The sequence below is a fragment of the Mustelus asterias genome, unplaced genomic scaffold (assembly GCF_964213995.1).
Source record: "Mustelus asterias unplaced genomic scaffold, sMusAst1.hap1.1 HAP1_SCAFFOLD_1666, whole genome shotgun sequence".
NCBI classification, from domain to species: Eukaryota; Metazoa; Chordata; class Chondrichthyes; order Carcharhiniformes; family Triakidae; genus Mustelus; species Mustelus asterias.
In genome coordinates, this window is record NW_027591611.1 from 8,165 (window position 1) to 80,253 (window position 72,089).

Below are 72,089 nucleotides of genomic sequence, written 5' to 3' on the forward strand. Positions count from 1 at the left end.
GTGCCTAATCCAAGGCAAGTCTCCCCGGGAGTCTGGAACTTGTCACTAAGACTTGGGGCGGTCTCCTTTTTTTTATTTTGAATCTTGTCCTTTCGCACAAGATGTTTTTTTTTGGACTGGCTAGGAGTTCAATCAGTTAACAAGAGAAAAACACACATAACAGCTGGGACTATTTTGATGAAAGTTCTCGAATTTCCACAGATTCCGTGGTATGATTGGTTGGGAAGCAGCAGGGAATGTTGGCGCGCTGCATCTGACCAACTAAACATTCTTCTCTCTCCCGTCCAATATATAAAAAAGCCTTGCAAAATGTGTGTAGATGTCTAAATTGAAAATTCACCTGTTCCAGTTGATTTATAGATTATTCACGGCCGTCTGATTTCAGTTAGAGGGGAAAATTAACTTAATGAAAATCAGCCAACAGAAGTTTTTTCCATTTAGCGACTTCTCCAATGTTTGTGGGTTTTTTTTAAAAAAGAGTCCTTTGATACTAAAATCTAACCTAACAATTTGGGAGTGTACACGGCAGGCTAATAGTCACTTGTTCCATGTTTTTTAGCTAGCAGAACTACAGCAGCGAGAGAACAGCATAAGGTTCCAATAAATCCAAATTACCAATCCACATTGTTTCTGCAGCTGCACAAAGTCCATTACTGCTGCCTGATCTGTCCCTATAGTATCCTCCCACTTTACTGTCACATGTGGCCCCAGTCTGGCACAGAGGGGGAAAGGGAGCGTTCAAATGTTGTGATACACGCACTGCAATGTTTTTTTTCGTGTAGGAGACTTTCTTGCTCGTTTTAATGACTGGATTTCCAAATTCAAATCGAAACTCATTGCTAAAGTGAAAAATGTTAAAGCATTTAACATATCACTGAACCCAAACCGTGGAACCCTCTCCGTGAGGCCATTCTTTTTTGGGGTGGGGGGAAGCAACCAAATAAAGAAAAACGACCTTGATTTTTTTTAAAGTGAAGAAATCCTCAAAGGCATAAGTTTTGAATTACATTCTGCAAAAAAAACCCTCCATCCAAGTTGGAAATTGGTACAAAGAGATCAGATGTCAAGGATGCGGATAATCTGCTAAATCTTTTAAAGGTCAATTTATTTGAAACAATTTGCAAGCAGGTTACAAGCGAGCTCGTGTAAAGCCCCAGATGGGTGGAACTGACTGATTTGTGGTTCGGAGTTCAACTGTTGAGAAGATAAAGCGGGCGCATCCCTCAAATCCCAACCAGTTTTGCTTCCAGAATTTACAAGTCCCTCGCTCTGACCCTCTCTGCCAGATTCTCTCCCATTGTCAAAGTCCAATTTTACAAATTAAATTGAACAAAGACATCACATCCTCTTGTTTTTTTCTTCCAGAGGGGGGGAATAGTAAATTGCCTGCCATGTGGAGAGGCGGAGCTTTAGGCGCCCATCAACAATGAACCCCATCATCTTTGAGGCAGCATGAATCAGAGCCCCAGATCTGGGCATCTTCATTGTGTCTGCTGACCTTATTCTGCAATGTGAGGAAGAGAAATTCAATACCCTTCCCTCCCTCCCCCCGCCATTGAAATGCCTGCAGTAAAATACCCTTACCCACCCTGCATTGAAATGCCTGCAGTGGGGATGTTTGAAGCTTTAGCCGAAGGAAGTCAGAAACGCCTCTCCGAGTTGCAGTGAACAGCTGTGTGGCCTTTCCACCTGATGAAGGAACTGCAAGTCCTGAAGGATTTGTGCTATCCGTGCCCTTCTGTTAGGCTAACAAGTATCACATCTGCCCATAAATCGTTCAAGGTTTGGAACTGGGCAGCGAGGAGAATTCGAGCAATTCCACCAGACAATAAGGAAGGAGCAAGGGGCTGAGCTGACACTGGGAGGCATTCAGCAAGACGCTCTGTTCAAATGGGAGTGAATTTAAAACGTAGCCAAACAAAGCCATGGGTGATATTTAGGGCTAAACCCCTGTCAGTAAAGAGGAGAGGACGGCGATGTACATGAGGTGGATGAGAGGATGGGTAGTACCAGGATAAATAAATAACGGAAAGCAAAAATGTGCAGAGGAAAACTTCCGGCTGTTTGTTATGTGTCATTTACGCTGTCAGTTTCTGCCTCCCCCCAGAAGGTTGTCTAATGGGATCTTTTCGTGCAGATTACAGACTGTGCTGACCTACTTCTGTCCTGTCCCCGCAGGCTGCTGCAAGAGTACATTGTGTAGAAATAAACAATCAGAAAAGAGGATTGGGCAGTTGCTGTTGTTACACCACCTTTAATTAGAAAGCACGCAGCTCCTTAGAATCGTTATAAATATTGAACACAATGCAAACGGCACAGGGCATTTTAGTTGGAGTTGCTGTATTCCGATCCCGATCGCTCATGTTGGCTCGAGGTTGTTAACTTGAAACTGGAAAATCGGAGGATCCAATTATCTCCAAAGTAATGCCTCTGAATTTGAGGATTGTGAGTAATTTGTCTCCATACTCGGTCTGTAAGAAGGTACAATCCAGTTACTAGTGAATCGGGTTGAAGTACATGCAAGGAATTTATACTCCATTCTCTCCTCCAACGTGGAAATCAATCCAGAACAAAGACCAATTCATTTAGATGATATTAAGCTTCAAGCACTGCAGCGTTTTAACACTGTAACGTATATCTGTTTTCATTCAAGTGACTTAAGTTACGACATGCTTGGCACATGCACAAGATCATTGTTCAGATCATTTATGCAGTTGCAGTGTGCGGCGGGAGCTGGCTTTTTTGCTCATTTTGAAATGTAAATGGGGGTTTTTCAGCGCTGGGATTGAAGTGTGGGAAATATCAGCCAGCTCTGATCAATGGCTTTTGTTAGGAAGGAGGTGTGGAGTTGACAGAAGCTGATCTACCAAGGCTTGTAACAATTTGGCAAATTTGCATGAAAAACAATTAAGACAAATTTGTGTCGCTGCCTTGGGCCTCCCCCCATCAATGAGATTTGCATTGATTCCTGGGTTAATTAGGTGAATGGTTTGGCAAATCTGGGGGAGAAAAATTAGCGAAGCAAGCTTGTGGAATTTCAAGCATTCCGTTAACTTTTAACTCCCATTCTGCCATCTGAAGCCTTTGTGGAAACTACTTTTGTCCTTTTTCATACTATCTGGGACTTTACTGTGACCTCTGTACTTCATACTTTGTTTGTTGCTGGCAGGATAATGTGTTGGAGCCATAATTGCTTTAGAACTATTCAAAACCTCTTCTTAAGTGACACTAAACTGACCGCTGCTTAGCTGAGTGGCAACATCTTGCATTGGACCTATTGAGATTTTGATTTGATTTATTATTGTCATGTGTTGGGATACAGTGAAAAGTATTGTTTCTTGCACGCTATACAGAAAAACATACCGTTCATAGAGTACATGGGGTGAAGGAAAGGAGATGGTGGCACAGTGGTTAACACTGCTACCTCACAGCGTTCAATTTCAGCTTGGGTCTCTGTCTGTGTGGAGTTTGCACATTCTCCCCATGTCTGTGGGTTTTCTCTGGGTGCTCCGGTTTCCTCCACAGTCCAAAGATTTTGATTTATTATTGTCACATATATACAGCAAAAAGTACAGTTTCTTGCGCGCTATACAGACAAAGCATACTCTTCATAGAGAAGATGTGTGGATTAGGTTGACTGGTCTCGCTAAATTGATCCTAGTGTCAGGGGGATTAGCAGGGTAAATATGTGGGGTTAGGGGAATAGGGCCTGGGTGGGATTGTGGTCGGTGCAGACTCGATGGGCTGAATGGCCTCCTTCTGCACTGTAGGGATTCTAGGGAGAGTGCAGAATGTAGTGTTACAGTCATAGCTAGGGTGTAGAGAAAGATCAACTTAATATAAGGTAGTCCATTCCATGAGGGATTCACTCTCCTAATGTCTTCTTGGCATTTTGTTCTGCAGCCAGCTTATTTTCTTTCAACTTTATTGGTGAATGAAGAGAATGGGATGTAATGTGAAGTTTTAGTAAACATAGCAGAATGTAAAGTGATCAAATTATGATAAATGTGACCATGTCTGTTTCACCTGAGGAACTCTATCTCTACACATGGACTCTTCCTCAGAAAGACCAGGCACTCAATGCTGAGCCCATCTTCAAATTAGCTTTTACTGTTTGACATAGAAACCGAGAAACTAGAAGCAGGAATAGGCCATTCGGCCCATCGAGCCTGCTTCACCATTCATTACGATCATGGATGATCTTAATTCAATATCCTGAATTTCCATCCCCCCTCCCCCCATATCCCTTTAGTCCCAAGAGCTATATCTAATTTTGTCTTGAAATCACACATTTCTAGTAGCACTGATTCAGATGATTATTTGAACAGTATCCACATTTTTATTTGATTACACGTATACTTAGAGAGAGAGAGAGCCGGTTTGCCAGTTAGATCCAACCCCAAATCAGGACAACAGAAGCAGATCCATAATCCTGCCAGCAAATTGTTTTTTTTGCAATAAATATGGCTTGGTGGGTCGGTGAGATTCATTAGCGTCTGCCTTTCATAGATACTTTCAGAAAGAGGTTAGTTTCAGTGGAGCAGGTGCTCCTTAAAGAGAGGAAATGAAAATATTGTTTTATTTAGCGGTTCTCAATTTTATATACTTAGCTGGCTCTGGCAGAGATTCAGGTTTTGTGTGTGTTTGTGTGTGACAAAAACTGGTCTTGTGTCTTGAAGCCAGCCTTGCACAAACTGGCCTCTCTTTGTAAACTGAAGCAAAGCTGAACGCTGTTATTGTTTTCTCTGCTTCACTTCTCTGTGATGTAGTGGCTGCAATAAAAGTGTCTTTGTCTCCCGATCCAGCAGCCTTCAGTAACCAGCCCATTTTTAAATGCCTTGTTTCACACTCGACTCATTGTCTTTCCCTCCCTGTAATGTCCATCCAGTCGTGGTGGGGGGATTGTTGGATTTAATTGGAAAATACTTATCTGCCTATTCAGTTTTCAGTTTAAAACAATATATAATTTGCTAACCTGAGGTATAAGCTGTGTCGCGTTGCTGCTTTTAGCATCCTGAGCAGTCATTTCACTGTAGAAACAATTGCAATGACCAGGATGAGACCTCTTGGGTGCACGTTTAAAAAAAAACTCAGCACTATTTGACAATGAGCTGGCGAGTCCTGCCCATTTCGTGGCCAATATCCCTAAGTTAGCAGTACGATAGTTATTTTCCAGCCATTTGGCAATGGCCAAAGGAGATGTGTGCACGGTGGCACAGTGGTTAGCACTGCTGCCTCGCAGCGCCAGGGACCTGGGTTCGATTGCCAGCTTGGGTCACTGTCTGTGCGGGGTCTGCACATTCTCCCCGTGTCTGCGTGGGTTTCCTCCGGGTGCTCCGGTTTCCTCCCACAGTCCGAAAAACGAATTGCCAGGCTAAATTTTCCCTTGGTCATACCCGAACAGACGCCGGAGTGTGGCGACCAGGGGATTTTCATAATAACTCCATTGAAGTGTTAATGTAAGCCTACTTGTGACATTAATAAATATACTTTAAACAAATTTCTTCCAAAATTGCAACAGTGACTACCACACTGATGTTTTGGGATGTTCTGAAGTTGTGAAAGTTATTAGATATAAATGTAGGTCTGACTGTCATCTCTCTCTCTCTCTAACTAGTATCACTGAGGTTTGGGACTTCCCCACAAGGAATCCCCCCCCTTTAGATTGAAGGTACACTTCCTAATATCCAACCCATTTAGGGGCTATGCTTGTAGAGGCAGTAGTCCACTTTTCTACAGCACTTGTAGGGTAATTCAGTACTTTGGGCTTCCCATCTGAGATGTTGTAAGTCAAAGTCCTCATTTATGAACCATATTCCAGGTTCAGCAATCAAATTTGTGAAGACTGACTAATGGCATTGCACAGGGGACATGGTGGCACAGTGGTTAGCACTGCTGTCCCACAGCGCCAGGAACCCTGGTTCAATTCCGTCTTGAGTCACTGAATGTGTGGAGTTTGTACATTCTCCCCGTGTCTGTGTGGGTTTCTTCTGGATGCTCCGGTTTCCTCTCGTGCTCCAAAGATGTGCGAGGTAGATTGATTGATCATGCTAAATTGCCTCTTGGTGTCCAAAGACGTGTAGGTTAGGGGGATTAGTGGGGTAAATACATGGGGCTATGGGGATAGAGCCTGGGTGGAATACTCTGTTGGAGAGTCGCTGCAGATTTGATGGGCTGAATGGCCTCCTTCTGCACTATAGGTATTCTATGATACAGTATCAGCTTCACTAGATACATTTATTAGGTAAATCTGCTTTTACATGTCCTGCATGTGTGCACAGCAGCAAATATTATACCTAACAAGTAACATAACAGTTGAATTTGTATTAGTGTAGCACGTTTTAGGATGTCCTAAAATGCATCACATTTTTGAAGTTTTTAAGTCTCCTCACTGTGTAATGTCGTGTTGGCAGCCAATCTGCGCACAGTAAGATCCCACAAACCACAGCGTGACCATGATCAATCTTTTAAGTGCTGTGGGGATCCTATAGATCCAATGAGAGGACACCCGGGACCTCCTGTTTAACACCACATCCACACAGCATCTCAGACCAATGCTGCACTCCCTCAGTACCTCACTGGAGTGCCAGCCTGAATGATATGCTCAGACCCCTGGAGTGGGACTTGAACCCACAACCCTCTGACTCAAGATGAAAGTGCTACACTGAGGTCTGTGGTAACTTCAGGTTCTGAGTTGGCAGATACTGACTTTGTGCTCTGCCCCATCTCGGCGACATTTGCTGACTTGTCCAAATCTTGTTAGCTTGAGGAAGAACAAAAATTGAAGCTTACCACAACAAAAATTCTTTTAACGTCTCCTGTTACGTCTATTCTATTTTATCAAATTAGGTTACTTCCTGTGGTTGCAATGACATCTATTTGTTTACAATGCTCATGTCATAAGACAGATTGAAAAATCCCCAGCAATGTTACTGACTAAATTTAAGAAATACGCTCAATCTTATAAAGTGAGGAGTTCAGTTCCTGGGGGGGAGGGAATGGACTAAACTTTAGCTCACTTTCCCACTATAATCCCAGATAAAATCCTTTTGGAAACATTGGGCATTGCGCTGAGCTTGCTGAAGGGAGGAATGTACAAAATCTACTTGATTCTTTATTCAGTAATGCTCAGTTCAAATGATTTGATTCACTCCATCTTTTAAAATAAAGTTAAAGTTTATTTATTAGTCACAAGTAAGGCTTACATTAACACTGCAATGAAGTTAGTGTGAAATTCCCCTAGTCGCCACACTCTGGCACCTGTTCAGGTCAATGCACCTAACCAGCACGTCTTTCGGACTGTGGGAGGAAACCCACGCAGACACAGGGAGAATGTGCAAACTCCACACAGTGACCCAAGCCAGGAATCGAACCTGGATCCTTGGCGCCGTGAGGCAGCAGTGCTAACCACTGTGCTGCCCTTTGCACTAACTTTCTGATGCTTCATCCAAACTACTGAACAATTCATGCAAACAAGACTTGGGATTATGAGGAATATACTACAATAGCGACTACTTTTTAAAGCAAAGCAAAAAAAAAGAAAGGTACTGTTATCATGTAATCAAGAGAATTATTATTGTACGTGGCAGTCCTTTCTGTTAATGCTTTATGGATGTCAGTGTTTGAATGTCCCTCAGTGAATAAAAGCCTTCCGAAATACTGCCGTTTCGGAATGAAGCTTGGGCAGCAGATTCATATTAGCATTGCCATGTCTGAAGCCTTATCACATTCTAGATTGAAGGTCACGGTAATTTACTCCAGCAAAAATGCAACTGTTGTAATACCAAGATAACCTGGAAAGTTCAGCCATAGTACTGAGGCTTTCTTGAGTTGAAGAGAGCTAGTACTGTGTAAATAGTTAAATAGCTTTGACTTTTTATATACGCTGTATATAGAAACAACTTAGTATCTGATTTGTCTCTGCCTCTCTCCCTCTCTCTCTCTCTCCTTTACCAATACTTCTTTTTGAGTAGCCTAGAGAATGTTTCTCCTCTGTTAAGCTGCAAAGATGCATTCCAACTGGCATTTGTTTCCGTTGGATTGTAGGAGACTGATGTTCAGACAGCAACTCTGTTTCCACTGTTAAATCTGGCTTTGTTTTGTTCCTGCTGCAGTAATGTGGACTTGTACTTAGAAAAAATATCACTGTTGGCTGTGAAGAATCTTATTTGATAGTGTAAACAATGTCAGTATAAAAGAAACTTTCAATATTCTCCATTTACCTTCCATCATCACAACGTAGAGATTAAGGCTCATTGCATCACAATCTGTTTTAGCTTGCATTTTCCCAGACCCTCAAAACTGTGGTGCCCCTTTTCACCTTCAGCACCAATGTGGTAATCTGGCAGTGGCCTACACATGGTGGAATCCATCCCACTTATTTACAGAACATACAAAGTTGATGGTAAGGAAAAGGCCAGGAGGTCTCTGGCCTCACAGCGCCAGGGACAATTCCAGTCTGTGTGAAGTTTGCACGTCCTCCCCGTGTCTGCGCGGGTTTCCTCCGGGTGCTCTGGTTTCCTCCACAGTCCAAAGCTGTGCGGGTTAGATTGGTTGGCCAGGCTAAATTGCCCCTTAGTGTCAGGGCACTAGCAGAGTAAATACATGGGGTTACGGGGATAGGGTCTGGGTAGGATTGTGGTCGGTGCAGGCTTGAGGAGCATAATGGCCGCCTCCTGTACTGTAGTGATTCTATTCTATAATTCATTCCAGCTAGTTCTATGTCAAAGTGGATGGAGTTTCATGACTAAACTCTTCCTACTTACCTCACACTCCTCCCCATAGCTTAGTAATCTCCTGGGAAAGAGGAAAGCTGAAGGTCCTAAGTCACCTACTTTTGAAATCAAGGGAGTGAAAGTCAGGTGACAAAGAGGAAAGAGTGGGAATTTCCTCCCAGATTCACAGCTAAGTGGCGAAGGTTTAAACTTACCCTGTTTTTCCCCCTCGGTCCTTCCTTCCTTCTCTAGTTAGTAATGCTTTCATAATGCCCAATCTGGTGTGATCCAGTCACCACTGCCTGCTTTAGCCCGTTTGCATTATGAGCTTTGGCACATCATCTGTATCTTGCGATGTTAAAGGAGGGAAGTGTTCCCAGCAGTGTTTCTCATTGAAGCCTTCCTGCTAACCCGTTAGCTCAAATGAATGGTCTGGCACCTGCGGTTTAAAATGATTAAGCGTTAATGGAGTTCATTCAATACACAACACAAAAAAATCACTAGCTGATTAACGAACGTGCCCTTGGCATTAATGACTGCTGGTTCAGAGGCCGTTGTTTGACCAGCCTCCCTCATAAAGGTGGAAAATTGGTTCGTTTAAACATTGCTGTTGGTAAATGATTTAATTGGACAATAACATGGACTGAAGCTCTCACAAAACTGCAACGAGCACCAGTTTATCCAGAGACTGGAGGGGGTTAAAAGAACTGAAATGGCATCAACGTTGTTTACCTTCTCCCAGAAAGAAATGATGTAACCGATGTGTAGAACTCCAACTGAATGGATGTCTTGCAGCCAAGTCCTTCTTTTGTTAAAGATGTCTGGGCATATTAAAGCATGCTTTGGCTATTGCTAGACATTCCATCCACCTTAATATCAAAACATATTTTGATGTTTCTGACATTGGGAAGTTCCGACCAGACGTCTAGTTCTTTATTTTTTTGTGCCACTGACACACTCAACCTGGGTCTTTGTAGCTGATGACTGAAGATGAAAACTGGGCTCTACATGGAAAAAGCAAGTTTATTTATTAGTGTCACAAGTAGGCTTACATTAACACTGCAATGACGTTTGTGCATAGACCCAGTTTTGCTTCCCTTGGTTGGAACAGAGCATAGAATCATAGAATCCCTACAGTGCAGAAGGAAGCCATTCGGCCCATCGCGTCTGCACCGACCACAATCCCACCCAGGCCCTATTCTTCTAACCCCACATATTTACCCTGCGACTCCTCCTGACACCAAGGGGCAATTAATTTAGCATGGTCAACCCACCTAACCCGCACATCTTTGAGTGTGGGAGGAAACCAGAGCACCCGGAGGAAACCCACGCAGACACGGGGAGAATGTGCAAACTCCACACAGACAGTGACTCAAGCTGGAAAATCGAACCCGGGACCCTGGCGCTGTGAGGCAGCAGTGCTAACCACTGTGTCACTGTGCCGCCCCTACAGAATCACTACAGTGCGGAAGTTTAATTTTCTTGAAGACTGAATGTCTTTTGAAACTTGTGTGTTTGTTGTCTGCTTAAAAAGGTTTTCTAGTGAACTTAGACCCAGTCTTTACTCCCGGACACTGCTGCTAAGAGTGACAGATCCTTTATGAACTGTAAGAATCCGCATCCCAGGGAAACAAAATTTACATTCCAACGCTGAGTTAATGTGTAAATGGGATGCATCAAACTGGTACAAAGCATTTCGTAACTGCAGACGCTGCCAACAATTTTCATCATCCAGATTACTTTATGCTTTTCAGAATGCCAGTTTCATAACCAGATTCACCGGTATGGAATCAGACCCTGAATTGGAAAGGGTCTGCCCCTGAGTTAGCAGCTCCTGTCCTGATTTACTTAGGGAGGGTTCTTGCACTTATTTCGACAAGACTTGGCTGTGATTCACTGTTGCTTCTTCAAACACCAACGACTCTGACTATTGGTGGGAGGAGATGATGTCATGCCAACAACATGTTGCACATTATGTATGTGTTTCTAATTGCCTTTAGCTTTTGCTGAAATCAGTCTCTCTGAGGGAATAGACGGCAACAAACAGAGGCACAAAACTTCCAAAACCCAGTGAGGTCATTTGTTAGCAACATCGAAAGTAAAGAACTTGCATTTAAATAAGTTTATTTATTATTTAGTATCACAAGTAGGCTTACACTAACACTGCAATGAAGTTACTGTGAAAATCCCCTAGTCGCCACCCCTATGAGGAGGTGGGGGAGTTCCTGGGGGTTCAGGAGTGTGGTGTGTGTCCCATACGTGGCTCGATCTGGGTGTTTAAAATAGATCCGCTGAAGTCAGGAGTGCTTTTATTTCTTTTAACTCTGAGTGTAACACTGGCAGAACCATCCAAAGTTAGCAATTTAAATCACTCGGTGGGATGGTTCCCAGGGGAATTCTCCAGGGGATGTTACCGTTTCTGGACAATTGCCGGTTAAACTCCTCCCTGCAAACTTCCAAAAGGAATTCCAGGATATCTCTGGGGTACCCCTCAAATCCAGCACTGAGGCACCAGGAAGTTACAAGCCAATCATGTCTTGTTTTAATGACATTGGTTGAAGGTTAAACATTGGTTTGAACAAGTGATAACGTGTCTGCTCCTCTTCAGAATCCTGATGTGGGATCGTTAATGTGGATCTGAGGGGGCAGAAGGAGCCTCCGTTTAATGTCTCATCTGGACGATGGAGCAACTGGAGAAATCCTACAAAGGAACTCATTTTCCTGTTTTGACATCTGGTGATTGTTTGCCACTCCCAATCTGATAATTGAATATAGAAAGTAGTGGCCGTGGATTAAAAATGGAAGACAGGGGAAGAACATGATCCAGGTTTACATAGCAATAGGAGTGAAGGCCATTCGGCCCCTCGAGTCTGCTCCACTATTTAATCCTACCACAGCTGATCTATATCTTGACTTCATTTTCTCACTTTGATTCTGTAGCCCTTAATACCATTGCCTAACAAATGCCTGTCAATCTCAGCATTGACATTTTCAATTGCCTTGACTGTTTGGGGGGAAGAGTAGTGTAGATTTTTCATTTGCCACTTCCAGTCCCTTTTAGCAGTTTAATTTTATAGGTGTGAATTGGATGGTTTTTTTTTGGTGGTTGATTCACGAGTGACAAAAGGCACATGAGATCTGAATTAAGATGGTCAGAAATGTCTGTTTGGATTGTCTGCTGAGATGATTGGCTCAAAGTGTTCAATTCTTCCTTGTGTTCAGTTCTCCGCGGTCCTATATGTGATGGCCAGGGAGTAACTCCGTTGTCATTTGTTCAGTAAACCAGTGGATATCAACATCTCTGTATCTGTTTGACAAATCAGATAGTTGTCTTCTGCTATTCACTGTTGCACCTTGAATTTCTTACGGTAAATTGATGTGCGTGTTGTGCATGATTTGTGCACTGTCTGTCTGTGTGTTAGAAACATAGCCTACAGTACAGAAAGAGGCCATTCGGCCCATCAAGTCTGCACCGACCACAAACCCACCCAGGCCCTACCCCCATATCCCTACATATTCACCCACTAATCCCTCTAACCTACGCATCTCAGGACACTAAGGGGCAATTTTTATCATGGCCAATCAACCTAACCCGCACATCTTTGGACTGTGGGAGGAAACCGGAGCACCCGGAGGAAACCCACGCAGACACGAGGAGAATGTGCAAATTCCACATAGACAGTGACCCAAGCCGGGAATCGAACGCAGCTCCCTGGAGCTGTGAAGCAGCAGTGCTAACCACTGTGCTACCGTGTTGTGCACTGTGTGTTGTGCACTGTGTGTTGTGCACTGTGTGTTGTGCACTGTGTGTTGTGCACTGTGTGTTGTGCACTGTGTGTGTGTGCACTGTGTGTTGTGCACTGTGTGTGTTGTGCACTGTGTGTGTTGTGCACTGTGTGTGTTGTGCACTGTGTGTGTTGTGCACTGTGTGTGTGTGCACTGTGTGTGTGTGCACTGTGTGTGTCGTGCACTGTGTGTGTCGTGCACTGTGTGTCGTGCACTGTGTGTCGTGCACTGTGTGTCGTGCACTGTGTGTCGTGCACTGTGTGTCGTGCACTGTGTGTCGTGCACTGTGTGTCGTGCACTGTGTGTCGTGCACTGTGTGTCGTGCACTGTGTGTCGTGCACTGTGTGTCGTGCACTGTGTGTCGTGCACTGTGTGTCGTGCACTGTGTGTCGTGCACTGTGTGTCGTGCACTGTGTGTCGTGCACTGTGTGTCGTGCACTGTGCGTGTCGTGCACTGTGTGTGTGTCATTACAAGCGTTCAAGTTTGAGTCTTGTTTATGCTGTCTTCTAAAGCTGCAGATGTTGAATGACAGGGAGATTTTCAAATAGGGCAGTGATTAATAACAAGACTATTTGAGACAGGCGCATGCACAGATGACTCATACTGCTGCTTTCATTTACTAGAAGTTAAACTGTGTATTTTTTTACCAGCTTCTTCTGTGTTTGAAAACTTTTGCTTTCAACCATGAGGCAAGAACAGACTGTAAAATCTTTGCGTGTTGTTTTATTGTTGTCTGCGGGTGGCTGCCTGGGCTCGGTGAGTGGCAACCCTGCCTCTTGAGTTGGAAAGTTGTGGGTTTGAGTCTTGCCCCGGAGTTGTGAGTGTCTCCAGTGCAGCGCTGAGGGAGGTGCTGCACTGTCTTTCTGCTTCTGCTCCCTGAGCTGGGCATTGAAATAACACCACGTGATCTTTCTAATAAGAGTTGGGGGGATCAGGGGGGTGGGCGGTTTCTCCCTGGCCAATATTTCTCATCAGCAACTAATATTCTATTGCTATGAAATATCTCGAGGTGCTTCATCGGAGCAATATGAAACGAAACTATGTGAACAAACCAAGTAAAGGGATATTGGGCCCTATTTTTAAATTTCACGCTGGCAGCTGGCATGGCAATTTGCCAGAATGTTCCTGCCCAAAAGCTGCTTTGGGTGAGGGGGAAGCGGGTGGGCTGGTGTGGGGTGGCTACCTGCTTTCCAGTCCCAGGTAGCCAACGGGACATCATTCAAGACCTTGGCCGGAACTCTACCACTTCACCCGCCATGATTACTACTCATCATAGAATCACTACAGTGCAGAAGGAGGCCATTCGGCCCATCGCGTCTGCACCGACCATAATCCCACCCAGGCCCTACCCCCACATATTTTACCTGCTAATCTACACATCTCAGGACTCTAAGGGGCAATTTTTAACCTGGCCAATCAACCTAACCCGCACATCTTTGGACTGTGGGAGGAAACCGGAGCACCCGGAGGAAACCCACGCAGATACGAGGAGAATGTGCAAACTCCACACAGACAGTGACCCGAGCCGGGAATCGAACCTGGGACCCTGGAGCTGTGAAGCAGCAGTGCTAACCACTGTGCTACCATGCCGCCATTGAATCGGAGCGGGCAAGAGTCTGACAACGGAAATCTCCGTTGACCTCGGGTGGGACTTTCCAGTCTCGCCCAAGCGAGCCCGTAAAATCTCGCCCCTTAACTCAACATTGAGTTCAATGTAGACTGTGAACGATGTCCCCTCTCCCCCACCCCCCCCCCCCCCTCCCACCCCCACCGTTTTTTGTTTCCTTTTCTTTCCATGTTTTTATTCTTTCCTTTGCTTTCAGACAGCATTACACTTGCCTTGGGCAGATCTATTCTTTCCTGACCCATCACTGTTTCCTTGGCTCTATAAGAGTAACTGTTCTGTCAAGGCCTTCCTTTCTCCTTGTCCCATCCAGCTCTTGCTCAATATTTAACTATTTCCCATCTCTAATGTAACCATTCTGATACAAAGTCATTAACCTGAGACATTGGGTAAGTTCTCCGCTTGGGTACGGTCGCAAGCGGGACCAAAAATTTGACGGACCATTTAATAAATGCCTGTTGACCTCGGGCAGGTATCTTCAGTATTGGGCCGGACAGACATGGAAAATTCTGTCCGTTAAGTCTTTCTCTCTCCACAGATGCTGCCTGACCTGCTGAGTATTCCCAGTACCTGTAGCATTCTGCTTTCCCAGCAAGAGCCAATGTGCCAGTCATCGTCAGCTGGAATGCGGTCACCCCCTGCCGAGGCCCAAACAAGGACCAGCAATCCCCATGGCAACCATTGAGAGATGGCTACCGGCTGCCTCATGGAGGGGCTCCGTCTCCATGGTGACAATCAGGCAGCCATGGCCACTTTTAATTTCAGCTTGTTCAAAGTCTTCACAGGGCATCTCCTTCTTGAGGCACCCTGTCTCTTGCTGCTGATCTCGCTCTGTGCTTCAATAGATGGCGAGTACTCACTCTGGCATTTAGTTAATCAGCTCGTCAAAAATCTTATTGTGCATCAGACGCCAATGTGATGTGAGATCGGGACCCGGAAGTTCATCTGACATGGGGGGACCTCCCAATCCCAATCCCAGAGTTAAAATCCAGCCCATTAGGTTAGATGATCCCAATCTTGATCAAAGACAGAGGTTCTAAGCAATGTCTTAAAGAGGGAGAGGGCTAGGGAGTGTCTTCCATGCTGGGGGCCTAGGCAACCAAAGACACAGTCACCATGATCTCAAACCAACGACCTAGCCCTTGTCTTAATCCTCTTTGTGGGACTGTGCTCTGTGCAAATTGTTTCCTACACGACAACAGGGTCTACGCTTCCAACAGTAATTCGCTGGCCTCAGGTGGGGAAAGGTGCCATACAAATGCATGTCCTTCGTGGGGGAAAAAAAGTAGTATGTGGTATGAAAAGAAAAGGAGTAGTATGTTAGCACTTGTCCGTGTCACTCTTGGCTAATAACAAGTAATTAAACAGCAAGTAGTCGGGTGGCACAGTGGTTAGCACTGCTGCTTCACAGCGCCAGCAATCCAAGTTCAATTCCGGCTTGGGTCACTGTCTGTGTGGAGTTTGCATGTTCTCCCCGTGTCTGCGTGGGTTTCCTCCGGGTGCTCCGGTTTCCCCCCACAGTCTGAAAGACATGCTGGTTAGGGTGCATTGGCCATGCTAAATTCTCCCTCAGTGTACCCGAACAGGCGCCGGAGTGTGGTGACTAGGGGAATTTCACAATAACTTCAGTGCAGTGTTAATGCAAGCCTGCTTGTGGCACTAATAAATAAACTTTAACTTAAAAAGGCCATTTTGTAAATGTCTGTCAATGCAACATTAATGTTGAACTCTGGTGTGAGGAACTTTATTTCGTTTAAAACAGAAACAGGAATCACAGCAGGCCATTCCTTCTGCTTGGAGTGACTCAGGGAGTAAAACAAATAAGTTGGGTGTAGCTGGAAAAGATTCTGCAATTGTGCAGCGGGTGGGAGTGGTGAGGTAATTACAAAAAACCAGTAAAGTGGAGAGGAAGCAGCTATCAAGACAAGCGTGGCATCTTCCTTCCTGTTCCCAGAAGCTGGAGACTTTGGCCTGTGTCATTTCAGCTAACTCAGCCTTTGTTTTCTCTCTCAAAGGGCAGCGAGTGAGACTTTCTGTAGGCTGTGATTTTTTTACAGTAAAACGGTTGAGGTTTTTTAATTCTTTTTTTTTTGAACTTGGAGTGAAAAATGACAGGTATCTGCCAGGCAGCAGAGGCGATGGCTTTCCAGCAAGTGTTTGTGAGAAGCAGAGGGACAAAAAAAAAACCTTTATTCATTAAAGAGACTGGATTTCATTTCTTAGCCTCTGTGGGATTAAGCGCTAAACTGATTGAAGCTGAAATGAAGTGTGCGGAATCTCCCCGCTACCCTATTGTCACCGGACTGTGCGATCTCGTCTCAAGAACCTTGTCATTTCTGTTTTCTTCTAATGAAACCCACAAAATTCAGATGGGGATTTCACCAGTTTCGTTTCTTTTTCCCTTTCCATCGCACACGAGAATCAAATCTTTTCCTTCCAGTTCAGCTACAAACACACAGCGAGCTGCTGCTTCTAGTGGTCTTGAGGTTGAACTTTCTAGAGTCGCTTGTCAGTGGGCAAACTGGTCATCTCCTCAGCGTTTTATAGCACACCCCGCCATTATCAGGAGCCAGAGGTTCACAGGGTAGCTGAAGAGTTTGTGTTACCATGACAACATTGAGTACCCATCAGAAGTTATGAAGACTACTTGCAGGGTTTTCTTTTGTATTTTGTGTTGTGAACAAGAATGTTATTATAAAATGGCGAACTCTTCGATTGGCAAAATTCCTGGAAGAACTTGTTCTGGGAATATTGTGGTTGCTAAGACGCTGAAGTAAGCTTATTCTGTGACAGGCATCCCATGTGAAACTGATAGCACGGTTTTCTCCAGTTTTATACGTGTCTTTGATTAAACATAGAAACTAGAAGCAAGAGTAGGCCATTCGGCCCTTCGAGCCTGCTCCGCCATTCATTATGATCATGGCTGACCATCAAATTCAATATCCTGATCCCCACCTCCCCCCCCCCCCCCCCCCCCCATATCCCTTGATCCCTTTAGCCTCGAGAGCTACATCTAATTTCTTCTTGATATCACACAACATTTTGGCCTCAACTACTTACTGTGATAGTGAATTCCACTCAATCACCATCCTCTAGGTGAAGAAATTTCTCCTCACCTCAGTTCTGAAAGGTTTACCCCTTATTCTCAAACTATGACTCCTAGTTCTGGACTCCCCCACCATCAGGAACATTTTTTCTGAATCTACCTGGCCTAACTCTGTCAGAATTTCATAAGTTTCTGTGAGATTCCCTCTCACTCTTCTAAACTCCAATGAATATAATCCTAACTGACTCATCTCTCCTCATATGACAGACCTGCCACCACAGGAATCAGCCTGATAAACCTTTTCTGTACTCCCTCTATAGGAAGGACATCCTTCCTCAGATAAGGGCCAGTGATTTGCTTTTATTCATATCCATGTAGAAGACTTGGGGTTTTCACTCTTTATCCAAAATTGGTTTGAAATTTATTAGACATGCAGTGAGCTGGAGAGATTTACAGGGTGTAATACCAAGTCAAGTCACTTGCCCGATGACTGGTATCTCCATGTCAAATGTCCACATTTGATAAAAGTTTAAAAAAACATTTAAAAAAATAAACTTTAATGTCTTTTGCCTCAATATTGGAGGCTGTGTTACAGCCCTTTAGGCCCTAAGCTCCGGAATTCCTTCCCCAATCCTCTACACCTTTTGCTCCTGCTTTAAGCTTTAGGGGAGGTGGTGTCTTCCAGGTAGGATCATTGGCCTAGAAATCCCAAGGTCCAGCCTAATCCTCTGAGGAATGGGTTTAAATCCTACCATGGCAACTGGTGGAATTTAAATGCAATGAATAAACCTGGAATATAATCATCTACTTGTGTTGTAAAAAACCCATCTGGTTCACTAACCTCCTTTTAGGGAAGGAAATCTGCTGTCCTTACCTGGTCTGGCCTACATGTGACTCCAGATCCATGACAATGTGATTGACCTTTAACTGCTTCTTTGATGTGGCCCAGCAAGCCACTCTGCTCTCGGACAATTAGAGATGGGCAGCAAATATTGGTCCTGTCAACGATGCCCACATCCCATGAAAAAATATTTTAAAAGCCACTACTTAAACTGTACTGTGTCCAGTTTTGGTCTCCTTACTTGAGAAAGGATGTACTGGCACTGGAGGGGGTGCAGAGGAGATTCACTAGGTTGATTTCGGAGTTGAGAGGGTTGGCTTATGAGGAGAGACTGAGTAGACTGGGGCTATACTCATTGGGATTCAGAAGAATGAGAGGAGACCTCATAGAAACATATAAGATTATGAAGGGAATAGATAAGATAGAAGCAGGGAAGTTGTTTCCACTGGCAGGTGAAACTAGAACTAGGGGGCATGGCTTCAAAATAATGGGGAGCAGATTTAGGACTGAGTTGAGGAGGAAGTTCTTCACCCAAAGGGCTGTGAATCTGTGGATTTCCCTGCCCAGTAAAGCAGTTGAGGCTACGTCATTGAATGTTTTTAAGGCAAGGATAGATACATTTTTGAACAGTAAAGGAATTAAGGGTTATGGTGAACGGGCGGGTAAGTGGAGCTGAGTCCATGAAAAGATCAGCCATGATCTTATTGAATGGCGGAGCAGGCTCGAGGGGCCAGATGGCCTAGTCCTGCTCCTAGTTCTTATGTTCTTATGTAATCCTATCTCCTTTACCAAGTATTTGATAACCAGTCTTAATATCTCCTTGTTTAGCTTGGTGTCAGTTTATGTCCAATTTGTAGCATCTTGGGACAGTTTGCTATATTAAAGGCACCATATAAATGCAAGTTGTTTTTACATACGTTATGATGGCTAAGAATTTAGAAAATGCCTCTTGCGTCTTAACTAAACAGTACAATATTGTGGGTTGCCTGACGGACACTTGCCAACAAATAAAAACCAAGAATGTTGGAAATACTCAGCCACTTGTCTGACTATTTCCAGCATTTTTGTTTTTTATTTCAGATTTCCAACACCTGCAGTGTCTGCTTTTTGGATTTGATATCTTCCAGCTCAGTAACGGGGTGATTTAAACTGCTCGGGGATGATTCCCCCGAAAACATTCTAAGTGTTGAATATGTGCGAAAACTGGAGTAAATCCCGCTGGGTTTTTTTCAGTGGGGGAGTTTCAGATTGAATCCCCCACACTCTGTGCACTGCCGAGTCCAAAAATCTGTGGGTGGGGCCTTTTTGCAGGGAGGCTGGGAGCATCGTGCTGAGGGGGCCATTGCCCATGCGCCGTTATGTCAGCACTGAGATCAACGCATGCGCAGTAGCCCCGCACTGCCAGCCTCCCGATTGCTGGCCAGCTCGATTACCAGCCATGCGACCCCCTCCCCAACAGTCTGAAAGTTGGCCCCCCCCCCCCGAACATGCCCAGGCCAGCCTCGATTGCAGCACCCCAGCTCCCCCCACCCCCCCCACAATCTCCCAATCGCCTCCCACCCCCCTCCCTGCAGTCCCGACCACCGCCAGGCAACCCTGATCACTGGCCTCCCTCCCTATGTCACTCAGCCCGAATGCAGAGTGGCAGAGGCACCGCCCCCTTGGCACTGCCCTCTGCCTGATGGGCAGTGCCAAGGTGCCCTTTTGGGCAGTGCTGGGGGCCCAGGCTGACACTGCCAAGCTGGCAATGCCCAGGGGGCACTCCCCTGGTGCCTGACCCTCGGGCAGGTCTCCATTCCCCCCCCCCCTTTCACTGTAGCGGGGCCGAACTGCCAACTCCCCGCAAGTGGGGAGCGATAGTAAACCCCGCTGGAGTGAAACACTCCGGGGGGGTGGGGGTTAGCGGGCACGGAGGTCTCAGTCCCACTGATTGCATTTAAAAGAAATGGAGATGTACATTTGAATAATTTATTCAGCTCCGCGTCGAAATCCAGCTGCCGGAGACATGTGGAGGCCCAGGTGCTCAGCGGGGAGCCAATGAAGTGGCTTCTGCTCGGGTCTGGAGCTGGGAGAATCGCCGACTCCCCCTTGTCTTTCAACTAAAGAGGAATAATGCACACAGAAATAACTTTGCAAAATCTAACTTCAGGGGCTCAGGGGTGGCATTTATCAATAACCACTTGTATTTATGTAGCACCTTTAATGTAAAATGTCTTGAGGTGCTTTTCGGAAAGGTTGGCCAGAATCCTCTGGCTGTTCACGTCCCACCGTCACTGCCAGCGAGGGTGGAGAATTTGACGCTCAGCCAAATCTCCGTTCACTACAGCAAGACCAGAAAGTCCTGCTGACGTGAACGGTCGGAGAAACATGCCCATGATAAAAACAAAATGTCCCGCTGAGGCAAAAAAAGGGGGGGGGGGGGGGGGGGCGGAATTCTCCGGCCGTTCACGCCAGCCGGATTCTCCAGTCCCGTTGGCAGCACGCCCCCGCCCGCGGATTTCCTGCCGGCGTGGGGTGACATCAATGGGAATTCCCATTGACAGCGGCGGGACTGGAGAATCCTGCCGCTAGCAAACAACGCGCCACCATCTGCCGCGGGAGACTCCTGGCTGGGAGGCCGGACAACCTTGTCCGAGGTATCAGATAAGATGACCAAAAGCTTGGTTAACCTTTAAGGAGCACCTGCTAGGAGGGAGGGAAGTCGGAAAGATTTTTGGGGAGGAAATTGCAGGACTTGGGGTCAAGTCAGCTGAAGGCATGGCCACCAATCGTGGAGTGATTAAAATCGGGGGAATTGGAGGAGCGCAGACGGTTTGAGGGTTGGCGGAGATTACAGAGAAAGGAATTTGTTTGTGTTGGATTTTTAAAAAATAATTGAAGATATGAAACTGAACCAAATGACAAGACTTGAGCTTTCATCTTCAGTTTGAGGCTGTTTTGGACAGTGTGCAGTCTCGTATTTAGAATGTTTCACTTCTTCAAATTAAATAATACTTGAAACATTTGAGATTGAGTAGGATAGGGTAGGATATATAGAGTGGGTAGGATATAAATCTGGAGCGAAGTCTCCTGGTGGAACTGCGTGAGGGTAACTACATTTAAGACTATGGTCATGATAAATAACTAACATGGAACTCCGAAGCCAAGTGATGTGTTCAGTGTTGTTTATTTACGAATGGAATCTTCTGTCAGACATATGAATATTTTGGTTGTAATAGTTATTTCCCCGAGCACCAGAAGGTGCCGATACGTCTCCCTTCTGCAGAGAGCATTCTGGGAAGAACTGAATCATTGGGGTGAACTTGTGCTTTGCGATGATACCATAAACCCTGCAGCTGCAACTGTTGAAACTTTCCAGAAAGTTCTGGAATCATAAAATGAAGCTATTTGCCTTGCTTTATGAGCTAACATTTCATGGAAATGTCTCTTTGTGGCACAGTTAATGTGCGGCAGTGAGCAGTGGCTGATATTACTTGCAGCACTCTGGAAAAGGCGGGGAGGTGGGGGAGGAGGTGCACTGTCCTAGAAAGAATTGCATTCGTGTAGCGCCTGTCACGGCCTTGGGATTGCCCAAGCACAAAGATGCTTTACAGCCAATGACAGAACTTTTTGAAGTGTTGTTGTACTGACCTTACCGAGGCCCATGAGGCTGGCCTCTCGGAGTACGAGCTCCCTGATTGAACTGCCCGGTGTGGAGGGTAGGGGGTGGGTGGGGGTGCGGTGCAGGAAAGGAGGAGGACCTCCTCGTGAACCTGCTGCAGGGCCTGGCAAGGTGTGCCATCTACAGATCCAGGTAGTGGGCGATCGAGAGGGTCGTCCAACTTGACTGTCTGCCCCTTTACCGCGGCTATATTCGCGGCCGGGTGTTCCTGGTGAGAGAACATGCGGTTTCCGAGGGCACCACTGATACTCCCCGTGCCTGCTGGGCACCGCAGTCAACCCCTTTAATCACACTTTAAGTTTTAAGTTTCCTTTCTGCTTTGTTTTTTGTGACGGGCGATTCCCCTCCTTTTAGGGAGCTGCCCCTTTTGAGTTGTCCCTGAACTAATTTGATTTTGTTTATTTGGTTGGACACAAAAAGAGTCCCCTGATTGAGGTAATGGTTGCCTGCCCAATCAGGGAGTCTCACCTGTATGTAGATTGGGGAGTGCCAGGGCTACTGACCCTCCGGATTCTGACTGTGTACCTGAAGCATTCTCAGGAGCAGAGAGAAGTTTGTAAATAAAGGGAATCTGGTGAGAGGACACCGACCTCTGAGAAGTTATTTCAGTTGTGGCAGCTGTAATGTGGGAAATCTGACAACCAACATGCACATAGCCACGGCCCCACAAGCAGCAATGAGATAATGACCAGACGCACGCTCTGTGATGTTGGCTGAAGGATAACTATTAGCCAGGATACTGCGAGGACTCCTCTTTGAATAGTGGCCTGGGATCTTTTAAATCCAGCTGAGAGGGCAGGCATTTAACGTCTCATCCATAACCAGATATTACTGCTGGGAATATTAGCCAATGAACTATTAATGAGGTGAAATGACAGTGCGCAGTCTAATGTGTTAAAGGAGGTGTTAATCTATTTAAAATAAATGGGTTAATGCCTCAATTTAAAACAGCAACCAGATAAAAGATGTATGAAGATATTATGCGTTTGCCCACTACGGTAGCAAATAGTAATTTCTAGATTTGTGTTAGGTGACCTAAAATCAGGAACTCCTCCTGAATTAAGTTACTGTATCCTCGCCAAGAGTAACTGACAGCTGTGTCATATCAGCACCAAAAAGCTTGATCTTTTTATCATTTTTCTTCCAAGGAACCAGAGGCATAATCTGGGCCCAGTGTTTGCGATCGGTGTAGGCAGCCTGAGTAAAAAGCCCTCTTGCATTGCGCTTTCTGTTGTTCTCTGTCAGCGGGGTATCTCTGTGACAGATCCCCCCCACCCCACCCCACTTCAGTCGTCTTTACACATGTGCGACCTACTACTATTTTCTCAGCTTAAAACAAAAAAAGAGGTGATGATGACAGCCAGTAAGATGGGTAACCGCAGCCTGCATGATTTTGTATGGGATGTGGTGGGTGGGATAGTAATGGGGTGGGATGTGGTCTCAACTGCAATGTGCATTTGGTTTTCATCTGATCTGGCATCTCCATGAAGTGAATCACAGGCGTTGGCCTCTTTATAGAACACAGATCAGTCAGAGCACAAATTATACGGTCTGCTTTGTAATCTCCTCCAGCCCTCCAAAGATACTTGTCCTTCACCAATCCTGGACTTTCGCAGGTCCTCCATTTTTGGTCTCTCTATCATTGGCAGCCATGCCTTCAGCTGTTAAGATCTGAAAGTTCTCATTCTCTTCCTAAACCACTCCACCTCCCTTTCCCACTTTTCAGATAGTCCTACCTGTTTGACTAAGCTTTATTATCTTAATAATGTCTTAATAATGTCTTATTATCATTTTCTGTAGATCTGTGTCAAATTGCATTCAATAATGATTTTGTAAAGCGCCTTGAGGTGTTTCCTGGTTAAAACTTCTATCTAAATGCAACCTGCCAATTTTGGCCTTTTTTTTGTTCACTCTGACCCCATGAAGTATAATACAGCCACAGGGTTACCTTTGTCTTGCCTCATGGAGAACCCCCATCGTGAGCCAAAATTGTTTGACAGTCAGACCTACTAATCTTTCCCTCTAATTCAGGTCTTACCATTTATTTCTTATTCTTACATGGGATGTGGGTGTTGCTGGCTGGGCCCTTGAACTGAGGGGCTTGCTGGCTCATTTCAGAGAGTGGTTAATGGTCAACCAGATTGCTGTGGGTCTGGAGTCACAGACCAGGTAAGGCCACAGATTTCCTTCCCGAAGGAACATGAGTGAACCAGATGGGTTTTTACTACAATTGACAATGGTTTCATGGTCATTGGGTCATAGAATCCCTACAGTGCAGAATGAAGCTGTCTGGCCCATCAAGTCTGCACTGACTCCCCGACAGAGCATCAGACTGAGGTCCACCACCCAGGCCCTATCCCCATAAACCCATGCACTTACCTACACATCTTGGGACACTAAGGGACAATTTACCATGGCCAATCCACCTAAGGGACAATTTACCACGGCAAATCCAACTAAGTGTGGAAGGAAACCCACAACAGACACAGAGTGTGCAAACTCCACACAGACAATCACCCAAGGCCGGAATTGAACCCAGGTCTCTGACGCTGTGAGGCAGCAGTGCTAACCACTGTGCCATCATGCCGCTCACCCATCGACTTTTAACATCAGATTTTTAAAAAAAATCAGATTTACCATCCACTGTGACAGGATTTGAACCTGGGCCCCCAGAACATTTTGCTGGGTCTCTGGATTACCCGTCCAGTGACGATGCCACCACCTCTCCATGTAAAGCATTCCACCGTGCACTGGGCCAGTGTTGCTGATATTTTTTTGGGAGCATCCAGCAATAGTATAATTTATTGCAACCCTTCGTTTGAAGGAAAATCATTCCAAATGTTATTTTTCCACTCCAGTGCTGTTTGGGGAGGGGAGAAGGATGAAAGTATCTTAAAATCATTTGTTTTGGCTTTTTCACTCGTGGTTACGCAGTACACAATGTATCTGCTTGCGGGCAGTGCTTCTCAGAATTGCTTCTGGCTCACTCTGGGCTTGAGTGTCTGTCTCCAGCCAGACAGTATATTAGTCCCACCTGCACTGTGTATTTACTGTGGCATCCACTGTTTTGTTTGCACTTGCTATCCATTGGGACTCTGGGCATAAGTCCAAGGGCTGCAATGTTTCTTCTCTGGCATAATCCAGCCACACAGGTGCTTGGCAGAGGCAGCAATGTCACGCTGCTGCTCCCAGTGAAGGGGCAGTTTGCACTGATTTGGAGCCTCACCCATCCCCTCCCCGACTGCGAGGTGCTGACCCTGTACATTGACACCCGAGCCCCTATGTGACGTCCCTCTTGTGCAGAAGGAGCAAGTTTTCCTTCGCACTGCCAACATGCCAGTGTGAGCGTAAGTCGCAGATTGGATCCTTAAATGAAGTCTTGGGATGCCGCCATTGCTGGCAAGACCAGCATTGATTGCATTTATCCCAATCGCCCTCGATAAGGGGGCCTTGAGCCGCTGCCTTCAACCACTGCAGTGTGTGTGTGTGTGTGAGTGTGTGTGTGTGGTGCAAGTTATCCCACACCGACTTTAGGGAGTTCCAGGATTTTAACCTGGACAATGAAGGAACGGCACTGTATCTTTATGTCTGGTGGAGGTATGACTTGGGCACTGGAGGTGGTGGTGTTCCCTTGTGCTTGCAGCCCTTATTCCTCTAGGTGGTGGAGGACATCGGTTTTGGAGGTGCAGTCAAAGAAGCCTGAGTGAGTTGCTGACTGCATCCTGTAGTCAGTGCACAAAGCAGCGACTGGAAACTAGGGTACATTTGTACTCCACAATAAGCAGTGCCATGCAAATGGGGTAGCCATGATGTGGAGATGCTGGCGTTGGACTGGGGTGGGCACAGTAAGAAGTCTCACAACACCAGGTTAAAGTCCAACAGGTTTATTTGGTATCAAGCATTCTGAACGCTGCTCCTTCATCAGATGACTCACTTGATGAAGGAGCAACGCTCCAAATAAACCTGTTGGACTTTAACCTGGTGTTGTGAGACTTCTTACTATGCAAATGGAGACTTGCAATTCACACAACAAAGTGTTGTTTGTCCAGTAAAATGATTTGTTCATTTGTTAATACTCTGCATTGGATGCCACTTTCTTGTGTTTGGTAACTGTACGAGAGTGAAGGAAGTATAGTCCCACCTGTCCTTAAATTGTGAGGTAGCTATTAAATTTCTCAATCTGCACTGGGACCATAAGAATGCGGAGATCTCTTTAATATGTTGCATTGATCAACCGTGTTTTTGCCGTCACTTTCCCAAACCTGGGGAGCAATGCAGAAGTAAATTTGTTTGATGTATTTGTGTGTTTGCACACCAGCAATGTCGCTGGCTCTTGGCTGGGAAGTCTGAATTAATAAGTCTCTGTAATCAGTGCAGACAATTCTCCAAGAAAACTAGTCTCTCCAAAGGCAAAAAATCAGAAATGTGATTTTCTTTAAGGGGAGATATGGAAAAAGGGGGCTGAGCCTGATTTAAGACTTGGATCATTTTGTTAAATCCAGAATGACCCATGCAGGCAAACCGTGAGTGCAACATAAGTTGCTGAGTATTCATAGAAATCATAGAATAGAAACCCTACAGTACAGAAAGAGGCCATTCGGCCCATCGAGTCTGCACCGACCACAATCCCACCCAGGCCCTATCCCTACATATTTACCCACTAATCCCTCTAACCTACGCATCTCAGGACACTAAGGGGCAATTTTAGCATGGCCAATCAACCTAACCCGCACATCTTTGGACTGTGGGAGGAAACCGGAGCACCCGGAGGAAACCCACGCAGACACGAGGAGAATGTGCAAACTCCACACAGACAGTGACCCAAGCCGGGAATCAAACCCAGGTCCCTGGAGCTGTGAAGCAGCAGTGCTAACCACTGTGCTACCATGCCGCCCCTCAAACATTATTCAATATTACTATTATTCAAACAGCTCTCTGGATTATTCAAACATTCAAACAGTATTATTCAAACAGCTAAATCAGCAAGTGGCAAAGTTGTTTGAGGGTTAAAATGCAACAAAGTAGTAACTGGTGAACAAAAGTGTAGTATTCAGTTAAACAGGGAGCAGGGACATACAACTAACCTATAAACACTGTCCGTTAGGATTGTTAGCTTGGTACTGGGTACTTTTTTAGGATGTGATTTTCTTTTGTCATTCGTGGGACATGAGTGTCACTGACTGGCCAGCATTTATTGTCCATCCCTAGTTGCCCTTGAACTGAGTGTCTCACTTGGCCATTTCAGAGGCCCGTTAAATTTTAAATTTGTTTATTAGTCACAAGTAAGGCTTACATTAACACTGCAATGAACTTACTGTGAAATTCCCCTAGTCGCCACACTCCGGCGCTTGTTCAGGTCAATGCATCTAACCAGCACATCTTTCGGACTGTGGGAGGAAACTGGAGCATCCAGAGGAAACCCACGCAGACACGGGTAGAACGTGTAAACTCCACACACACAGTGACCCAAGCCGGGAATCGAACCCGAGTCTCTGGCACTGTGAGGCAGCAGTGCTAACCACTGTGCCGTCCCAAAGAATTAGTGAACCAGATGAGTTTTTCCGACAATCGACAATGGTTTCATGGTCATCAGTAGATTCTTAATTCCAGATTTTTAAAAAATTGAATTCAAATTCCACCACCTGCCGTGGCGGGATTCGAAGCCGGGTCCCCAGAACTTCAGTTGAGTTTCTGGATGAATAGTCTAGTGATAATACCAGTGGGCCATCGCCTCCCCACGGTACCACGCCACGCGCGTTATTTCCGGGAATGGAACAATGTAAAATTAAGCAGGCTGTCCAGCTTTTACATTCGGAGAGTATTGGGTGGGATTTTCCGGCCGCGCTCAACCCAAAACCGGAAAATCCCGCCCCAGGTCAATGGTCCTTTGCGTGGTCCACCCTTCCACCCCACCTGCTACGGGTTCCTGTGGCAGACGGGATGGGAAAATCCCCCCCAAAGTCACTGAACTAGATGATGCACGCTGCCTGGGTTTCAGAAGGGTTGCCGGCCTCTCTGATGTAGGTTGAGCTGATAAGCTTAATATACGCTTGTTGAAAATGGCAGTGATTACTACACTGCTCTGTAATACCAATCTGCACTTGGAGGCTCCGAAAGCTTGTGTGGCTTTTGCTACCAAATAAACCTGTTGGACTTTAACCTGGTGTTGTTAAACTTCTTACCGAGTTTACCAATCTGCCTCAGTACAAACCTCCTGGAACCAGGAAATAGATATCTGCTGTGATTTTTCTCTTCAAGCGACCGATTCCGACACAATTGCTTTAGAATTGATCCAGAGCTTGCCACTAAAGTCTGGATGTGGTTGTGTAAAAGGCACCACTCGGGGGCAGTGCCCATTGCCCACGTCTGCAGGCGACGGGCTCAATCAGGCCACAGCTCCCTTTCCTTCCAATGACAGGCGGCTAGGAAGGGGAGTAATTGGTCCCGACACGCGGATAACTGGGATAATAGCAGGGATTGTTGACATGAGATGCCCCTGAGATTCCCACTGTTAAAAACTGGGGATCTTGCGAAGGCTGTGAGGACACAGGGCGAATCCACATTGGCGATTGGAGGACATTGGAGTGAGCCAGATGTGTCTCAGCTTTGCACCGCTTATCTGTCCGTCAGTAACCGAGCAGAGTTAATGTTTTTCATAAAATAAGTAGTTGTTGGAGGTGCAGTTGGATTAAATTGAATTGACAATTGAACTGTGCTGTGAGAACCTCGTGTGCCCAGCGAGCCTTGTGCACAGGAACCTTTGAGAAGTGATGTGGTTGTTAGAAGCTACAATAACCTGATGCCCAAGGTTTGCAAAGTCAGCTACTGATGCGCAGAATTGTTTCCCTACGACTGTAGTCTGCATGCAAATTAGATTTGTTCCTTTTCATCAGTGTGCTGAGATGTAGATAGCGGGCGGCACGGTGGCACAGTGGTTAGCACTGCTGCGTCACAGCACCAGGGACCCGGGTTCTATCCCAGCTTGGGTCACTGTCTGTGTGGAGTTTGCACATTCTCCCTGTGTCTGCGTAGGTTTCCTCCGGGTTCTTTGGTTTCCTCCCAGCCTAAAGATGTGCGGGTTAGGTGGCTTGGCCATGCTAAATTGCTCCTTAGTGTAAGGGGGACTAGCAGGATAAATAAGTGGGGTGGGCCTGGGTGGGATTGTTGTCGGTGGAGGCTCGATGGGCTGAATGGCCTCCTTCTGTATTATAGGGATTCTGTGATTCTATTCCTCCGGCTTCCTCCCACAAGCCAAAGCTGTGCTGGTTTGGTGGATTGGTCATGGTAAATGGTTACGGGAATAGGGCGGGGAGAGGCCTGGGTAAGATGCTCTTTCCAAGAGTTGGTGCAGACTCTATGGGCCAAATGGCCTTCTTCTGCACTGTAGGGATTCTGTGGAAAACTGGTCTAGCACAGACAGGCTGGCATTTTCCACAAATCCTTGTGAAAAGTCACCAGCCTTTCAGCTGCCTCTCCAACTTCTCCATCTCACCCGAGGAATTTCCCACCAAGTGGGTGGGAATGGAAAATCCTCACTAGAGTTTTGGTTGGGTTTGGAAAGTAGATCATTCTTCATCCTGACCTACGCTGGCGCCAGGTCCAGTTCCTAAGCCTGTTTCCACACCCCTGCACAGCCTCCTCCTCATCTCTGCAACCTCCAGCACCACAAGTCTCTTTACCAATTCTGGTCTCTTGCTGCTGCCCGATTTCAATCACATTATTGGCCATGCCTCCTGCTGTCTGGTCCCTCACCCCTGGAATAGCCATCCCTAAACCTCGCTACCTCGCACCGGTCCTCTGAAGATGCTGGCCAGCCCTCCCATTATCTCCTGAACTGGCACGGTGTGTGAGCTGTCTTACGATGCTAAAGGACACTGCAGAAATTCGAGCACCTCTTTTGTTCATGACAAACGATTGTGCAGCGCTGAGCTCATCCCTGACGCTGTATTTTTTAACATAATGAAATATTGATTTCAGTAACACATGTCAAACCTCCAGCGAGTGACACAGAAGAGGAACTGGGAGACGATTTGGGGAGGGTTGGTGGGGGAGTTGGAGACGGGTCTGGTCTACTCGGGTTTTTGCAGCCTGTCAGCACAGGCTCGTAAACGTCTGCCCGTGTACCTACTTTGTAATTTTAGTGCAGTCTACATTGAATAACAGCGGCTTACTTTACATAATAATTCATTCTGTCATATTGAAATAATGTATTAGGTTCAGAGCTACTTCCTCAATAAATCAAAATGTCAAGAGATATTATCACCCGGTATAACTTAGGGATATTAACAGATGACAATCAGTGTTCAGCTACGGAAAGATTAATCATTTGATTAAGCTTGTAAACAGAGTAAATTAGATTCATTATGTAGTCTTTATTTCGGCAAAAGTTTTAATTATTTTGTTTATTGGGATTTTCCGTTGTCTCCCAATCATATCTGCACAGCACCTCCAAGACATTTTTTTTAAGTTGCCCTTTTGATCTTCTCTTTTCCTTGTGCTGTTTTTGAAATTAATCTGTGGAGCCTAATTGCTGCAATTAATTAATTGGACCGTATCTTTTTAAAAATTGCCAGCGCAAAATCGGAGGGAGGGAGTGTTAGGATTGTTTTCACTGGAGTTCAGACGGGGGAATCTCATAGAGACTTATAAAATTCTAACAGGACTAGACGGGGTAGATGCAGGGAAGGTGTTTCCGATGGTGGGGGAGTCCAGAACCCGGGGTCACAGTCTGAGGATTCGGGGTTAAACCATTTAGGATGGGGATGAGGAGACATTTCTTCACCCAGAGTGGTGAGCCTGTGGAATTCATTACCACAGGAAGTAGTTGATGCCAAAACATTGAATGTATTCAAGAGGCGGCTACATATAGCACTTGGGGCGAATGGGATCAAAGGTTATGGGGAGAAAGCAGGATTAGGCTATTGAGTTGTACGATCAGCCATGATCGTGATGAATGGAGGAGCAGGCTCGAAGGGCCAAATGGCCTCTTCCTGCTCCTATCTTCTATGTTTCTGTGATTACGGAGGTGGCCAATTCCACCTGAGTGCGTTGTTGGCAATTTAGCATCATTGGAACAGTGTGCACGTTTCTCACAGAATCTAGCTTGTGAAATTGCCATCCTGTTTTTAATTATCCAATAGTTCTTCCAGTTCATACTGGGATGGGTGGAGTGAGGGGGGTGGACTTGGGGCAGCATGGTGATGGGGTGGCACAGTGGCTAGCATTGCTGCCTCACAGCGCCAGGGACCCGGATTCGATTCCCAGCTTGGGTGACTGCCTGTGTGGAGTTTGCATTTTCTTCTGTGTCGGCGTGGGTTTCCTCCAGGTGCTCCGGTTTCCTCCCACAGTCCGAAAGACGTGCTAAATTTCCCATTGGTGTACCCAAACAGGCGCCGGAGAGTGGCGACTAGGAGATTTTCACAGTAAAATCATTGCAGTGTTACTGTAAGCCTATTTGTGACACTAATAAATAAACTTTAAAAAAACACCGATTAGGTGGCTTTGAATGTGTGAGACTAACAAATCGTTTTGTAGATGAGATATACTACTCCAAAACCTCAGTCCGGCTTTCACCCTGTAGCCCACTTGACAGTCGTGTGTGGGAGTAGCTGACAGAGACTTCCTGATTGAGGAATCTCCTGACTTTGGTATTTGGATTAGTTAGTAGCCCAAGTGTTCCTTCGGTGCATCTTTTCAGCCGGCACCGGTATAGCAGCAATCCAGGCAAACCATTACATTGCCAGATACGAGGGCTTTGCAAGAGAGGTATCCTGTTACAGAAATGCGACGTCTTCTGCTTTGGGACCAAATCCCATTGTACAACATGTGTGGTCTCGAAGCTAAGATGCATTCTGTTATCTCGTCCATGTAACAGTAAGATTTATGTCCCTTGGCTGTGAGCTGGTATTCTGCCACACATCTGGATTTTTAGAAGTCATTCATCAGGCTTGTGTGCTGCTCTTGCATTACAACAGTGACAGCATTTCATTCAAAAGTCAAGTCCTTTGGGTCATGAAAGGCACTATGTAAATGCAAGCTTTTCCCTCTTTGGAGGGGTTGTTTTGTTACGAGGATGATTTTGTTACACCTTAACCGGTTGCTTCTCCCAGTAATGCTGTGACCTCCTCTTTGTCTTACTATTTTGCAACTCTCCCTATGTTGCTTCCTCTTTACGGCTTCTATTCTATCCTGTTTTGCGCAGAGCAAGGGAATACCACACCCCAAAATGAGCATCTGTGGGTGTTGGGGTGGCACAGTGGTTAACATTGCTGCCTCAAGGCGCCAGGGACCCAGGTTCGATTCCCGGCTTGGGTCACTGTCTGTGTGGAGTCTGCATTTTCTCCCTGTGTCTGCGTGAGTTTCCTCCGGGTGCTCCAGTTTCCTCTCACAGTCCGAAAGACGTGCTGGTTAGGTGGATTGGCCGTGCAAAATTCTCCCTCAGTGTACCCGAACAGGCGCCGGAGTGTGGCGACTAGGGGATTTTCACAGTAACTTCATTGCAGTGTTAATGTAAACCTACTTGTGACTAATAAATAAACTTGAACTTTTTACTTTTAGTCCAGTTACCCTAAAATGCAAACAAAATACTGCAGATGCAAAAATCTGAAACCAAAACAGAAGATGCTGGAAAATGTCAGCAGATCTGGCAGCATCTGTGGAGAGAGGAAATAGTTAACAGTTCGGGTCTGGATGACTCTATATCAGAGCTCTGACTCATACGGACTCGAAAAGTTTCCTCGGTTTCTCTCTCCACAGATGCTGCCAGACCTGCTGAGTTTTTCCAGCATCTTCTGTTTCCGTTACCCCAAAATGGAACTGCACCATATCTCTAGCTGCAATCTCATTGCATGACAAGCTGTCCCACTTTGTCTTTCTATTTGTCAAGTGACTTTCATTATCACTGAGAACTGAACGTGTGGTTTGTTCAACGTGCATGTTAAGAATGAGAGTGAATTTATAGGCTGCCAATGTGAGCCACTTGTTGGAATAGGAATATAGGAACAGAAGTAGGCCATTCAGCCCCTTGAGCCTGTTCTGCCATGTAATATCATGACTGGACATTTCAATGTCGTTTATCATCCCCATAACCCTTTGCATTATTGTGAACCAGAAATCTGTTAATGTGTCTGCTTTGTTTGTGAATTCTGCAGCAGCGCTCAGTGTTACTTCATTTTCTGTGACTCCCACATCTCGACATGCATTCTGTAAATTGATTGGGACTGTGTCTCAGTGGCTGACTATGCTTTGCAAACACAAGAAGTCATTCAGTGGACCTTGCGCACAATATCCCCTCATTTCCAGGTGGCACGGTGACACAGTGGTTAGCACTGCTGCCTCACGGGTTCGATTCCCAGTTGGGTCACTGTCTCTGCGGAGTTTGCACGTTCTCCCCATGTCTGCGTGGGTTCCCTCCGGGTGCTCCAGTTTCCTCCCATAGTCTGAAAGACGTGCTGGGTTAGGGTGCATTGGCTACGTTAAATTCTCCCTCAGTGTACCCGAACAGGTGCTCGAGTGTGAAGACTAGGGGATTTTCACAGTAACTTCATTGCACTGTTAATGTAAGCCTACTTGTGACAATAATAAATAAAACTTGAATTTACGCTTTCTAATGCTCTACACTACCTCATGGTCCCAGAGATCTAAAAGCAGCTCATGTTTCAGATAATGACATTCATAGTTCCATATTCTAAACGCTATCGTTGGAAGTTGCTTCATCCAAAAGCCTTAAGACAGCTAAGCCTCATTTATGTTTCCAAGTGTAGATCTCTCCTCCACAACTAATTGCACAATAACTAACTGCTCTACCCTCGTCAGTTCTGAGGGCGCCCCAGCTTGAGATTTTGACCCAAACATTCCACCCTGCGTGGCATGTGCACTCACCCCCCACTCGCCCCAACAAAGCAGAACTTGAGCGGGCAAACAGCGTGGCAGCAATGCTGTAAGTCCTAAGTCTTACAATCGGAGCACTACTTCAGAAAGGGTCGATGAATTTATCTTCCACGTGTAACTTGGTGAATGGCATTAGTATCTGGGATATTCTGCTGTAATCCCTGTAGGAGTTCAATTCAAATGAAATGTCGTCAATAAATTGGTTTTGAAGAAAGAAAGACATAAATACTAGAGTGCATCTCAAAGTGTTCCAGAACTGAAGACAGCCAATGATGTGTAGTTACTGTCGTACTGTAGGAAATGTGGCAGACAATTTGCATGCTGTACAGTCTCACAAACTGCAATGTGATAATGACCGGGCAATGTTTTTTTTAAGTACTGTTGGTTAAGGGATCAATATTGGCTGGAAATAATGCCGTGAGTTCATTGATGCCCACCTGAGGGGCAGCTGCGGCTCCAATTTAACATCTCACTCAAAAGACAGCACCTCTGACCGGCGACAATACCACTCAGCGATGGCCCAGTGGCATTATCGCTAGACTGTTAATCCAGAAACTCAGCTAAAGTTCTGGGGACCTGGGTTCGAATCCCGCCACGGCAGGTGGTGGAATTTGAATTCCATAAAAAATATCTGGAATTAAAAATCTACTGATGTCCGTGAAACCATTGTCGATTGTCAGGAAAAACCCCTCTGGTTCACTAATGTCCTTTAGGGAAAGAAATCTGCTGTCCTCACCTAGTCTGGCCTACGTGTGACTCCAGAGCCACAGCAATGTGGTTGACTCTCAACAGCCCTGGGGCAACTAGGAATGAGCAATAAATACTGGCCAGCCAGCGACAGCCATGTCCCACGAATAAATGAAAAATAGACAGCACCTCAGTCAGTGCAGCACTCCCTCAGTACTGTGCTGAAATGTTGGCCTAGACTGTGTTCAGATCTCCAGAGTAGAACTTGGAATTCACAACTCTCAGACTCCCGAGCTGAGAGTGTTACTAACTGAGCCACCACAGACGCATGAACATCGAAGTGAATTCACTTTTACATATGAAAAGCCGGGGGATCAAAGTAAAAGACCAAACCCATTTACTGTGCATTTTTGAGAAAGAGAATGAGTGTCGTTTCTGCCCTTGCAAGTATATTAATAAAAGGCAGGAGGTGAATGAGACTGACAGGAAATGGAAGCATATACAGTCATGACTCAAAAATCTGACCACAGTTGCAACTGGCCATTTTTTTCTGGATAATTCAAGCTGCCAGATTAGCAAGCTTAAAGGATGTATCTCAGTAAATGCCAAATCATCGCCATATAGTGGGTCATGTTATGCGAGTGTGTTACACAACCAGAACAGATGCTGTGAGCTGGGAAGAGTCTATTGCTGTGGTAAAACTAATAGCTGAGATATGAGTGACTGGTAATTGCCTGTGTGGAATAAAGCCAGGAATTGTGCATATTTGAAAAACAAAATTGTTTTGATACCAAAATGCCTGAGGATTTGAAATGAAAGGGATCTTGTTTGAAGGATTCTTGTTAAGTTGAATATAAGTAAGCTGAGTGCAATGAGTTTTGATCAGTGACCTATGGCCCACAGGAGTTTTGAATGTAGCAGTGCTAAATGCTAAAACCTTACTTCCTTTACCAGTGGGATTTTTCATGTTGAATTCATATATATTCGCAGGGAATATTTATTCTGAATGGTTCCAGTTATGCCACGTTTGGGTGAGATTGTAGAGGTTTCAAACTCAAAGTTTGTTCCTGACAATCTACTGTGAGCAGAATGGTCTCCATGAAATTTAATAAGATGGTAATGATTTATGCAGCTTGTTCAAGCCACCAAGTCCCAGCTAAGGAACAGCAGTAACTGTTGTTTGTCTAGTATTTCGTGGAATTTTCTAAGACTTCCTCTAGCTTGTTGTTTCTTGATTGACCTCAGAACTTAGGGAGAAATTTATAGAAGAACGTGATAGAATTATAGAATCCCTACAGTGCAGAAGGAAGCCATTTGGCCAACAAGTCTGCACTGACAACAATCCCACCCAGGCCCTATCCCCGTAACCCCACATATTTACCCTGCTAGTGCCCCTGACACTAAGGGACAATTGAGCATGGCCAATCAATCTAACCTGCACATTTTTGGACTGTGGGAGAAAACCCAGGTACCTGGAGGAAACCCACGCAGAAACAGGGAGAACATGCAAACTCCACACAGACAGTCACCGTGGCTGGAATTGAACCCAGGTTCCTGGTGGTGTGGGGGGCAGCATTGCCAACCACTGTGCCACCCATGGGGTGATTGCGTGACAAATGACATTACTTGAGTATACCGCATGGAAGAATTCTATTAGTCCGTACCTGAAGCACGAGAAATACTTTTGATGAGATCCCAGCTTTAGACCACAGCGGAACTTGGAGCTCAAAATTGGTGTCCTTCTCCAGAAATTAAATCCTCATAACTGCTTGGGTGTTTTGAGTTGCATACTGCACTCTCACAGTTTAGTTACTGTGGCTTCACGTCTCTCTCTGTACCATAAGACATAGGAGCAGAATTAGGCCACTCGGCCCATGAGTCTGCTCCACCATTCAATCATGACTGATATTTTTCTCATCCCCATTCTCCTGCATTTTCCCCATTATCCCTGATCCTATTATTAATCAAGAACCTATCTATCTCTGTCTTAAAGACAATCAATGACCTGGTCTCCACAGCCTTATGTGGCAAAGAGTTCCACAGATTCACCACTCTCTGGCTGAAGAAATTCCTCCTCATCTCTGTTTTAAAGGATTGTCCCTTTAGTCTGAGGTTGTGCCCCCAGGTTCTAGTTTTTCCTACTAGTGGAAATATCCTCTCCGTATCCACTCTATCCAGGCCTCGCAGTATCCTGTAAGTTTCAATAAGATCCCCCCCCCCATCCTTCTAAACTCTCAATGAGTACAGACCCAGAGTCCTCAACCGTTCCTCATACGACAAGCTTTTCATTCCAGGGATCATTCTTGTGGACCTCCTCTGGACCCTTTCCAAGACCAGCACATCCTTCCTTAGATATGGGGCCCAAAACTGTTCACAATACTCCAAATGGGGTCTACCAAAGCCTTATGCAGCCTCAGAAGGACATCCCTACTCTTGTACTCTAGCCCTCGTGACATGAATGTTAACATTGCATTTGCCTTCCTAACTGCCGACTGAACCTTCACGTTAACCTTAAAAGAACCTTGAACAAAGACTCCCTAGTCCCTTTGTGTTTCTGATTTCCTAAGCATTTCCCCATTGAGAAAATAGTCTATGCCTCCATTCCTCCTTCCAAAGTGCATAACCTCACACTTTTCCCATTGTATTCCATTTGCTGCTTCTTTGTGGCGTTGTTCATTGTGATGACAACCTGCTGACCTTTCTGTGCAACCCATGGAGTACGATGTTGCCTCCTCACTAATCACACCTTAATCTGGTTAGCTGAAAAGCCAAGGTTTCTCTTCAAGGCACATTTTATTTGTGGTTGGTTTGGTGAAGCGCTGCCTTCGAGGGGCCATCCGTGTGATTTACGCTGTTGTGTTTGTCCAATGTTCTCAAAGTGCCCGTTGTGAATCTGTTGGTCTGAATTTTGCTACGGTAGCGACAGTGAAACTCCACTGAAACTGACAGCACCTTTGGGAGTCAGACATGCGTAGAATAATGTGGGAATGCAGGAGTTGCTGTCAATGAATCATTGCGTCTCCAGATGATGAGCTGTAGAGATTCTGACAGACAGCAATCTTTGCAATGATGATTTGATGAGAGCTTCCAAACTTGATGTTTAAAAGCCCTGGAAATGGTTACTCTCTGAATGAGGCGTAACTTGCTTTTTAATAATGTACACACTTCTTATTTACTGCTAAACATCCTAATCTATCCTGAATATGTTTTTACATTAATTTTTTCCACAATGATGGAATTGCACTAATTTTTAAAAATGTACCTTAAAAAGGCTGTTATTTTCATTTTAGCTTCTCTCTTTTTACAGTCACATACTTATTTCATTACCTGAAAAATTAAGTTAAAAGTGAAGGATCCCCAGTGCTTTTAACTTCCTGTTTTGCTGTTGGTGTGAATGCTTCAGTTTGATTCGCTGCCTCCTGATATCACTGCTGCTGCTGAATACCACAACCTTTGACTTGGGGGTGGGGTGTAAACAGCCATTGGGAAAGGGTAGACTCCCATCACAGAGGAGATCAGATCTTTGTGGGCAGCTTTCTTTGAGATTAGAGGCGAGCTTCAGTGCTTCGCTGCTAACTGTAAAACCCTGGGAGTAGGGTTCACCTATAAGAAGGTGAGCACACATTTGAATATTGGTTCTATTTCCACAATTCGCCGTGTAAATGGGTTACGCTGCTGCAAGATTTTGCTGCTACAAATTTTCCACGGATCCGTGGTGGCACAGTGGGTAGCACTGCTGCCTCACAACCCCAGGGAGCCGGGTTCAATTCCCAGCTTGGGTCACTTTTTGTGCGGAGTATGCACATTCTCCCCGTGTCTGCGTGGGTTTCCTCTGGGTGCCCCGATTCCCTCCCACAGTCTGAAAGATGTGCTGGTTAGGGTACATTGGCCATGCTAAATTCTCCCTCAGTGTACCCGAACAGGTGCCGGAGTGTGGTGACTAGGGGATTTTCACAGTAACTTCATTGCAGTGTTAATGTAAGCCTACTTGTGACACTTATAAATAAACTTGAAACTTAAACATATAATTGAGCATCTTGGTGCAAATACAGGGTGTTTTAATCAAAGGGATGTGTTGGCAACAAACTAGAAAGGATGGTTTAGTTTTTATGTTGAACAGATAGTTATTTTTGGGTCACTGTTCAGTGCCTCATAACAAACAACTACATCTTTTAAATCTTAATTGGCAACAAGATTGTTTTTGTAAAAAGATCTCACCCTTTTAAAGTGAGAGTTTGAACACTCACTTTCAAGGGGGGAGGCAATGGCATAGCGGTATTGTCACGGGACTAGTAACCAGGAGTAAGATTCTGGGTTCAAATCCCACGATGTGGAGATGCCGGCGTTGGACTGGGGTAAACACAGTAAGAGTTTTAACAACACCAGGTTTGACTTTAACCTGGTGTTGTTAAAACTCTTACTGTGTCAAATCCCACCCACAGCAGAAATTTGAGTTTTAAAAAAATCTGGAATTAAAATGACCATAAAATGAATCCCTACAGTGCAGAAAGAGATCATTTGGCCCATCGAGCCTGCACTGACAAGACAACTATCCCACCCCAGCCTCTATCCCCGTAACCCCACGTATTTACCCTGCTAATCTCCCTGACACTAAGGGGAAATGTATCATGGCCAATCAACCTAACCCACACATCTTTGTCTGGGAGGAAACCCATGCAGACATGGGGAGAACGTGCAAACACAGACAGTGACCCGAGGCTGGAATTGAACCCGGGTCCCTGGTGCTGTGAGGCAGCAATGCTAACCACTGTGCCACCGTGCCGCAGCGCACTGGAAGATGCAAGAAAAAGTCTCTCTAATACGCAGAGTCATGAGGCAAATCTGCTTTCTCTACCAGGGAACGGAAATTAGAGAAGTTTATTTTTCTGCTGATCATTGTGTAGATAGATTGTAGCCATTTTAATTTACAAAACAGAGCCAGAGAACAAACCGGGCTCTCTGGCACGTTAAATGTGTTTATAAGGCTATTTGCATAGAGAATGTGGCAAGCAAAAAAAAACCTAATGAATTTTTAAATGGATTGCATAGCATGATACTATTCGCTGCTGTTCCATAGCAGCCCAGTTAGCTAGGGACAAGAATCAAGGGTTCACAGCACAACATGGCACATGCAGCGCCTTGCTGGATACTTGATGCACCATTGGTATTAGTGGAGTTAAACAAAGGCCGATTACAAAGCAGCCTTAATTTAAAAAGAAAACTATTGGAAAACAAACTGCATAGATGGAAAAACAAATGGTATATGTGTCACTGGCTCTGAAACGGACTCCAATTACTTTTATTTTCCTGTGGCACGCACTAATAATAGATTAATGACCTGCTTAGTGTTTGGGGATTTTGGGTGCATTATGATTTACTTCGTGGTTCTCCTGTGAAACACCAGATGTTCCAAGAACTTTAGAAGGGATAATCTTTTCATAACGCACAGTTTGAGAGTCCTGCTGCAGTAGCTGCCAGTCACTGCTGCTGGGACTGAGATGTGTGGAACAAACTAGGCTAATGCTCCAGTACAACCATAAAGAGCTTGTGGCGAACATTGCTGTGGTTAGTAACTTTCTTTCATTACAAAGACATATTACCTTTTAAAATGAAAACAACCACCCAACAATCGGCATAAAATTATCTTAGTAAAGAGCCTCATTTAAATCCTTTGCTTATTTTAAAGATAAATAATATGTGATCACAACTGCAGGTTGCTGGATGTACTTAGAATCAGAGAACCATGGAATCCCTAAAGTGCAGGAGGCCATTCAGCCCATCGGGTCTGCACTGACTCTCCGTCAGAGCATCCCACCCAGGCCCTATCCCTGTCACCCCACACATTTACCCCATTAATTTCCCTAACCTACACATTTTCGGACACCAAGGGGAAATTTAGCATGGCCAATCCACCTAACCGGCATATCTTTGGAGTGTGGGAGGAAACCGGAGCACCCGGAGGAAACCCACGCAGGCACGGGGAGAACGTACAAACTCCACAGAGTCACCCAAGGCTGGAATTGAACCCAGGTCCCTGGCACTGTGAGGCAGCAATGCTAACCACTGTGCCACCGTGCTGCACATGTAACATCTCTCAAGTTAAATACAAGGATGTCCACCATAAAGTAACACACTGGGCTAGGTTTTCATGGGAATTGGGATATGGGATTAATACTGCTCATTGAGATCCCGCCTCCATCTAGAGATGCCAGCAGATGGGATCTTCTGGGCCTTAAATAGCCTGGATTGGGCCTGCTGCAATTACTGGCTCCGTCAAATATAGCTGAACCGTTGACCACCTTATGCCCACTCCCCTCACCACCTCTCACCCCCCAGCCACATTCACCCTCATCCCCTCCACTTTATGAATAGAACTCACTGGCCTGCTATGAAAGTTGAAAGCCATAAATATCCCTCAGTAAACAAACAGACTTCAGAACTGCTATCTTAACCGATGAGTCATACAGTACAGAAAGAACCTTTGGTCAATTGAATCTGCACCAACAATACCTACCACTAAAAGCGCGCTAAAACCATTTTCCTACACTTGTCCCATATCCTTGAATGTTACGATATTTCAGGTACTCATTCAATTTTTTTTAAAGGTTGTAAGGTTTCCGGCCTCCACTCCCAGGCAGTGCATTCCACATTCCAACCACCTGAGTGAAAAATGTTTCTCCCAAATCCCCTCTGAATCTCCTGCCACTTAATCTACAACTGACACGGTGGCACAGTGGTTAGCACTGCTGCCTCACAGCGCCAGGGACCTGGGTTCAATTCCCGCCTCGGGTCATTGTCTATGTGGAGTCTGCACTTTCTCCCTGTGTCTGCGGGGGTTTCCTCCGGGTGCTCTGGTTTGATCCCACAGTCCACAGATGTGCAGGTTAGGTGGATTGACCATGCTAAATTGCCTCTTAGTGTCAGGGGGAAGAGCTAGTGTAAATGTATGGGGTTATGTGGATAGGGCCTGGGTGGGATTGTGGTCAGTGCAGACTCAATGGACTGAATTGCTTCCTTCTGCCCTGTAGGGATTCTATGATAACTATGCCCCCTCATGATTGATCCCTCAACCACGGGGAACAGCTCCTTCCTACTCACCCTGTCGATATCCCTCGTAACCGTATACACCTCAGTCATGTCCCACCTCTCAGCCTTCTCTGTTCGAGAGAAAACAAGCCTTTGCAGTCTCTCCTTATCGGTCAAATGCTTCATCCCTGGCAACATCCTGGTAAACCTCCTCTGTAACCTCTCCAGTGCAAGATTAGATTAAATAAAAACAGTGGAAAGAGGTGGGAAATGTACACATCGCTATCATACTCGGCTATCCTGTTCTATAGTGTGAAATGTACTCTATCTTAGATTAACTTTTTTAAGTCATCTGAAGCCTTTCCCACATTTACAGTGTTGATCTTTCACTTGACAGCTTGCCACTTGGCAGAAGGAACAATCTGGCAGACAAATCTTCCAATCACAGCACTGTCATATCCAACCTTACTGAACACTGATACAACTCCTGCTGCAACATTTAATGATGAACGCTAAAGGAAGCAAAACCATTTTACTTATCTTTTAAACTCTTTCCACCTCCAATCCATGATTCATGTCTCCAGGCAGCTGGTGTCAGACCCGACAATGGCTGAAGTCCTGCCCCCTCCATGAGAATTAAAAAAGCCTGGATTTAAAAAAAATTCATTTGTGGGTCATGGACCTCACTGGTTGGACTAGCATTTATTGCCCATCCCTAGTTGCCCTTGGAGGGCAGTTGAGAGTCAACCACATTGCTGTGGCTCTGGAGTCACATGTAGGCCAGACCAGGTCAGGAAGCCAAATTTCCTTCCCTAAGGACATTAGTGAACCAGATTGGTTTTTCTGACAACCGACAATGGCTTCATAAGTTCATCAGATATGGGAGCAGAATTAGGCCATTCAGCCCATCGAGTCCACTCTGCCATTCGATCATGGCTGATATGCTCCTCATCCCCATTTTCCTGCCTTCTCCCCATAACCCTTCAAACTCTTACCAATTTATGGTCATCAGTAGATTATTAATTCCAGATCATTTTTATTTAATTCAAATTCCACCATCTGCTCTGGCAGGATTCGATCCCAGGTTCCCAGATCATTAGCTGAGTTTCTGGATTAATAGCCTAGCGATAATACCACTAGGCCATCGGTTCCTCTGAATCTCAATGATCCCAAAATGCTGTCAAGTTCTATCCTCCATAGGAACGGGCGGGTTCCAGGACCAGATCCCTCCCTCATCCTTGTGAAAATGGCCCAAGGAAGGACAAGGTGTGGAGTGTCTGCGCACTCGGCTTGGCGGCCATCTTTTTCAGCCTCCCCTGTATTTGGTCCCAAGCAGGACCATGAAAATCAGCCCACTATTCCGTGAATTGATTGGTATCTGCACTGCGAGGCCGCCAGAAATCAGACGTGTGATTGGGGAATCGATTGAGGGAAAGAAGTTTTTACACAAGAGAAAACTGTCAAAACATAGCGAGTCCTGACCTCAACCTTTATCCATCCATCTAACATAAAGCTCAGGTTTGAGATAAATAGTCAATCTATATATCTATGCCCGCTGAAACTGTGTTTATTTTATAGTCTATGTAAGGCTTTAGAATAAAGTAAAACACACCAAAACAAGGCCCATGGTTTCCTAGGTAAAAATAAACAATGGAAAATTAATTTTGCCTCTTGTGTCTGTACTGGTCAATGATGAGCCACCTCCAGTCTAATCCCACATTCCTGTACTGAGTTTGCAGCCCTGCAGGCCATGGCTCTTCAAGTAGTCACCCAGGTAATTTTCACATGGTGAGAGTTTCTACCTCTAACACCTCTCACGAGGCGGGTTCCAGGTCCCTACCACCCTCTGGATGAAAAATGATTTCCTCACCTCCCATCTAATTCTTGCTAAAATCTATGCCGCCTGGTTTTTGACCCCTCTGCTAAGATGAATAGGTCACCCCTATTTACTCTATCTCAGTCCTGCAGAATTTTATCCACCTCTGTGAGGTAACCTCTCTGTTCCAATGAAACGCTAATTGTCTTCCATTTGCTGTCAAGCTCAATGTTGAAAAACAACCGACATCTTCACTTTTAACAAAACCTTCCCTCAATAGGTGGTCCTGATCTATCTCAGGGTTCACACTGCTAACTTGCAAGAGCTAATTGAACACGCTCCTACATACATATTCACAGCACAAAATTATATATTAGTAGTGTTGTTGCAACTGAAGGAAATTGTGGCAACATGTTCTTCTCCTTTTGGTTTATCAAGTTCTCATTTGTAAAATCCAGGGAAAGTTTATGACTTTCCATCATTGAATTGGAGTACAGGAATAAAGAAGTCTTGTCTCAATTGTACAGGCTTGTGGTGAGACCACATCTGAAGTATTGGTCATTGTACTTAAGTAAGGATGTACTTGTACTGGAGGTGGTACATCGAAGGTTCAGTAGATTGGTTCCTGGGGTAAGGGGGTTGGCCTATGATAAGAGGCTGAGTAAATTGGGCTTGTATTCTGGAATTTAGAAGGATGAGGGGTGAGAACCTACACGATTGATTCTGGGGATGAAGGGGTTGACATTTGAGGATCGATTAAACAGTTTGGGCTTATACTCCCTGGGGTTTAGAAGGATGAGAGGGGATCTGATCGAGGTATATAAAATACTAGAAGGGATTGATAAAGTAAATATCGACCAAATGTTTCCTCTTATGGGGCAATCGAGAACAAGAGGTCACAAGTATAGGTTGAGAGGCGGTAGATTTAAAACTGAGATGAGGAGGGACTACTTCTCACAGAGGGTGGTGAATTTGTGGAACATTCCATTCCATAGCGTGGTGCAGTCTGAATGGTTTCAAGAAGGAGATAGATACATTTCTAATTTTTAAAAAATGGGATATGGGGAACAGGTGGGGAGGTGGATTTGAAACCAGGGAGAGACCAGCCGTGTTTCATTGAATGGCAAAGCAAGCTTGAAGGGCTGACTTCGCATACTTCTGCCCCTAATTCCTATGTTCCTAAGGTTCTGAAGGATCTTGAATAGGGTGGACTTTGACCAGAGTGTTTCCCCTGGCTGGGGAATCTACAACATGAGGACACAATTTGAGGATGAGGGGATAACAGGACTGAGATGAGGAGAAACTTCTTCACTCAAATGATTGTGCATCTTTGCAGTTCTCCACCCCAGAGAGTAGTGGATCCTCTAGCGTTGAATGTGTTTAAGGCTGGGATAGTCACATTTTTAGTCTCCCAGGGAATGAAGGGCAATGGGGAGCAGGCAGGAAAATGGAGCTGAAAGCTAAGATCAGCCATGATTGGATCGAATGGCAGAGCAGGCTCGATGGGTTGTGTAGTCTACTCCTGTTCCTATTATTTGTGTGTTCTGCCAAAGGATTTGAGTTCTCCGTTGAGTCTTTTGTACTGAAACAGAAGCGGGGTTGGACTCCATCTTCAAAAGCACGGTGGCAGTGGTTAGCCCTGCTGCCTCATAGCGCCAGGGACCCGTGTTCTATTCCCAGCTTGGGTCACTGTCTGTGCGGAGTCTGCACATTCTCCCCGTGTCTGCGTGGGTTTCCTCCGGGTGCTCCGGTTTCCTCCCACAGTCCGAAAGACGTACTAGTCAGGTGCATTGACCCGAACAGGCGCTGGAGTGTGGCGACTGGGGGATTTTCACAGTAACTTCATTGCAGTGTTAATGTAAGCCTACTTGTGACACCAATAAAGAAACTTTAAAAGTCTTTCATTTTCATGTTCTTTCAATGGGACAGTTTGGCAGTAGGATTTTTTTTTACCTCATGCTCCTCCTCCAGTCACTTAAAGCAGACATGCTTTCATCTTTGAAGCTGGTCTTCCACCTTGTAGCATTGACAGAGAACTGAGGAAACCAGTGAATGAAACGTCAGTGGACGTGTGGCTGGGCTGTGGACCATCGCAACTCTCTTGAGAACGTCTGGTGGACAATCCAGTTTTTAAGTCGCGGGGTGTGTGCCACTTATGGCATCCATGCGTTTGTCCGTTGGATTGGGCTACTCTGAGTGTGTAGTGTTACTGTGTACAGGGCTTGTTCTGTATCCCCTGAAGCAGTTCAATATTATGGAAACTATTTGCTTTTTAATGGAAAAGTCTGTATTGGATCTGTTATCGTTTGTTTTATGACTGAGAGATTTAAACAGGAATCTAACTTTCCATTAACATCTGGTTTCGTCTTTTTTAATTAATAGTTACAGCCATGGACAGTAAAAATGTTGCAATTTTTAGCCCTGTTGGATAAAATAACCTGACAAAAGGCTCAAAGGATTCAGATAAAATGATGCTGTCGTACGATTGAATTTGTAACATTTATTTTTTTAAATGAAACAATGCGACGTGTATTTAATCTATTAGTGGGTGCATTATCATATGCTCAGCTGGTGAATATGGAGTGAGGGAAATAAACTACTGAGGTCACTGGGACAACACCTGTTGGAAGAAGTGACTTCCATTACCTGGAGAGGCAGTTTGCCTTTGCTTGGTTTCGTTGCTTACACTTACTGCCACTGTTGTATCTTTGATATCTCGGAACTGTTGACAATAGTTTCTATGTTTGCAGTGCATCACATTTAGACTACTTCACAATGTCTGCTCCAGTCTTCGAGCCCGCTACTCCCACAGTTCGTTCCCTCTTCTCTGAGTATATACCCAGGCTAAACTAGTCGAGCACAGTGAGGGTTGATTGCGAACAGACTCACATAAGCAAGCACAGAATAATTTGAGCCACTGAACACCGCAGCCAGGTTAGGAGGTCAGGAGTTCAAGCCCTCTTGTAGTTGAGTAAGGGATCTATGCTGACAATTTATTTGTCACAAGTAGGCTTACTGAAGTTACTGTGAAAATCCTCTAGTCGCTACACTCCGGCGCCTGTTCGGGTAGACTGAAGGAGAATTTAGCATGGCCAATACAACTAACCAGCACGTCTTTCAGACTGTGGGAGGAAACCGGAGCACCCAGAGGAAACCCACGCAGACACGGGGAGAATGTGCAAATTCCACATAGACAGTGACCCAAGCCGGGAATCGAACCCGGGCCCCTGGCGCTGTGAGGCAGCAATGCTAACCGCTGTGCCACAATGCACCGCAGTACTGAAGGAATGTCACACTGCAGAAGGTGTTGTCTTTCAGGTGAGATGTTCAAATGGAAATAAGACCTCTTGGTGCTATCTGCAAAAGAGGAGGGGTGGAGTTTCAGTGGCATTTATCTCTCAGCCACTTCAGCAAAACGCATCAACATGTCATTAATTTCTTGCTGTTCATGGAAATTATTGTCATATTTCCCGACACACAAAGTGAACACACTTCAAAAGCCGTTAATTGCCTTTTGAACATCTTAAGAAGGTGAAAGATGCTGTCTAGATGTAAGAGAATTAATTCCAAATCAGCCAGCACGATTTCTTGCCTTTTAATTCAACTCTTCCTGGTATCTTTGCTCAAAAGCTTCTGTAGGAAAGGAAAGGAAGAGCTTGTATTTATTCAGCAGCTTTCACAAGCTCAGGGAACTCCAAAATAGAGTAATCGGATCGTTTATGTTCCTCAGAGGGAGCAAATGGGCCAAGGTTTAACACCACATCTGGAAGAAAGCACCTTCCAGAAGACAGAGGAGCAGAAGTAGTCCATTCGGCCCATTGATTTTGCTCTGCCATTCAATGAGATCATGACTGATCTGATATGATAATCCTCAACCCCACTTTGCCACCTTATCCCCATAACCCTGGATCCCTTACTGATTAAAAATCTGCCTATCTCTTGAACATACTCAACGACCCAGCCTCTATGGCCCCTGAGGTAAAGAATTTCACAGATTCACTGCCCTCTGAGAGAAGAAATTCCTCCTCATCTCTGTTTTAAATGGGTGTCCCCTTACTCTGAGATTATGCCCTCTGGTCCTAGACTGTCCCACAAGGGGAAACAACCTCTCATCATCTACCCTGTCAAGCCCCCTGAGAATCCGATATGTCTCAATAAGGTCGCCACCCATTCTTCTAAACTCTAATGAGCACAGGCCCAACCTACTCAATCTCTCCTCAAAAGAAAATCCCTCCACACTCGGGATCAACCTAGTGAACCTTTTCTGGACTGCCTCCAATGCCAATATATCTTTCCTCAGATAAGCGGACCAAAAGCTGTTCACAGTATTCCAAGTGTGGTCTAACAAGTGCCTTGCATGGCTGTAGCAAGACTTCCCTATTTTTATACTGCATTCCCTTTGAGATCAAAGGCGAACATTTAATTTGTCACTGCAACACTCCCTCAGTATTGGACTAGAGTATTAGTCTAGATTTTACACACTTCACTCACATATGGGGATTGATTCCCTCCCCACCCAAGAAGTAAGACTTGGGTCCCATGACTCAAGGTAAGAGTGAACCCTGGCTGACACGATGCCGGTTTTAAGAGTCTGATAATGCCCTAAATTGGCACCAAGTTAAATAATTAGGAAAGCTGGTCCCATCAGATATCCATTTCATTCAGGGCTAAGTGAGGCGGCATGGTGGCATAGTGGTTAGCACTGCTGCATCACATTGCCATGGACCCAGGTTCAATTCTGGCCTTGGGTGACTATGTGAAGTTTGTACGTTCTCCCCATGTTTGCATGGGTATCCTCCGGGTGCTCGTTTCCTCCCATAGTCCAAAGATGTGCATGTTAGGCGGATTGACCATGCTAAATTGCCCTTTAGTATCCATGAATGAGTAGGTTGGGGGGGAATTAGCCATGATAAATGCGCGGGATAATGGGAAGAGGACAGGAGGCGTGGGGGTAGACCTAGCTAAGATGCTTTTTTGGAGAGTGAGCCAGCACAGCCTTGATGGGCCGAATGGCCTTCTTCTGCACTGCAGGGATTCTATTTTAAGTGTGCGATTGCAGGCACCCAGTGTTCACTTCAGGCAATTTTGTGGAGTGTAACTGGATTTGAGAGGAATCAGGAGAATAGAGCACCAGGGAAAAGGCAATAGAGTGTTGTGAGGATGGGAGGAGAGAGAGAGAGAGAGAAACTGGGAAGAAATGAGTAACTGCCAACCACAAGTGGATGACTGGGCGGTACTTCCAATTATTCCAGCAGAGGCACATGAGACATATGTTCCAGCGTTGGAAAACGTGCACATGTGGAATATATTTTTGTTCACACTTTAGGGGGAAGGCTTGTTTTTGTTTTGAGGCAGGGCCACAGAAAGGTTACACGTTCTGTAGCAGTGGCCCTTTATAAAAACAAAAAATAGTGTTGCTCTCATTTGTTGATGAGGGAAATCTTTTGGTCTCTCTCCCTGCTGTAAGTTTAAAGCTTTGGAAAGCCGCAGCCAGCCAGTGTAATCAGCACTTAGCCCTCCACATTAAAAAAAAAACACAGTTGGCAAAACTTCGAAGAAAACACTTAAAATCAGAAGTGAGTGAAAAAAAATGCTCCCAGTGGCTCTTAACATTCTTACTTTTGGGCCTTTTTAAACTATGGCCAAAGAAAATATAGACCAAATAATCCCTTTAAAATAGAAACTCGGTGGAGCCAATTTAATTTAAAGATATTAATACGGCATGGTGAATTTATTGAATTTATTTAAAGCAGTGAGTTAAAGTGTGGCAAAGTAAGTCAGACCTTGTCGGAAAGTAAAACAGGGAATGACTTTTTTTTCATTGAAGTTGGCCGATTATATTAAATAACAGTCCTGTGGAACCTCACGAAACTTAGCATGCTGCACGTTTTTGGTCCAAATAGTGTAAGCACAGGTACAGCCAAGAATTCGTCTCGTTCCGTGCTATTGCCAAAAGATGAGTGTTTTTACAGTTTGAGAAGGAGCTGGAAAAAGGAGCAATTAGTTGCCACAGCAACCTGTGCAACAAATGAATGCAGACTTTTTGGAAGCGAGAGTTGTACGCTGGATGGAGCCTTGTCTTTCTTCACCAACAAGACTCCAGTTTGGCCCGGTGTGTGTAACATTTGTTATGTTGATTTTATACATTCACAGCTCCACCTGTCACAAGCAGCGTGTGATCAGCCTCTTTCAGCTGCTTTTATTACGCGGAGCTGGTGTGCACCGAATCGCTGCCACAATGTTGCGTATCCCAGGATGAAACCTCTACAAAGCAATGCACACCCAGCAGCCCAAACTGCGACCCAGATAGCTGGCTTGTAAAAGGAGCAGCCCAGACAAGTCAAGGCACACTGACGTCGCGCTGTCTTGTGCCTGCTGTTGATCTTTTAAAAGTTGGTTCAAAAATGCTGAGAGATCACATTGTATCTGGATCCACGATGGGCTGGTTGATTTAGTCAGCTGTGGTTCAGTCGGCGGCACTCTCGCCTCTTGAAATCATAGAAACCCTACAGTACAGAAAGAGGCCATTCGGCCCATCGAGTCTGCACCAATCACAATCCCACCCAGGTCCTACCCCCACATATTTTACCCACTCATCCCTCGAACCTATGCATCTCAGGACACTAAGGGGCAATTTTTAGCATGGCCAATCAACCTAACCCGCACATCTTTGGACTGTGGGAGGAAACCCACACAGAAACGAGGAGAATGTGCAAACTCCACACAGACAGTCACCCAAGTCGGGAATCGAACCCAGGTCTCAGGAGCTGTGAAGCAGCAGTGCTAACCACTGTGCTACCGTGCCGCCCACAATGTGTCAGGAGTCAGGAGACTGTGGATTCAAGGCTCACTCCAGAGAACTGAGCACAGTACGGAGGGAGTCCTTCATTGTCGGCCACACTATTGAGTGCCCTCTCTCGTGGCAGAGGGCATTAATCGGGTGGGAGGGTAGCAGATGAGACCTGCCACTTTCTTGCCTCCACCCCGATTTAAGTCCAAGGCAGAAAGGCCCATGGATGGCCTTCCTGCCCCACCACCTAGTGAGGCCTTAAATGGGCAATTACTGACCACTTAAGGGCCTCATGCCACCACTGATATTAATCCAGGGGCATGTGGGGACCACAACAAGCAAACAAATGCAGGCTTTCTTGCCTGCTCCCCAGGCGCCACCGAACTGCCAATCTTTGACTTCCACCCCCAGGATCCCTCATACTTAGCTGGCAGTTAAGTTAGGGAGCCTTCCCTAATCCAGGCGACACAGGGCTACCTTAATGCAAGATTCCGTCACCTCAGTTAAACATCATCCATTGACTGTAGGATGAGAAATCCCGTCTGCCCCCCTCTCCCTCCCATCCCTCAGATGCACATAAACGATCCCCTGATGCTATTCCAAGATCTCCACATCATGGCTATTCCAAGAAGAGCAGGGGAGTTATTCCAGGAATCCTGGACAATCCTCAATCACATCACCATTCAGCCCGACATACCTGTGCCAGCTCCTGGAGAGAGCGGTCCAATTTAGTTCCATGGTCTAGCGTTTCCCTAGAAGCCTGCAAATTAGTCCTCTTCAAGTACCTAACCGAATGGTTGAATGACCAAACCAAAACAGTAGAATACAAGTCCAAAGAGATTAGGACTGTACGCACCTTAAATACTGCATTCCATCTGTAAGTGAAAGAGAGAAGGGTCTAGAAGCAGTGAGGCCGTTTACTTAATGGTATGAGGAATAATTGGAGAACAAGCATTTTAGTCAAGAAAGGGGGCAGCTGAGAGGGAGACCCTTTGGAAGTCTATAAGATTGTTAAGGACATAGAAAAAGTTAACCCACAACTTTAAATTGAGCTAATTGAGCAGGAACTAGGAATAAAATAGGTGCAAACTAGTAAACGATAATCACGCAATGAAATGAAAACAAACTCTTGAATCATTTTGGATACTACAATGGGGATAACACTGGGATCTCTCTGGATGGATGAATGACATGGGTTGAATGGCTTTTCACCTGATTATTCTGTCCAATTACGATGAGGATTTTCCGCAAAGGGAGTTTTCAATCTCTGTGGAGGGAAGAGGAAAAGTACTCGGTGCTTTCCCACAGAGAGGAAGTGAAAATGAGAGGGTTCAGCCCCTGACTATTCTTGCACAGTTGATCCGGGCAGTTGGTTGCAAAATGTTGAAAGGCCTAAAATGGAGGCCCACATGTCAGCCTGAGGTAAAGGAGAGGGGGGAGAGCAAATGGTCGGGGGTGTGGCAGAGAAAACAATGTGAATGAAAACTGCCAACCTCAATTAATTGTCGGAACGCTATTACAAAAGACGATCTATAATCTATGTTAACACAAAATATTGCAGATGCTGGAAATCTGAGATAAAAACAGAAATTGCTGGATCAAGCTGGACAGCTCTTGTGAGGAGAGAAACAGAGTTAATGGCTGGAATTTTCCAGCCATTCACACCAGCGGGATTCTCCGGTCTTGCCAGTGGCGGAGGTTTCACGGGGGAGTGGGGTGACAACAATGGGAAATACTGTTGACAATGGCGGGATCAGAGAATCCCGCCGCTAGCGAACAGCGCGCTGCCTTCCACCGCCGGGAAACATGCGGCTGGGAGACCGGAGAAACTTGCCCAATGTTTCTTCTTCAGAAGAGAATATAACGATATAATCCATACTGGTTGGTTTGCTGTTTTTAATATAGCAATGTTACTTTTGCAAAATCTAGATTCGTAGAGTTATACAGCACAGAGAAAGTCCCATCGTGTGTGCACTGGTCAAAGACAAACCACATAACTTTTTTATAATTTCTATTTCTTTAAATAATTTTACTAATTAAACTAATGAGGAATTGTTATTTTCCTCTCCACCCTAATACTATTTATGTGGTGGTCATGTTCAACAATGTTAACACTAAACGTTTCCAGTCCTAAATAAACACATTTGATTTAATTTATTATTGTCACATATATTGGGATACAATGAAAGGTATTGTTTCTTGCACGCTACACAAAGCATTTTGTTCATAGAGCACATAGGGGAGAAGGAAAGAGAGGGTGCAGAATATAATGCTGCAATTACAGGTAGAGTGAAGAGAAAGATCAGCTTAATGTACGATAGGACTTTCGAAAGTCTGATGGTAGCAGGGAAGAAGCTGTTCTTGAGTCGGTTGGAATGTGTTTTCAGATTTTTGCATCTTTTTCCCGATGGAAGAAGGTGGAAGAGAGAATGTCCAGGGTGCGTAGGGTCCTTGATTATGCTGGCTGCTTTCCTGAGGCAGCGGGAAGCGTAGATGGAGTCAATGGATGGGAGGCTGGTTTGCGAGATGGACTGGGCTTCATTCACAACACTTTGTAGTTTCTTGCAGTCTGGATCAGAGCAGGAGCCATACCAAGCTGTGATGCATCCAGAAAGAATGCTTTCTGTGGTGCATCTGTAAAATTGGTGAGAGTCGTAGCGGACGTGCCGAATTTCCTTAGCCTTCTGAGAAAGTAGAGGCGCTAGTGGATTTTCTTAACTATAGTGTCGGTGTGGGGGGACCAGGACAGATTGCTGGTGACCTGGACACCTAGAAATTTGAATCTCTCGACCATCTCTACTTCATCGCTATTGATGTAGACAGGGGCATGTTCTCCACTATGCTTCCTGAAGTCGATGACTATCTCCTTCGTTCTACTGACATTGAGGGAGAGATTATTGTCATCGCACCAGTTCACCAGATTCTCTATCCCCTTCCTGTACTCTGTCTCGTCAATGTTTGAGATTCCATCATGTACAGTGCACACCTCTGGCCTCTATATTGACAAGAGGATGTAAAGGTGCTGGCAAAAGTTTAAAATAGATTCACAAGAATGATACCAGAACAGAACGGTTATACCGATCGAGATAGTCTGATCAACCCAAGAGTCTTTCTCCTAGAAAAGAGGAGGCTGGAGGGGGGTGACCTGACAGAAGTCTTTAAGATTATGGTGAGGTTTGGCGGGGTCAATGTGAAGGTGGCACAGTGGTTAGCACTGCTACCTCACAGTGCCAGGGACCCAGGTTCGATTCCCACCTTGGGTCACTGTCTGTGCAGAGTCTGCACGTTCTCCCCATGTCTGCATGGGTTTCCTCCGAATGCTCCGGTTTCCTCCCACAGTCTGAAAGACGTGCTGGTTAGGTGCATTGGCCGTGCTAAATTCTCCCTCAGTGTACCAGAACAGGCGCCGCAGTGTGGCGACTAGGGTATTTTCAGAGTAACTTCATTGCAGTGTTAATGTAAGCCTACATGTGACACTAGTAAATAAACTTTTAGCCTTTTTTAAAACCTGGTCAAAAGGGAAATATTGGGCAGCTTTTAAAATATTGCCTTGGCATTTAAGGTCACAAAAGGGTATTTGAATTCGCAGTATTGGCAATACTTTAACCATCGAGATGGTTTTCTGCTGCAAGAGGCCTTTCAGATGGCAGTAGTAACTGGAATTGAGGAACAGTGCATTGTTATGACATGCTAAATTCATGCTAACTTTTAAAAAAACATTTAGACAGTTACATGAGCAGAATGGGTATCGAGGGATGTGGGCCAAATGCGGGCAATTGGGACCAGCTTAGTGTTTAAAAAAAAAAGGTGGCATGGACAAGTTGGACCGAAGGGCTTGTTTCCATGCTGTAAACCTTTATGACAGGATTGGTTTTAACTTGAGTGTGAAAATTAGGACTGATATTCAAATCAGATCTTTATTCTGCAGAATGCAGTGAATTGGTGATGTTTGTAATTGTGTTGGTTTCCTACCTGCCGGGTTCCTAATCTTTGCCAGATTATCCGTGGGGGGTGTTGAACAAAGGTGAGGTGCTTCTCTAAAGTTAACCAGGATGAGCTTGTCTGCTTCCTGGAGGCCAGTTAGAATGCTAACAACAGAGTGAGTAACTGGTTCTGGTGCCTTGGGGGTTCTGGTGCATTGGGATGTTTCTCTATCTTCAAAGGTCGAATCAAATTGCACAGAATGAGATCATTTGGCCCCTTGTGTCCATACTGGCTCTTTAAAATTGCGATACAATTAGTCTCAGTCCCCCAGCTCTCCCGCTACAGCCCTGCAAAAGTCTCCTTTTCCAGTATCTATCCGGTTTGCTTTGGAAAGTTACGATTGACTCTGCTTCCATTGCCTTTTCAGGACAAAGCAGCCCCCTTGATTGGCACCACATCCACAAACATCCACTCCCTCCACCACTGACGCTCAGTAGCAGCAGTGTGTACTATCTACAAGATGCAATGCAGCAATTCACCAAAGATCCTTAGACAGCACCTTTCAAACCCACGCCCACTTCCATCTAGAAGGACAAGGGCAGCAGATACATGGGAACACCACCACCTGCAAGTTCCTCTCCAAGCCACTCACCATCCTGACTTGGAAATATATCTCCATTCCTTTTCACTCCCTCGGTCAAAATCCTGGAATTCCCTCCCTAACGGCTTTATGGGTCAACCCACAGCACATGGACTGCAGCGATTCAAGAAGGCAGCTCACCACCACCTTCTCAAGGGCAAGTAGGGATGGGCAATAAACGCTGGCCCAACCAGCAACGCCCATGTCTCATGAATGAATAAGAAAAAGTGCATTCCAGTTCGTAACAACTCAGTGGAGGTGATTGGACATGGCGATACCCCCGGCACCATGGCACTGCTGGCATTGCAGTGCCCCAATCTCTGAGGAACCAGCCTTGCCACCCTCTTTGGGTCCCGCACATCCCTTTCCCAGCAGGGACGTTCCCAGGCTCCCACAAAGTGGCCAAACGTGGATGGATTATGATCTAGATCACACCTACCCACCTTGCAGGAATCTCACTGCTTTTCCTGCCAGGGACAGCACTTAGCAATTCTTTGGGAGCATTGCGCCCACTGTGTTGCTTTGTTTTTTAAAAAAAATGACAATTATCTTAAATCTGTATTTCTGGCTGCAGACCCTTCTGCCCATTGGAAATAGTTTCTTCCCACCTCCTCTTTCAAACACCTCCACTAAAAGTGCAATCTAAATGGAAATAGGAGTTGTTGGTTGCCTGCCCTCCTTCTTTAGTTGATGAATCAACTGAGACAATGGGAAAAATCACGACCTCTAACTTTAAATTGATGTGTGAAACTGTTTCTTTTCCATTCTAATATTCACCAATGTGAGTGGTAGCACAGGGTCAGAGAGAGCGGAGGAACATCATGCAGACAGTAATGTAGAAACATAGAAAGAGGATCAGGACGAGGCCAATCAGTCCTCGAGTCTGCTCTGCCATTCATGATGATCATGGCTGATCATCCAACTCAATAGCCTAATCCCGCCTTCCCCCCCAAATGCTTCGTTCCTTTTCGCCCCAAGTGCTATCTCTGACTCCTTCTTGAAACATACAGTGCTTTGGCCTCAACTACTTTCTGTGGTAGTTCTATAGCAAGAGCATCCTTCCTCAGATAAGGGGATCCAGCACCAATCCCTGCAATACCCCAATAGTCACTGCCTGCCATTTGAAAAAAGACCCGTTTATTCCTACTCTTTGTGTCCTGTCTGCCAACCAGTTTTCTATCCATCTCAATGCACTGCCCCCAATCCCATGTTCTTTCCTTTTATACAATAATCTCTTATGTGGGACTTTGTCGAAAGCCTTCTAAAAGTCCAAGTAAACCACACCCACTGGCTCTCCCTCATCATCTCTACTAATAACATCCTCGAAGAATTCCAGTAGATTTGATAAGCATGGTTTCACTTTCATAAATTGATGCTGACTGTCTGATTCTGCTCCTGTTTTCCAAGTGTTCTAGAATTTTCCTCACTACTGATGTCAGATAGACTGGTCTATCATTCCCTACTTTCTCTCTACCTCCCTTCTTAAATAATAAGATTACATTAGCTACCCTCCAATCCATAGGAACTGTCCCAGAGACGATAGAATCTTGGAAGATGACCACCAGTGCATCCATTGTCTCCCTCAGTGTACCCGAACAGGCGCCAGAGTGTGGCGACGAGAGGATTTTCACAGTATCTTCATTGTAGTGTTAATGTAAGCCTACTTCTGACTAATTAATAAACTTTGCTTTACTTTACTTTACTTTATTATTTCTCGGGCCATTTCCTTAAAAACTCTGGGATGTAGAAATCAGGCCCTGGGGATTTAGCTGCCTTCAATCCCATCAATTTTCCCAACACCATTTCTCTACTAATACTGATTTCATTTAGATCCACCCTCTCCCTAAACGCCGTGTTTCCCAACATTTCTGATATTTTCTTTGTGTCCTTCTTTGTGAAGACAGAACCAAAGTATGTATTTAGTTGGTCAACCATTTCTTTGTTCCCCATTATAAATTCACCTGTTTCTGACTGTAAGGGACCTACATTTGTCTTCACCAATCTTTCTCTTCAAATACATCCGTTTTTATGTTCCCTGCAAGCTTACTCTCCTACTCTTTTCTCCTTCTTAGTTAATCCCTTGGTCCTTTAATGAATCAGTCACAAACATAGATATAGAATACCAAGTCTCCTTGCACTTCACTCTAAACTCAACATGAAACTTGTGTCGTGTAAATCGAGGCTGATGTGGCTCGGAGCAAGATTTCCTCCTGTTAGTTAGACTCACTCCAGTTACATGCTGAGTTGGAAATTGCCCACTGCATCGTGATGCCACTCCACAATTGTGTAAATGAACCTTGAGATTCCTGAAAGTATCTACAATGAATTTTGTGAATACAGGGAGCTGCAGAGGTTTACAGCACAAATGGAGGCCATTTGGCCCATTGTGTGCTTGCCAACTCTTTGTTAGAGCTCTCCAAAAAGAATCCCAGTGTCCTGCTCTGTCCCGTAACAAGTGTCCACTCCAAGTGTTTAACCATTCTTCCTTTTCAAAGATAGGTTAGTTCCTCCCTCAACAGCAAGAGTCGGTTAGCTCAGTTGGCTGGATGGCTGGTTAGTGATGAAGAGGGTCGCCAACAGCATGGGTTCAATTCCCGTACCGGCTGAGGTTATCCATTAAGGTCCCGCCTTCTCAACCTTACCCCTCACCTGAGGTGTTGTGATCCTCAGGTTAAATCACCACCAATCAGCTCTCCCTCTCAAAAAAGGGGAACAGCATCTTATGACCCCCTGGGACTCTGGCAACTTTACCTTTGGGGTGGCACAGTGGTTAGCACTGCTGCCTCACAGCTCCAGGGACCCGGATTCAATTCCGGCCTTGGGTGACTGTGTGGAGTTTGCACGTTCTCCCTGTGTCTGCGTGGGTTTCTTCCGGGTGCTCCACTTTCCTCCCACAGTAAAGATGTGAGGGGAGGTGAATTGGCCATGCTAAATTGCCCTTTAGTGTCAAAGGGACTAGCAGGGTAATACATGGGGTTATGGGGGTAGGGCCTGGGTGGGATTGTTGTCGGTACAGGCTCGATGCGCCAAATGGCCTCCTTCTGCACTGTAGGGATTTGATGACTCGGAACAGCAATATGGGGCCAGAGTTTTCTTGCTCGAAAAACTCGCTATGGGGAGTTCAGTCTCTTGGTGCTGTTCCCCTTGTTATCCATTTTATTGGTATGAAGTATTGACTTGGTTCCTTGCCAATAATTGACTTTGTGTTTGAGGTTGTGTTAAGTATGACCCATTTTTAATGGCCTTTGTTTGCTCTATGTGCATCTTTTTTGTGTGTTCCTGTCATCTGGTACAGATTGTCTAATAATTACATAACTTTGTCCTGTAAAATCAAGGATTTTTGCTGCTGAGTTGAATTTGTTTACCCAGTTGATAAACAGTGGCCCCTTGTTGTAGAGGATGTTTAGTGTGTTAGTTGGCCGAGGCAGCAGACATAACTGATAAAGGATTTAACCTGTGAGAACGGGAAAGCATCATGAATTCTTGCAGCAGATTACTCTTTTCAGACCAATTTGAGCTTCAGTTCTGGTCGCCGCACTACCAGAAGGACGTGGAGGCATTGGAGAGAGTGCAGAGAAGGTTTACCAGGATGTTGCCTGGTATGGAGGGTCTTAGCTATGAGGAGAGATTGGGTAGACTGGGGTTGTTCTCCTTGGAAAGACGGAGAATGAGGGGAGATCTAATAGAGGTATACAAGATTATGAAGGGTATAGATAGGGTGAACAGTGGGAAGCTTTTTCCCAGGTCGGAGGTGACGATCACGAGGGGTCACGGGCTCAAGCTGAGAGGGGCGAAGTATAACTCAGACATCAGAGGGACGTTTTTTACACAGAGGGTGGTGGGGGCCTGGAATGCGCTGCCAAGTAGGGTGGTGGAGGCAGGCACGCTGACATCGTTTAAGACTTACCTGGATAGTCACATGAGCAGCCTGGGAATGGAGGGATACAAACGATTGGTCTAGTTGGACCAAGGAGCGGCACAGGCTTGGAGGGCCGAAGGGCCTGTTTCCTGTGCTGTACTGTTCTTTGTTCTTTGTTTTGTTCATAAGTAATGATGGATCATTTTACCTTGTGTTGTATGTTCCTGCTCCAGACTTGACATAGCCTCTCACATCATCCTTTTCTTTGTTTCAGCTCCAAGGATCGATAAAGAGAAAGTTGGAAAGCAGTGGCTCCCCCGCCAATCACGACAAAATCAATGAACTTTCTGATGGCGCCTTCTCCAGCGAGGTTAAAAGGATTTACCTCGAAGATGTCAGTCTTCCAATGGGTCAGGGCGACACCTCCAGTGTCCTTCGCCCAGATGTGCAAACCTCCTCCCTCATTGGGCATCGCAGCCAGGCCCTGCAGACTCCTCCCTCCATGGGGCCATCTTTGGGTTGTGTTGCACCAGGTGCCAATGCAGGCCTCATGGGTAGCAACCAAGTGAACGGCAGTGACATTAGCTCACAATTTGCTGTGACCTCCAGCGCTGAGATGAAACCCACTGTGGGGGATGGACACAACATGTTCTCGTTTGACTCCAAAGGAGTCAACAATATGCAAACGATGGATCAGGACTTGGAGGATCTGTTGGAGGAATTGACAAATATGCCCAACCCTCCCCTGAATGAACTTGACATTCTGACCAACAGGAGCGACCCCCTGAACCTGGGGCTTGTCCAAACAAGTCAGAGCAGCACTAGGAAGCCATCTCCTCAAGGAGCTTCCCATCTGGAGAATGCCATACCGAACCGAGAGTTTTCTCCCAGTTACAATCAGGCACCAGGGGGGTCTCCTCAGCGGAGGCCCCCCTCGACAGGTACATCGTATCCATTGCCAGCTCCACCCAATCCCATGCCATTGCCCATGTCATCAGCATCTCAGAACCAAGCTCCCAGCCAGGCCCAGCCGCCTTTGTTGACGGGCACCAGCGCCAACCGCGTTGGGACCAACTGGCATGAGTTGTCGCACGCACAGCAGCTGAAGAAGATAGCCGCCAGCCAGCATCAGCGTTCCGTTTCCCAACAGCCCCACCCACAGCAGGGTCAGGCGACAAACTGGCCCCCAGTCCCTTCCTCTGGACCTTCCCCACCCTACCGACCGGACAAACTTCCCAGCCCCTCCCTGCACCAGCAGCCGTTCAGCCCTCCCAGTGCGATGCTGGCCAACATTCCTCCCTCGGGCAACGCCATGCAGAGTTACCTCTACAGCAAAGCGCCGTCCAGCCAACCTAACCGTCTGCCCATGATGGTGCAGCAGCAGGCGCAGCAACAGCAGCAGCAAGCGGGTTTGAGCCAGGCTGCCGTGAATGAGAACTCCATACCTTCGGAGCAGCTTTCCTTTAGCAACACCAAGCCACTGTCCCATTTTGACCCTGACCTATCCGCGCAGAAGATGCCGCAAGTGGCTGGCAGCCAGAGCCAGCCCTCAGTGGTGCATTACATGCAGCAGCCAAACTCAGCGGTGCAGCAACCTCCGCAACCCGGGCCCACTCAGCAGCCAAGCAGTCTACAGCTGCAATTCCGCAACAAACTACGCATGCAGCAAATGAGGCTACAGAACACCCTTCAGCAGTCACCGGTAAGATTGTTTTAAAAACTAATTGCTACGTATGAATTGTATTCATATTTGTACCTCCCTGAACCAATCGACGGCAAGTAGTCCTCTGGAATTCTTGGCTTAGAAGATAGAAATTCCGAGAGGTACTTGACAGCTGTCTTCAAATCATTCTCCGGAATGAGAGGCCTTTTCTACATTGAGAATGCTCGCTGTTGGGGGGTTGGTTGAACGTGGAGTTGAGGTTACAATTAGATCCATCATGATCTTACTCAGAGGCGCAGGAGGCTCGAGGGGCCGAATGGCCTACTCCTGTATGTATTTGTATGTTTGTGTGTATGAAAATAATGTCTTTGAAGAATGCCTGTGCCGTGTTCGCTGGAGACCGTTAGTTCTTGTGGAGGGAGGAGAATGTTCCTCTTGAGCGAGCAACCATCAGGTGTGAATCTTGTTAGGAGCCAGTGGGGATTTACACAGTAACTTCATTGCAGTGTTAATGTACGCCTACTTGTGACACTAATAATAAACACACTTTAAACTTTTTATCAGTTGTGAGCTAGATTTTGCACAGGATGATACAGAAAGAGACCAATTGGCCCAACCTGTCCATGCCAGTACTTACACTCCACTGATGGCTCCTCCTACCTTTCCTCATCTAATTCCAGCATCATAACCCTCTACTCCCTTCTCCCTCTCTTGCTTGTCAAGCTTGCCCTGGGAACTATGGTTTGGCCAAAATCTATTTTTTTTCATAGAATCCCGACAGTGCAGAAGCAAGACATTCGGCCCATCGAGCCTGTTCCAACAACAATCCCACCCAGGTCCTATCCCCATAACCCCATGTATTTACCTTGCTAATCCCCCTGACCCTAAGGGACAATTTAACATGACCAATCAACACTCCCCGCTGCCTTGGGAAAGCAGCCAGCATAATCAAGGGCCCACGCACCCTGGACATACTCTCTTCCACCTTCTTCCATCAGGAAAAAGATACAAAAGTCTGAGGACATGTCCCAACTGACTCAAGAACAGCTTCTTCCCTGCTGCCCTCAGACTTCTGAATGGACCTACCTCGCATTAAGTTGATCTTTCTCTACACCCTAGCTATGACTGTAACACTACATTCTTCATTCTCTCGTTTAAAATTTATTTATTAGTCACAAGTAAGTTTACATTAACACTGCAATGAAGTTACTGAAAATCCCCTAGTTGCCACACTGTCCTCCTGTTCGGGTACTCTGAGGGAGAATTTAGCGTGGCCAATGCATCTAACCAGCACATCGTTTGGTCTGTGGGAGGAAACCTGAGGAAACCCACGCAGACACGGGGAGAACGTGCAGACTCCGCGCACACGGTGACCAAAGCCAGGAATCAAACCCGGGTCCCTGGCGCTGTGAGGCAGCAGTGCTAACCACCGTGCCTCCTTTCCTTCTCTACGAGTGGTATGCTTTGTCTGTTCAGCACGCAAGAAACAACGCTGTATTCTAATACATGTGACAATAATAAATCAAATCAAAAACCGACGCATCTTTGGCTGTGGGAGGAAACCGGAGCACCCGGAGGAAACCCGTGCAGACTCCACACTTAAATGGAACATTCAATTTTTATTAAGTAGATTTATTAAGTATGTTTCCCGGTTTAGTGAATTCTCTCTTTGCTAACTTCATTGGCCAAAGTGGCACTGCCTCCCTCTTGCCCATCAGACCACTTAACTCCATTAAGATTCATTTTTGCTGGGAATCGGGTCCATTCAGGGCAGTGTCTTGCTCCACGATCGCTTTTGCTGTTTTTAAAGAATTGGTTCCATTGAAGATGGAAGCGAGGTGAATATGATAATAGTTTAGAGCAACTTAAAGTGAAAACACCCAACAGTAAGTCTTTTGACTGATATTTTTACTGGCGTATTTAAACAGTACTTCAGTGTGATGATGATGCTGTTAAAATTCTGTGGAAATAACCGGACCACTGTCCTGTTTCAGGATTTCTGACTTGCAAATCTAGGACTCCTGATGACAAGACCTCTTTAACTGCCTTTCAGGCAGTGTAGCTTGAAATGTGCCAGACAAAATAGACAGTCTTAATGTCTTTAGAAATTCGCAAACACTTGCCTATTGATGTTCACTGCGGTATTCTAAGGCTTTCTGCATAGCAGACTGACTTGGAACTGACAACACTGATCATAGCAACATTATGGTCAAAATGGGAACCAGACCATACGCTCTGTTCGAGAAAATTCTCACTATTGAGGGAGTCCAGCGAAGATTCACCAGACTGATCACCGCAATGGCAGGACTGACATATGAAGAGGGACTGACGTATGAAGATGGACTGGGCTTGTACTCACTGGAATTTAGAAGAATGGGAGGGGATTTCATGGAAACATATAAAATCCTGATGGGACTGGACAGGCTAGATGCGGGTAGAATACTCCCAATGTTGGGGAAGCCCAGAGCTAGAGGATCACAGTCTAAGAATAAGGGGTAAGCCATTCAGGACTGAGATGAGGGGGAACTTCTTCACTCAGAGTTGTGAATCTGTGACATTCTCTACTGCAAAAAGCTGTTGGGGCCAGTTTGTTGGATATGTTCAAGAGGGAGCTGGACACGACCCTTGCAGCTAAAGGGATTAAGGGGAATGGAGAGAAAGTGGGAGTGGGTTACTGAGAGCGCATGATCAGCCATGATCATATTGAATGGTGGTGATTTGATTTGATTTATTATTGTCACGTGTATTAACATACAGTGAAAAGTATTGTTTCTTGCGCGCTATACAGACAAAACATACCGTTCATAGAGAAGGAAACGAGAGAGTGCAGAATGTAGTGTTACAGTCATAGCTAGGGTGTAGAGAAAGATCAACTTAATGCAAGGTAGGTCCATTCAAAAGTCTGACAGCACCAGGGAAGAAGCTGTTCTTGAGTTGGTAGGTATGTGACCTCAGACTTTTGTATCTTTTTCCCGAAGAAAGAAGGCGGAAGAGAGAATGTCCGGGGTGCATGGGATCCTTGATTATGTTGGCTGCTTTGCCGAGGTGTAGACAGAGTCAATTAATGGGAGGCTGGTTTGCTTGATGGATTAGGCTATATTCACGACCTTTTGTAGTGGGGCGAATGGCTAACTCCTGCATCTTTTTTCGATGTTTCTATCTGTGGCTCAGGGGTAGCAGTAACATATCTCAGAAGTTTGGGTGTTTGAGACTCGAGGCTTTGCGCATGGAATCCAGGCTGACACTCCAACAGTACTGAGGGAATGATACACTACTGGCAGTGCAGCTTTCGAGATGAGACTTTAAAACCAAGCCCATGTCTTCCCTTTTCACTGGACATCAAAGATCCCATCGTACTATTTCGAATAGCAGAGGAATTTTCTCCAGTGTCCTGGCCAATATTTATGCCTCAAACAATTTCACCAGGGATTGAAAAGAGTTCAAATATGAAGACAGGTTGCCGAGACCAGACTAGCATTTCCTCAGACATTGAAGATTAAGAGGTGACCTAACTGAAATGTTGGTAAGGTTGATAGAGAGAAGCATATTCCTCTGCTGAAGAAACCCATAACAAGGGGACCTTAAAGTTAGGCTGATGTCAGGAAACATGTCTTCACAAAAGGGGATTGGAAACCTAGAAAGAATCCCTTTGAAAAGCTGGTGACCAAGATCATTGAAATTGTCAAAGCTGAGATTGATGTTTTTATTTGTGGGCAATGTGGGCATTTACTGCCCATCCCTGAGGGCATTTAAGAGTCAACCACATTGCTGTGGATTTGGAGTCACATGTCGGCCAGACCAGGAAAGACCAGACTTTTTTCCCAAAAGGACATTAGTGAACCAGTTGTTTTTTTTTTACGACAATCGACAAGGGTTTCATGATCCCCATTAGACTTTTTATTCCAGATTTTGATTGAATTCAAATTTCACCATCTGTCCTGGTGGAATTTGAACCCAGGTCCCCAGAGCATACCCTGGGTCTCTGGATTACTCGCCCAGCAACAATACCATTCCGTCACTGCCTCCCCAAGGATTTAAAGGGTTACAGAACCAAGGGTGGTAGATGGAGTTCAGATAGGAATTAGCCACGATCAATGTAGATGGCAGAACAGACTTAAAGGGGCTGAATGGCCACCTCCTGTTCCAGTGTTCCCATCTGCTTCTGTTCCCGGAATCTTGCTGTCTGCAAATTGACCACGGCATTTCCTATATTGCAACAGTGATGATACTTCGGAAGCATTTAATTGACTGTAAAGCAATTATTGAAATCCTGTCTTAGTAGAAAGCTAAATAAAGGCAAATTGTTGTTTACTTTTCTCTATTATCTGTCTTGGCCAGAAAGCTGCCCTGATAAATCTCCAATATTACAAAGCAAAGGGATAAATAACCATTGTTTTCCAACTAATGCTGTGGCACCCTCGCTATCACAGAATCAATTAGTGACCCCTGTCACAGATTAAGTGCAATGTCCAGGTAGCAAAGTAAACCTCACGTGGAATGCTGAACCATAACTGGTGGGTCATACAAGGGAACGGAAACGGAAAAACGGATTCGATTCCCGGCTTGGGTCACTGTCTGTGCGGAGTCTGCACGTTCTCCCCGTGTCTGCATGGGTTTCCTCCGGGTGCTCCGGTTTCCTCCCACAGTTTGAAAGACGTGTATTGGCCGTGCTGAATTCTCCCTCAGTGTACCCGAACAGGCGCCGGAGTGTGGCAACTAGGGGATTTTCACAGTAACTTCATTGCAGTGTTAATGTAAGCCTACTTGTGACACCAATAACTAAACTTAAACTTAAAATGGCTGTTGAGCATTGACTGTCCTCCCACCCCCTGCCCCCCCACCCCTTGTCCTCGATGTTTGAGCAGCAAGTATTCTTTTTCTGGGAATGACTGGAGCAGACCAGCAGCGAGGTCAAAGTTCACAGCGAGGCAGAGATATGTGGGCGAAGGTATGTGGAAGGTAGCCAGCTGGAGAAGGAACAAGAAAGCCATGAAATCTGATCTGTGTAACAGGCAGTAGAAACACAGCAAGCAGCTGTTGTATGGGCCCTGAAACTTTTTTGTTTGTGTGTTCTTGTTCGTTCTGTGAATGAAAGAAGAGCAATTTTAACTTTAACACAAATATGCTTGGATAAATGTTTTTTTCACCGTGTGTGAGCAGTATAGTCCCAACAGTCTCTGGCCCCTGCCTTTCGGCCTACGTGTTTTAAAAAATGCAAGTGTATCATTTCAATGAGGTAACTAAGAATTTTTTTTTTTTAGCCACAGAGACCTCTGTTGTCTGGCAGTATAGAGCGAGTGAGCTTATGTTCAAAATATTCTTGCTTCCTTTTAGGCTTTTAAGGAATGTCTAACAGTGTTGAGGATGTTCGAATTAAAATGGAATTCTGCCACCTCCCCCACCCCCACACAAAACTATCCTCAATATCTCCACAAACATGTTGGAGAGAGAGAGAGAGACGGAGGAAAGAAGGGAGAGAAAAGAGTACAGAGGGGAGAGAGAGAGACATGGAAGGAAAAAGCAGGCAGGGAGAGACAACAGGGCACGGAGGGAGTGAGAGCGTTAGAGAGGAAGAGAGATTGGGGGTGGGGGTTGGGGGGGGGGGTGGGGGGTGGAAGGAGGGCGCTGGATTTGATTTCAAAGGGTTGTGACAATGATGGTGCCAGACTGAGAGCTTTTGAGAGTGTAACCATCTTCTGAACTACAGCAGTAGCCCCTGCAGCTAATTGAGTGCCTTTGAATAGACGAATAAAGGAGATGAATCAATGCTGTCTCACAGCAATGAGCCAGAGGTTTGGCTTCTTGTTTTCTCACTGCTGTTTAGCAGTGACTTGTTTAGTGGTCATTTTCTTGTTTGCATACTACCCAAGGCACTTGCATCCTCTTGTGTTGATATTAAAAGGATTGCCGCTCAGCAGAAGTGGGAAAACGTTGATGAACCTTTTGACTTGGGTAGATACATGGCGGCCACTTATTTTTCTCGAGGGTAATTTGAGGGTGTGTTTTTTTTTAAGCATTGACAGTAAGATGCGCTGTCCTGCTTTAAACATCACGTCTTGCCGCCTCCACTGATAAACTCACCACAAAACAACAGCTTCAGACTCGAATAAACCTGGTGACTGTCGCACATTCTGACATTGGTTTATTTCTAACTGCTGGTGCCATGGGAAACTTTATACCGAGGCAAAAAAATGCTACTCTGAGCAGACTGGAAAAGTAACGCTTGGAGCCAGTTTTGCAGCCGTTCAGCAGCCAGTGCGGGCTGTGATGGCGACTGGTACCATGACCTGCAGTAAGCTTCAATGGCTTCCGGCTGAACTATCTTGTGGGGTAACCACTGTTGGGAAACAGTATGTTGGAGAGCTGACTAAGGCCACAGAACAAATGTGCTGCTGCAACGCCAGAAAGAAATGTCCAATTCATTCATCCATATCTCTATTCTCACTTTCCCCCCACTCTCTTTCCCCCACTCTCTCTCTCTTCTACATTTCCCCTCTTCTTAATTTCTTTTTTCTACCTTTCTCTTGCTCCATCTCTCTTCATAGAATCATAGCAGTGCAGAAAGAGGCCATTCAGCCCATCGAGTCTGCACCGACAACAATCCAACCCACGCCCTATCCCCGTAACCCCATGTATTTACCCTGCTAATGCCCCTGACACAAAGGGGCAATTGAGCATGGCCAATCCACCTGACCGAACAGAATAACCTGTTAATGTTCATTTTGCTCCTTGCTGAATGCAATTGGCTGAGTGCAACAATGTCCCAGCTTCACTCAACTCCTGCTGATTAGACCGTCAAGATTAGACCATCTCGAGGGCTGTATGTAGCTTCTTGTACTTATTTGCTTGGTTGTCTCACCCCAAATTCCATGGGGTGAATGGAGTTTAGGAAAGAGTTGTTACTTCATAGGTGGGGAAAATGAAAAGGGGAACATCAGAGATCTGGCTGGAGAACTACAAACTAACAGGAACCGGAATTTCAAACTTTATATGTGGGCTCCAGGGAGTGTGGGAGGAAACTGGAGCACTCGAAGGAAACCCATGCAGGCACGGGGAGAACGTGCCAACTCCGCACAGTGACCCGAGGCCGGAATTGAACCTGGGTCCCTGGTGCTGTGGGGCAGCAGTGCCACCGTGCGCCACACACCCAAAAAATGACAGGGTAGATATAAGAACATAAGAACTAGGAGCAGGAGTAGGTCCCTCGAGCCTGCTCCACCGTTCAATAAGCTCATGGCTGACCTTTTCGTGGACTCAGCTCCACTTACCCACCCGCTCACCATAACCCTTAACTCCTTTACTGTTCAAAAATCTATCTGTCTGTGCCTTTAAAAACATTCAATGAGGTAGCCTCAACTGCTTCACTGGGCAGGGAATTCCACAGGTTCACAACCCTTTGGGTGAAGAAATTCCTCCTCAACTCAGTCCTAAATCTGCTCCCCCTCGATTTGGTTCTTTCAGCCGGCCTTCCCATCAAGCAGCATCGAGAAGAGTACTGCACGTGCCAGCAAATCTATTGTACCCGCCTCTGCATCATACATTACCCTGGGAAACTTGATTTAGCTTAAGTGGGGTGGAGGAAAGCTGTGTGTAATATCAGTTCCCCATGCTTGAATGGACTGAAAATGTGTAGTTGTATTTTCTTCCCCTAAGAAATAGTCAAACATATTCTAATGTACAGCTCAAAAGGGCAACAGAACAAGGGTTGTATTGTCAGCCACTTTGAACAGCATCCCAAGTTAGTAACTGAGGTTTGATCTTGGTAGGACAAGTCTCAGAAATATTTCTAGCAAGACAGCATTCTTACACCAATGACGTGTCTGATTAACCTGTAACAAGTTAAAGCCACATCAAAGTGAAATGAGATACAAGCTGGCAAACTCTCAAAAATATGTAGATCAAAAGTTTTTTTCCATTTCAGCTAAGCTGTTTTTTAAGCAACTGAAAGTCCTTTGGTTGGCTTGTTTATTTAACTGAGGAAAATGGGTTGTATGTGGAAAACATCTCTCTAAAGGGCAGGAGCCATCTACAAGCAGATTGAAATAAACAGGATTTTTTCTGTAACATGGTCTCAAAGTTGGCAGCACTTTCTGGAGAAGGAAGATCCAAAGTTCACTTTCAGTTTCCCAGAGGGCACTCTTCAACTGCAAATAAAACAGAAAGTTCTGGAAAGACTGCAGGTCTGGCAGCATCTGTGGAGAGAGAGAAAAAAAACAGAGTTAACGGGAAGGATTTTCCAGCCGCGCTCGCACCAAGACTGGAAAATACCACTCGAGATGCACGGACCTTTGCATGGTCCGCGTCCCGTCTGCCATGATTCCTGTGACGGGCGGCATGGGAAAATTCTGCCCAACGTCTCGGGTCCAACTGATGGGTGGGCGGGGGGGGGACTCAGAACCAGAGTTTTTGATTTGATTTTGATTTATTTATTATTGTCACATGTATTAGTATACAGTGAAAAGTATTGTTTCTTACGTGCTATACATACAAAGCATACTGTTCATAGAGAAGGAAAGGAGAGAGTGCAGAATGTATTGTCATAGTCATAGCTAGGGTGTGGAGAAAGGTCAACTTAATGTTGATCAACTTAAAAGTTTTGGACTTTTTTGGAGAAATTTGGTGTAGGTGGCTGGGGGAAATGATTGATTTTTGTAAACAGGAACTTGCTCTTGCTCACAAAACCTCAGTTAGTGTATCGGATGCAAAACAGACGCAGTTTCACAAGGCTGTGTAGGACCTCTGTACCCAGAACGCTGAGGATGAGTCAGAGTTTGAATATCAATCACTCCAGCTTTTGACGGTCCGACGTCTCCTCAGTGGGATGTGTACATGATCGGATCTTCATTAGCAAAATGGTCAGGGCTGCACTGTTTAGTCGGGTTATTAGAAGTCAGTGGAATAAGTCTTCCATTTTAGCAGGCGAAGCGATAGAATTGTTATGATAATCAGCCCTCGTCGAACCCTAGGGTTTCAGAATGACTTCCTCCACCGTGGCCCTCACAATGTGAGGCTTGTTTTTTCCTGCCGAGTCAATGAACACTATACACTGTCTAATCCTCGCACTTCCTCGAAATGCATTGTGCAGTTTTCATTCTTATTTATTTTGCTTTGGCACAATGGCATCATTGATTTGCTTAAACACCAGACGTATTCAACTGTGTTCATCCCTCAATATTTATTCGGTATTGAAATTTGAGAGTTCCAGATGATTCTGGGCAATCATGTCGCCTTAAAGAATTGACTCCGAAAGGTGGGTATATCCGCGAGGCTAAAACTCTCAATATTGTTCTCTAAGGGTTTAGAATTTCACCACAAATCTCACAGGATTATCATTAATAGAAGGTTCCTTCTTAGGGGAGAAATCTGGACTAAACCTGCCATTGTAGTTAAGCATTTCAGTCTCCTGAATGATCTGGAAAGCGGAGGTACAGTGCCGGTAAACTCTACCTGAGTCAAATTCTATTTCCACTAATGATCTACGTTTGCCTTTTCTTTCAAAGGGATAGAAAGGGATTCTCCGCGATCCGCATTGGAGCTCGATCACTTTGCAGAACCCAAACCACACCGGAACTGTCTTTTCTTTTTGAAATGCAGCATTTTAATTCACCGAGAGAATGCAATCTATTGTGTTAACAGAACATTCCTGTTCCATGCTTGGGGCACAGTTATCAATCCCTGCCATCCTTTGGGATAACGGGGGCATTGGAGGGTGCCTGGAGGCTGTAGCTTTGCTGCAACTGGTACAGGCTAATTAGGGCTCGGAAGGCATAGAGGTGGCAATGGATTCGGCTACTGTGCTGGAACATGGAGGGGAGGGAGGGAGTGCATTGTGTGGCAAGTATCTTTTACCAACCACAGAAAGATATCACAGATTTTCCTTTCTGCTTCAGTGAAAAAATATTCCCCTTTTTTTTTATAAAGAAAGGGCTTTGCTGTAAAATTATTACAACCACAATTGTGGCTAGAAGTATAAAACAAAAGGACTTTAGCAGCACTCAAGGTACTGGGGAGGTTAAACTCCAGCTCTGTGCTTGGGTTTTCTTGTAGTGTGTACCAGTCCTGTGCACTGGTGTGTCTCCAGCTTTTCACTGACTCCTGAGTGATATGTGAAGGAACAGCAATAGCCGGTCTCCATGTCAACATAGAAATACCTTCATGCCATAACGCAGGATCTTTACAATGCAGGAGGAGGCCACTCAGCCCGTCGGGTCTGCACTGGCTCCTCTGAAAGAGCATTCTACCCAGTCCCACTCCCCGGCCTTATCCCCCCGTAGTCTTGCACATTCGGATAGCAATCCAATTCCCTTTCGATAACCTCGATCAGACCTGCCTCCACCACCCTCTCGGGAAGCTCATTCCAGACTCCAACCACCCTCTGGGTGAAAAATGTTTCCACACATCACTTCTACTCCCTTTACCCTTTCTTTTCAGTCTGTGCCCTCTAGTTCTTGATGCCCTCTGGAGTGGGCCGCGTTTCTCATTATTTACCCTGTCCAAACCTCTCCTGCCATCTCATTTAGCAGTACTATATCTGTTTTTAAGTGGGCAATGCTACCATAGCTTAATTACCCATCGTAAAGGGGCAATGTTTCTATATTGGTTCTCATTGGGCTGTTTCTGTGATTCACTGAGCAACATGAAAGAGCAACAAATCCAGTGTTGTGCCTATATTTTAAAAAAAAATTTCCTTAATAAGTATCTCTGACTAATTGTGCGAGCCTGCCAAATAAGTTGGAGTGATTGGCCATTTATTTTGCTCTCGAATGATGCCCAGATCCGCCATCTCAGTTAAAACAGCCGCCACATGCAATGGATTTCCACCTAATCCCACCGACATGACCCTGTAATGTTGCCCAGGTGTTGACAGTGCTGTGACCACCCTGCTCCCACTTCCCACATCACAGTCTAGGAATAAGGGGTTAGCCATTCAGGACTGAGATGAGGAAGAACGTCTTCACTCAGTGAGTTGTGAACCTGTGGGATTCTCTCCCACAGAAAGCTGTTGGGGCCAGTTTGTTGGATATGTTCAAGAGGGAGCTGGACGTGGCCCTTGCGGCTAAAGGGATCAAGGGGTATGGAGAGAGAGCGGGAATGGGATACTGAGAGTGCATGATCAGCCATGACCATATTGAATGGTGGTGCAGGCTCGAAGGGCTGAATGGCCTACTCCTGGACCTAGGGGCACAGTGATTAGCACTGCTGCCTCACAGCTCCAGGGACCCGGGTTCGATTCCCAGCTTGGGTCACTGTCTGTGTGGGGTTTGCACATTCTCCCCGTGTCTGCATGGGTTTCCTCCGGGTGCTCCGGTTTCCTCCCACAGTCCAAAGATGTATGGGTTGGGTGCATTGGCCTTGCTAAATTGCTCCTTAGTGTCCTGGGATGCGTAGGTTAGAGGGATTAGCGGGGTAAATATGTGGGGTTACGGCGATAAGGCCTAGGTGGGATTGTGGTCGGTGTAGACTCGATGGGCTGAATGGCCTCCTTCTGCACTGTAGGGATTCAGTGATTCTATTTTCTATGTTTCTATCCCAGCACCTGCTCCATGGATTTCAGAAACAGCCAAGCTGGTTATCCACTGCAGACCATAAAAAGTGAAAGGTGTCGGGGTGGGAAGGTCGAGGTAGCTACCCAGTGGGTGTAGTTTAATCCTCTGCAGACAATGCCACTCGCTGAGTCTGGGCATGGGCCTGCCGAGAATGTTTCCAAGTGGTATTCCGCACTCCCCTCGCTCTTCTCATTTTGGCTGAAGGATCTTGCTCCCTCGTCGCTGGGATTTAGCTGGGTCTGAGGCAGGAATGATGGCCTCCGCAGCTGTGGAACATTTTGCTTATAGAAGCCTCTTTGTGCTTCTGGCTGCAGAGGAATTTCTCTTCTCTTCCTCACTGGCACATGTTTGGATCGCAGCACTCGGGAATGCAGCCCCTGAACCCTCTGACCAGGGTGGGGATGGGGGCAACGGTCCAGAGCAAAGGTGGGAAAGGCTTTGTACTGGAACGGGAAAACAACAACAACAATAAAGCCAGGTTTTAAACAGCTCTAATTGATTCTGATGAGTCCCCCAACGCAGTGTGGTTTGGATTCCTTGGCTTTTTGCTAATTATATACACTGTGAGCCGGCAGG

General features: G+C 45.6%; 1 protein-coding gene and 1 long non-coding RNA gene across 3 annotated transcripts; one reads left to right on the plus strand and one right to left on the minus strand.

The window, feature by feature from the left end:
- Positions 1 to 2,255: 2,255 nt before the first annotated feature.
- Positions 2,256 to 41,442, minus strand: LOC144488564 (uncharacterized). 2 transcript variants are annotated; one of them, XR_013496623.1, is made up of 3 exons: positions 41,348 to 41,442; positions 8,930 to 9,153; positions 2,256 to 2,471 (listed from the first exon to the last, which is right to left on the minus strand). It is a non-coding gene; the product is annotated as an uncharacterized LOC144488564 (long non-coding RNA). The 2 variants fall into 2 exon arrangements; XR_013496622.1 differs by lacking the exon at positions 41,348 to 41,442 and adding an exon at positions 9,447 to 9,643.
- Positions 41,443 to 52,933: 11,491 nt separating this feature from the next.
- Positions 52,934 to 60,006, plus strand: LOC144488563 (mastermind-like protein 2; the record flags this gene model as incomplete). Its single annotated transcript, XM_078206623.1, has 2 exons — positions 52,934 to 53,050; positions 58,579 to 60,006. Coding segments are annotated over exons 1-2 (1,545 nt in total), but the record flags the coding sequence as incomplete, so codon positions are not given.
- Positions 60,007 to 72,089: the final 12,083 nt, after the last annotated feature.